The 69,844-nt window shown below is 48.7% G+C and overlaps 6 protein-coding genes across 9 annotated transcripts in view; 3 read left to right on the top strand and 3 right to left on the bottom strand.

The window, feature by feature from the left end:
- The window catches only part of prkcha (protein kinase C, eta, a), a 21,383-nt gene extending 18,721 nt beyond the window's left edge, over positions 1–2,662 (bottom strand). Inside the window, exons 1-2 of one of the 2 annotated variants that reach the window (XM_048975444.1) lie at positions 2,239–2,662; positions 1,754–2,142 (exon numbers count right to left, since the gene is read on the bottom strand). In XM_048975444.1, coding sequence (XP_048831401.1) covers positions 1,754–2,104 — 351 coding nt within the window. In that variant the 5' untranslated portion in view covers positions 2,105–2,142; positions 2,239–2,662. The remainder of the gene's footprint in view (positions 1–1,753; positions 2,143–2,238) is intronic. The other variant, XM_048975445.1, reaches the window with a different exon arrangement.
- Positions 2,663–12,212: 9,550 nt separating this feature from the next.
- Positions 12,213–24,959, bottom strand: slc38a6 (solute carrier family 38 member 6). Its single transcript, XM_048975455.1, has 17 exons — positions 24,911–24,959; positions 24,711–24,807; positions 22,001–22,131; positions 21,839–21,912; positions 20,788–20,840; positions 20,611–20,650; positions 18,753–18,831; positions 16,685–16,770; positions 16,359–16,417; positions 16,201–16,266; positions 15,910–15,966; positions 15,745–15,824; positions 15,562–15,662; positions 14,715–14,839; positions 13,726–13,870; positions 13,557–13,651; positions 12,213–13,084 (listed from the first exon to the last, which is right to left on the bottom strand). Exons 1-17 carry the CDS (start codon positions 24,922–24,924, stop codon positions 13,001–13,003), a joined length of 1,386 nt encoding a protein of 461 aa, XP_048831412.1. The 5' UTR covers positions 24,925–24,959; the 3' UTR covers positions 12,213–13,000.
- Positions 24,960–25,012: 53 nt separating this feature from the next.
- On the top strand, positions 25,013–29,214 carry trmt5 (tRNA methyltransferase 5). Of its 2 annotated transcripts, none has more exons than XM_048975453.1 (5): positions 25,013–25,070; positions 26,339–26,952; positions 27,143–27,272; positions 27,586–28,229; positions 28,917–29,214. In XM_048975453.1, exons 1-5 carry the CDS (start codon positions 25,063–25,065, stop codon positions 28,970–28,972), a joined length of 1,452 nt encoding a protein of 483 aa, XP_048831410.1. In that variant the 5' UTR covers positions 25,013–25,062; the 3' UTR covers positions 28,973–29,214. The 2 variants fall into 2 exon arrangements, with proteins under 2 accessions (XP_048831410.1, XP_048831411.1); XM_048975454.1 differs by lacking the exon at positions 25,013–25,070 and adding an exon at positions 25,090–25,327.
- A 106-nt stretch (positions 29,215–29,320) lies between these two features.
- mnat1 (MNAT1 component of CDK activating kinase) lies at positions 29,321–54,922 on the bottom strand. 2 transcript variants are annotated; one of them, XM_048975459.1, is made up of 8 exons: positions 54,799–54,922; positions 49,758–49,910; positions 49,030–49,103; positions 48,588–48,691; positions 48,240–48,380; positions 47,272–47,400; positions 38,278–38,399; positions 29,321–29,562 (listed from the first exon to the last, which is right to left on the bottom strand). In XM_048975459.1, exons 2-8 carry the CDS (start codon positions 49,889–49,891, stop codon positions 29,442–29,444), a joined length of 825 nt encoding a protein of 274 aa, XP_048831416.1. In that variant the 5' UTR covers positions 49,892–49,910; positions 54,799–54,922; the 3' UTR covers positions 29,321–29,441. The 2 variants fall into 2 exon arrangements, with proteins under 2 accessions (XP_048831416.1, XP_048831415.1); XM_048975458.1 differs by lacking the exon at positions 54,799–54,922 and adding an exon at positions 53,143–53,357.
- On the top strand, positions 54,620–61,870 carry six4a (SIX homeobox 4a). Its single transcript, XM_048975446.1, has 3 exons — positions 54,620–55,542; positions 58,274–58,911; positions 60,024–61,870. Exons 1-3 carry the CDS (start codon positions 54,815–54,817, stop codon positions 60,581–60,583), a joined length of 1,926 nt encoding a protein of 641 aa, XP_048831403.1. The 5' UTR covers positions 54,620–54,814; the 3' UTR covers positions 60,584–61,870.
- A 7,453-nt stretch (positions 61,871–69,323) lies between these two features.
- Positions 69,324–69,844, top strand: part of six1a (SIX homeobox 1a) — a 2,763-nt gene continuing 2,242 nt past the window's right edge. Inside the window, exon 1 of the mRNA XM_048975460.1 lies at positions 69,324–69,844. This exon is cut by the window's right edge and continues 281 nt beyond it. Within this exon, the coding sequence (XP_048831417.1) occupies positions 69,566–69,844 (279 nt within the window). The 5' untranslated portion in view covers positions 69,324–69,565.

Here is a 69,844-nt window from a genome sequence, read left to right as displayed (position 1 = left end):
ACCACACTAACATTAAGTAACGTAGTGCCTAATAAAGGCTGAAGTCAGGTAAGGAGCATTCGCTTTAAGGTCATCGATCCGGTTATCTGGAGAGCGCAGTTAGTCCAGGAACGACACTGGCCTGCTGAAACCGGCCAATCAGAGAGGGGACTGAGCCGAGCCCTATTTTTCAGGACCTGCTACCTAGAGATGGGTTATACAGAGCTGACAGACAAACAAACATCACACCTACGAAGCTGAATAAAACGCACAACAGTGGCCCGTTCTCACTTAGACGCTCACTGGAGCGGTTCATCTTTTTAAATATTTAACTGGTAGCTTTTTGTGGGGCGGGGGAGGGGGGAAGTGAAAGTCAGTGTCAGTACTGAACGTGTTCGCCAAAACAGTCCTGCAGAGTGTGAAGATTGATCTGCCTGAAAACGCAGCTGTGACCCAGCTAGGGTGGGGGTTGTTCTGCTTCCTCACCCCCCAGCCCCGGCAGACAGCAGCACTCAGACCAAGTTAAAACGCCCACCTACAGGCAAACCATCATTCTAACAGAGTCCAGGAGTCCTGCACCTATAGAGTGTGTAAAAGGAACTGTACGTCACCCCCACACAGACCAGCAGCCGCCACACCCAGGGAAGAGGACGACCTCAAGCTCAGACAGCACGTCCAATCATACAGCCAGCCCAAATATGGAGTGACCCCTGTTTTTTTTTTTTTTTAACACTAAAGTATCATCTGCAGACCATAGCAAAGGGTGCAAGCAAGACTGGGTATGGATACCAGTCTGTCTGCCCAAAAGTCGCCGTTTCAGAATGGGCCTGCAACCCTCACACCACTTTTACCTGTTAGCGGGCCCATTACGCAACTCAGATTAGCATGCCAGGCCTCCCACTCAGGCATGCAATTACAGCTGCTGCAGCCCCCTTGCAGGCAGGGCGGGGGCTGGCCGTCCACATCACAGTCTCATGCAAGGCAGCCTGCAAAGCAGCAATATCTACACTGCAAAGGGGTTATTGGGGGAGGGGTAACCATCACCAAGTGCAATTAAAGGTCATTGGCCTAAATCGCATGCTCCAAGCCCTGGCGAGGCCTGCATTACGGTCCAGTAGGGTGCCACCGAAAGCTAGATAAGTAGTGATCTGGACACCCCCAGCACGCGGCTTCTTTCAAACAATCTGACGGCTTCAGCGAGAACCGGTTGTGTATCTAACACGTAATTGCCGCGTTCCGCTGTGCTCTAGCCTATTGTCGTCGTACAGCTGCCGATTTCCGTTACCTTTCACCTAACAATCATCTTCAAGTAAAAAGCTCAGAGAATGATTTTGCCACTCCATGGACCTTTCAGGAATGTGTATTAGGTGCAAACAATTGACACCTGCGGGGCTACAGGACTCAAAAGGCAATGCAGCTCATTCCCCACCGAGCTGTTTAGGTCAGACAGGTTTTAGACAAGAAGGACAGAAAATCTCAAACTGAAACTCACTGCAAAAACATCCATGAACAGGGTTCGCATCCCTCAGGGGACACCCGCCCTCATGCAAGAAATCTTACAGTAATTTTATATTATTCCATTATAAACCTAAAATAAGCTACATTAAACGCCTTAGGGTAGTTTGCATACCCTACAGGCTATTTACAAGGTAATAAAACTGGTACATACACATAAATGAGTGCGCAGACCTTTCTAGAACTGAAAACCTCCGGCCAGCTGACCAAAGTTGACAACCCTGCATTACAAAAAGACACGTCCAGTCTCGATACTCACCCATCCTTCGAAAGTGTCCTCCATGTTCGAAGTTTTGATCAAGTCCTCGAACTGGATGGTGCAGTTGGCCACAAAATCGTCGTAGCCGATCGGCGCATCGTGGAAGACGGCCAGTTCCAGCTTCCTGCCGTCGCTCACGTTCAGGCTGAACTCCTCGTTGTAAGTCGGCGTGTTGGTCTTCTGCTTAGTGTGCGTCTGTCCGATTTTAAACTCGTCCACCTTGACAACGATGTAGGGATCCAGAGAGGATGACGTCTTGTTGAATATAACAGAATGGCGTAGAGAAAAGGTGGTCGGCTTCAGGTCCACCGCCTCCCCGATCCTCAACTTCAGGTACCCGTTGAACTTCATCTTGGTTTCCCAATGAACTCAAGTCGACACAGCGTGATCTAAAACATTAACGCGTGCGATTGTGCATAACGACAAACGACAATCCCAGGATTACGAGCAAACAAGCAAAAAAAATAAATAAACACGACTCTCACATCGCCCTTTACTGATTGTAATGCATCCGCAGCGCTGCTGCCTGCCCGGCGGTGAGACCCCGCTGCGGGATGCCTGACCTGCCCCACACGGCGATTTAGCCCAGATCAAGTCCTCGCCGAGACCCAGCTGCTGGGGAGATGAACTTCGACGAAGGAATGGCTGCTCAGCTCCGCGAAGGGGAAGTAAATCTGCATGAGTTCAGCGTAGGCAGACAGTGGTCTTCACACTCAGCTTCGGTTTGACACGTCCGTCGGTGCATTAAGCTCGCAAAGCTGCCCCGCTTCCTGAAACACCAGCTTTCTGCTTGTTTCTAATGGTGCAAAAATGATCTGGAGGCAGGCTCTGAAACTGTAGTTCTCCTAGCCCTACCTGCGCTGCGTGTAAACCGCCTGTGAAGGTGTTGAGGGACTGCAGGTTCCAAGCTGCACCTCGGCGCGCGGGTTTGACAGCTTCGGTGCAGGTGCGATCGGACCGGTTCATCACGTAACTCTTATCGCTTTTATCTGCTAAGGAATTTCTACAGTGATAGTGATAAGACTGAAAAACTCACAATGTTTGAAATAAAACATGCACAGCGCTAAACAAGATATCACCCTCATCGTATTGAAACTTCTTGCCTTGCGCTTGATTGGTCTTTAAAACGTGTTTTATAGGAGTATTACACACGAAATTCACTAGATATGTACTTGAATCTATACACTAGATGTGTACTTGAAGCTAAGGAGAGTTCCTGCACGTGCATTTGGAGATTTAAATAACGAATGTGAAATATTGTCACCATGTCCAACATTTAAAAACTCAAGTAATCAAAATGAATTCGTGTTACAAGGTGATATTTGCTATATTTGACTTTTCTTTCATACCTGTATACATTTACCTCACCTGTGTGACAGCACCACCAGAAAAGCGATAAAGGGCGCCATCTGGTGTTGAGAGTTCACGACGGCATGGCCATGTAAGTTCACGTCCGTGTTATACGGCGGCAGGTCATTCATACTATGTATGTGCGACTGCAAAAAGCTCATACAGGGTTTGTGTCTCTGAACGCGAAGTGATTTTCACCTCCTGACTTCTCTGCATCTCCGAGGTCACATACCGTGGTCAGGGCTGAAATTGTGTGCCTGCCGCCCCCCTTCTGCCAGCTTCTCTCACCCTAGCTGGTTAAACCAGCCCTGATTTGGGTAGAAATGAAACTGAAATGAAAATGAAGTGTCTGGGTTGGGGTGAGAGGAGGAGGGGGGGGAGGTCGTGGCACAACTCTGTCACCAGTTATGGGTCCCTCCAGACTGGGCTGAGGCTGCCTGTGTGTTCAAGGACAGAAAAGACACAGATGGAAGCTCAGGCTGCTGCCAGCTATGGGGGGCGGGCGGGGGGGGGGGTGACTCAGCACTGACACTTTTTACCTTTCTGACCTCTGGTAACAGCTCAGGACTCTCTACATACACACAACAAGATTCAGGTAGAGCTTCTACCCAAATGCCATAAGACTGTCTAACAGACACTAATCTGCAGTATTAATACTAAGCTGTGATCTGCAGTTAGTTTCCTGATTTTTGTCCTGATCTGTCCCATGTTTATCACTTGGCTCCATTGCTTTTTATTATTATTTAGTGTTAATTCTGTAATCCTACTGTAACATCTCTGCATTCGACCCACTGCACCTCATTATATTGCTACCTTGTTCTGCCGCGTATCACTTTACTACATGGTGAGTGTTATAGGCTCCAAGACGTTTTATGTTGTTTGATATCTTGTAGCAGTGAGTGTTATGCATTTAGTTTTTTTATTGTATTGCAACATCACACTGCTTTAATTGTCTGTGGAGACGGTATTCAAGCAAGAATTTCAATGCATTTTATGGTAACTTGGCCATTACGCCTACAGGAACTTTTATGACATCACATTCTAAATCCATAGACATTGACATGGAGTTGGTCCCCCCCTTTGCAGCTATAACAGCCACCACTCTTCTGGGAAGGCTTCCCACAAAACCAGCTCAATATGGTGCCTTCGGATTTAGAATGGAGTGTCGTAAAAGCTCCTGTGGGTGTGATGACCAAGTGTCCCAAAACATTTCTCCATATAGTGCATGACAATGGAACTTTGAATTCAGAATCTTTTTACAGGAGGAGGGGCTGACTGCAGTTACATTTCTGGTTGGAATTGTCCTCCACTCATGGGGCCATCTTGAGGTTGACCTCGTTCAACCTTCTAATTAGTTTCAAAGGTGCCCTTCTGTATTAAACCTGAATGTTTGCTGAATACTGTAATGTCCTGTTATTTTCAGCGTCAGTGCTAGTCACCCCATTAGGTCAGCGTTTCTCAGCCCAGCCATCGGGGAACCCCAGATGGGCTACGCGTTTGCTTCCGCCCAGCTTCCTCACAGACAGTGCACGTTTTTGCTCCCTCTCATGTAGGGAGCTGGGAAGGAGCAAAAACATGGACCATCTGGGGGTTCCTGAAGACTGGGTTTACAAACACCGCATTAGGTAACAAGGGGCCACATAGGGCACCAACTTGGCACCATGTGTGGTCTTGGCGAGGCTTAGGCCTCGCATGGGCATTGAGCGACACTGCAAAGCGGATCTCAATATTGGTGGATGTCAGATCTGGTGGGTAGCGTGGTTGACGGCTTTGCGTGAACCCAGCCCTGATTCCATCGATGCAAACCCCTCTATGAAAGCATTTCATACATCCTGATCATGGCGAAAACTTACTTAACACACGAGCAGAGTGACCCTGATTCATTTCCACTGCTGAACCATGAGGATCTGCAACAACCTAGGAGACCGGGGGGGGCAGTATCCAAAATACACATGGTGCTGAAGATGTGGACATGATTTATACTAAGTGCCTCCATCGCCTTTGAAAGGCAACCTGGACTGGAGTGTTCTCAGGACACAGGTCTCAGGGGCCTCGTAAACTCAGTGGAGCCTAATAGAGGCCCAGAAGCCCCTCCCTCTCTCCCCGCAACGCCCAGACGCCAGCCCTGGCAGAGTACTCAATCTCCACCATGCCAGGATCAAAGAGTCACCGTGATGGGAGTGAGCTCTGACCTCTAACACCCCCTAGAGCTCTAGCATTGCAGCTGCTTCTGATAAAGAGATCTGATCTTGAGAGGAGAGCCTGCTCCAGGTCCGCAGACTGAGTCAGCCTCGCAGGAAGGTCATATTTTAGTCTAGGCCTTTAACTACGACACCCTGACATGTGTCGGCTCTGTAACTCTGACCATTAGGGGACGTTCAGTTCATGCATAGGATCTCTGGTCTGTACTGAACTCCAGGCTTAACCTCTGTCTAGACAAGTGTTTTGTGATTCCAGTAGCAGTGATTAATAATCAAAATGTACTGTACTGTGTGTAAAGTCCGTGCGAACCGATACAGGATTAGCGGCTGGAACACGGAGGTAGATGGACGCTTGCAGTTCACAATTTGGTCAATAGAGGGCAGAAAAACACCGCACCTATCTATCTATCTATCCTGCTGCTGTAAGATTAATTTAACAAATGGCAGAAGCGAATAGCATTACAGGGAAATTACTCTCAGGTAATTTGCTCGCCTGCCGTCATTCTGACACTCTTTCTCATCGTCAGTTTTACAGTTCATTCTTTGCTCAATTTAAAATGTTTCATTGGCACAAACAAAAAATGAAGCTAAAGGCTGCTCACTTTTCGTATCTGTCTAATACACACACAGCTGATATGCTGGCGGAGCTGGGGCTGAAACCAAAACTGGTTGCAACCTCAGGACAGGAAATGCTGCTGCACCTATACCCCTGACCTAAAAGCTGCAGCCAGGCGATCCAGTGAAGCTGAAAACCGTAAACTGCTCAGCAAAGACACACAGGACAGTAATATGAATGAACCTCTGTATTTGGTACATGCCTGTAATACACCCCTCCTTCTAATCCCTGCAGATGTCAAGCTGGGGTTAGGGACTGCAGAGGCCCCCTGCCAATCATGCCCCCCATTTGCCTCCCCCACCCTGCCCTTCCCCAATTTTGGTGGGGTTGTTTTCTTTGGGATCACAGACACTGTTTAGCAGAACCCGTAGCTGGTATTTTACGATGGTAGTCTCGTTACCCAGTACTACTGCTGCCTTTAGTCTCGTTACCCAGTTCTACTGCTGCTTTTACCATTCTGAGGAATTTCTACACCCTTTCACACACTCACACAGTCGGGGGAGGGGGGTGTTGGAGCTTAGTGAAGCTAAGATGGAGATAAAGATCTAGGAGGGGAAAACAAAAAATATGATAAGCTCTCACACTGTGTCTGTGTGTCGGGGTGGGGGGATGTAGTGATCTTGTTATGGTTGTGTGGTATAGTAGGGACTGGGGGGTCGGGTTGCAAGGGCTGGGGATTGAGGGCTACATAACGACCACTGAAGAACAAAAGAACGTAGACCTTTCAGATGGAAGTGACAGAGATTTGCAAAGAAGGAGAACTGCTGTAAACGTACCTGTGGGCCCAGGAGGGAGACTCTGGGTGAGGATCCAAGCAGGAGTTTTCTTCATACCCACCCTGCAAAGTTGCCTGGGCCCTTTTGTAGCTGCACCCTGGGTGTCCGGGAATCATTGCCATCTGCCGTCTCTCAGGTCCTGCTTCCTACTGCGGCCAGATCGGGCAGCTGCATCCTGGCCCAGACCTCTCTTCTGGAACTTGTCCAGGTCCCACAGCTCGTGAACCTCCATTGTGGGCCCGGACTCTGTAAGGGGGGGGGGGGGGGGCAGCCGGTTGTAGGAACTGGCGGTTTCGGCGAGCCTTCACACCCCATGAACTTTCTGTCGCACGCAGGATGCTGGGCGAGAGCAGTGCATACAGTGCCATGTGGTGGAAATGAGCAGGAAATCGTGAGCAGTGCATACAGTGCCATGTGGTGGAAATGAGCAGGAAATCGTGAGCAGTGCATACAGTGCCATGTGGTGGAAATGAGCAGGAAATCGTGAGCAGTGCATACAGTGCCATGTGGTGGAAATGAGCAGGAAATCGTGCGCAGTGCATACAGTGCCATGTGGTGGAAATGAGCAGGAAATCGTGAGCAGTGCATACAGTGCCATGTGACTATCATGTCTGTTTCTTGGAAAGGAGATAGGTGACAGGAACATGCATGCACACATTTCCCTCTTTCATGTCGTGTCTTTCCTGGTTCTTCCCACCTCTTTTTTCCTTTTAGACTAACGTGAGGAGAAAAAAAAACCACGGTATATAATTTACCGTCATAAAAGTTGATTTGGTGCGAAGTATCCTATTTCACAAGACTACATGTCACACCGGCACTTTGACACAGTGGAAATACGATGCCTTAATTGATGTGGGGGGGTGGGGGTGGGGAGGGGGACAGCGAGAGAGCCCTCTTTGTGTGGGTCAACCTCTCTCAGACCACATTAAAAAACACCCCCCATACATAACAAGAGTTTAATGAAGTGGGTAGGGGAGAGTGCTCTAACATAACAGCACTTGAAGGGGGTATTAAATATTCTGCAACACCCCCCACTCCTCCAGACCACTCTGCCTGTCTTGAGTTTCACGTTCAGGTGAAAGGCCACATCAGCGCCCCGCTCTATGAAGCGCTCGACTGACAGTCCAGCTTACGTGCAGCCAGGGTATCGCCGCCACACCGCTGCATGGGCCCCTGCTCTCTCATCCCCTGCTTGGGTGCCGCTCACCGCGGAGGGCCGGGCCTTAAGCCAGAACCTCCATCAACATGTCCTCTGTTACAAGGAGGACTTTGACACACTTACATCAGAGGGGCAGTGAGAGGGAGCGAGATGGGAGGGGAGGGGGGGGCGCTGAACCCCCACGGAGCAGGCCGGACTCTGCCTTCCCATCTGACGGCAGTGAAGGGGCCAGTAATGCGGTCCAGATGTGGACTGGTCCCCAGAGCCAGGGAGGCGTCAGGACTGCATTAAGGGCTCAGCGATAGTGAGCCTGACCAACACCCCCTCCCCCCAGACAAAAATGCGGGGTCTGAAGTAACACCCTGCGACCACCTCCAGGCCAGGACAGACGCTCAAGCTGCAAAATGTCCAGTTTCACCACTCTGGCTGTAGATACAGACACGCTCCTCTGTGCTGTGTCTCTGTCATAGCGGCCCTTAGAGATGCAGTATTGATTTTGCAGCCTAGACTCCACACTGCCCCCTTGAGGGCAGGCACTTCCTCAGCAGTTCTATGCACCTCCAATCACAGCTACTGCTTCCAAAAATCCAAGCGAAACAATTCTAAATCAAATTGGTTGAAGCTCCATGCCATTTAAAGTGGCAGAAACTCTAACCTAGTTTATTTTGCCATATATAGTACAATAAAATTTTTGAGTGTTTCCTGCAGAATGTAGTGCCAAATAAATGCGACACTATGATACCAGCCATCATAAATGGAAGGAAATGACATCACTGTAGGTGAAGAAAGGAAGCTGATGTACCAGCCAGATATGCAAGCATGCTGGCTTTGAGGAGTGTGCTGGGGTGGGGGGGGTTCTAGTAGGGAGGGGCCAGACTGAGGCTGGGGGCCTGAACAGAGATATCTCAGCAGATGGGGGCTGATGGTGATTTCATGGTTTGATCACCCGTGTCAGACCAGTACAGTTGATCACACCATAAAATTGATTATGGGATAGGAGAGAAAGGCCTGTTTTTTTGCAGGGGGGGGGGGCCTGGGAGAACGTGTTGCTGCCCATTTACACATGTGCCAGGGGTAATCTTACAAAAAAAGCCCTGGAAAAGAAAGTGGATCGCCTAACTGCCCCCGTCCTGGCGATGCTGATGGCTGTGGGGGGGTTCCCACGCCGTTGGCTGGTCTGAGGTGCAAGGACAGGGCGCTGGGAGTGTCTCTGAGCAGTTCTCTTAAAACCCAACACTGGAGAAGGTCCCACTTTGCTGAGATGATGTCGTGCCAACAGCAGCTCTGAAAGTGTGAGCTGGCAAAGTGGTAATGAGTTCTGCTCACCTGCTGTGATGCTTTCCTTTGTTACTTTATTGATCCCCATTGGTTGATGGCCTGTTCACCTACCCTACCTTGCTTTCCATGAGACACACAGACACATGCGGGTGAAAGCAAGCTTGGGGGTCACAACGCAGGGTCAGCTGACGTGTGGAGCCCTTGGAACTGTTGGGGGTTAAGAACCTTGCTCAGGGGCCCAACGGTGTCATCAATCTGCTGGCCCAGGGATTTGAACCCACCACCTCCCGATCACAGGGACAATGTCCTACCCTGCTGAGCCACATGTCACCCCAGTTACAGTAACAAAAACAGAAACTCAGCTCATTCAGCACTTCCTGCAGCCTTACAGACTTTCGATGTCACCTCAGAGGAGCCACCCCCTCAAACAGTCAGCATTTCAGACCAGAGGGACCCCGTAAACCCGGGTCCACTTGCTGAGTTGCATTTTCAGGTCAGGCGGGGAAACCCTCCTGCAATGCATCATGGGGGGTGAAAGATTGGGCTCAACTGAAGATGGAGTCAGCATGCAAAAATGAAGGGGGGGCCTGGGAATAGGGACCGAAGCCCCAACCCAACGCCTGTAAACCAAGCAAATACCCCATCAACACCTCCTAAAGTCGGGCTGGGCTGGGGGGTGGGCGGCTTTATGGAGCCGGCTGCTGGGGGAGTTTTGCTGGCTTACCGTCCTGGCGATGGGAGGACCTTAAATACCAGCCCAAAGTCTGAGGCCAGCTCTGGGTTTGGCCCCTTCTTCACACCACAAGCCGGCAATTGGTGTTAAAACCCGGCATCACTGCCTTTCCCCATCAGGAAATCCATCTCCTCTGGATAATGGAAAATGGTTTACAAACACAAGCTAATAAGTTTGGGGAAAAATGTATAAATCGGGGACTTATTTCTGGAACATTTCCTAACTAGACGAGCCACCAAAAATATCTGGATGTTCTGCTTTAAGCCCTACATTGACAATTAATTTAAGTCTAGAAGATTCATTTAGTGCTATGAGATGTATATATCCACACTGCAGATACCACACCGCACCACAGTAACTTGTTCTCTGCTGGGATCCTCATTCCAGACATTTAAGCGTTCATTCTTGTTTCAGTGTAAAACCTAACAGGTGTATTTACAACTTACACTTACAGAGTCATTATGAGAGGTGCAAGTGCCGGAAGGTTCCCAGATGTGGATGCCTGCAGTACATCATAGGCACCAGCAGGTGGTGCTGTTGAATGTTCTTGGAAGCAAATGACAGGTCACCTCCCTCCATGGACCCCCCTCCTGCTACCACAGTCCCCACGCACTTCCTGCAGCTGAGCCAGCTGTTATCAGTTACACGAGGCGGCACGAGTTTTGGTACAAACTGTCACCTTTAGTCCAATGACAGAGAGAGCATGGCACACCGTAGCACTGCCCCAAACACCTCATGCTTTACAGAACCTTGCACTAGACCCTCATTATCCAGACAGTGCTTCAGCAGCACCCATTCCCACTGTGCACTTTTAAATTTCCACCTTATGCCGTTTTCTCCCATAATTTGCCTTAAAGCGCTAAATGGGGGAATGGCGATGGGGAAGTTACTCGCAAAATAATCCATTACAGACGGAGGTGGAAAGTTGAGTACTCCGACTCTTTATACTCAGCTGGTCAGCTGAAACAAAACCTTGGTCCGGATTTGCATTTTCTGGGCCTGAACTTTCCCCCTCTGTCTGTAATGGATTACGTTTGCGAGTAACTTCCCTTACACTTAAGGAGTACAATCAATCCTAATAACTGTGCAAATCTGATTCCAATGCGAGAGCAGAGGGACCCACACACGGCCGCAAGTGAAGCAGCTACTCTGAAGCAGGCTAATCTGTCGGATCCCTGCTCATATGGGGGCAGCGTTTCCTGATCCGCGCTCCACTCCACGTCTGAGGAAGAGGGTGCAGCTAGACCTTCAGAGCTCTGATGATGGCTGGGTGACATCATACAACAAAACCTCAAATACAAAATCGGGTGGCAGACAAGGGGAGGGGATGTATCCAGCAGGACCTGGGGCAGAGGGAGACGGGTAACGAACACAGGGGTAGGAGTTAGCTGAGCAAGGCGGGGCGAAGACATGAGAGACGGCAGCAGGCGGAGTTCCAGCCGGATATTTTCAGTTATGAGCAGAACGTGGCCCAAAACAGAAAGGATTAAATTATAACTGAGGCCAAAATGGCCGCCATGCTTAACCAAGGCCTGGAAAGTCCGTCAGCCCAAGCACAGCCATGTGGCTGGTATTGTTCTAGGGGCGGCCTCAGGCCTGTGGTGGCCATGCTGACAGACTGAGAGTCACATCTGCTACCAACTGGGGGTGCTTGGGAGGACCACAAAATTACTGCTGGGGGGGGGCGGGGGGCAAACATGACCTCTGCAGTAGGAAGCTCTCCAAGCCAAACAGCTTGTCAATCCCATTCACTTTGAGCTGACTTTACTTTTAATGAGACCCATTGTAATAAAGACACCAATTCAATGCTTTTTAGAGAGTAAATCTGGTTCCTATGAGTGCAGCGCCCCGGGTCCTGATGGGAACCCCTGACGGGGGGAGGGGGGCCACGTTCAGGCACTAATTCTCCATATTGGAACCAGCAGAACGACCCTGCAGGCCCCTCACCCATACAATATCTAAACAACCCAGCAACTGGACACGGAGGAGACATTTGGCTTTAATCTCCCCCCTCGGAGGGGCTCCCTCGCCTGGGTGTGCCAGTCACGGCACAGACAGACAGACGAACACCGGCAGAGCGCGCCACACACGCGGCCAGCACAGACGGCATGGAGCAGAAACCCACACACCTACTGTGACATGAAACTCCATCTTATATACATCCGCTGTGACACTGCTATCGACTTTGTGTCATCCATACGCTAATACTGTATGTCTCTGTTAGAGGGCAGGGCCTGGATGACGGAGCACTGCAGATGGGGGGTGGGGCGGCGGCGGGGGGGGGTTGTAGATGCTTCTCTGGTTGGTGAAACACTGCAAAGAAGAAGAGACAATCCACACACAACATGCTTCCATCACTGCGGTCCCTTTAATTAAAATCCCGTACTGATCTCCAATCAGTGATCCACTGCCGGCGCAGCACAAACCCAGCAAACCCAGCCTGCGTACATATTACATGTGCAAGATACTCAGGTCATCGCAGGAAAAACTAAACCAGCCAGATGGGCAGAGCAGCGCCGCAAACCCAGAGCGGGTAAAGCTGAACTTCATTTCGTCAGAACTCCTTCCAGGTATGCGATGTCCTCCATGTCAAGTCATCAAGTCGCGTAACACGAGCCGGCAGATTCTGTCTAACAGACACATTCGCAGGTAGAAATGCACAGATGGCTGCATTTGGCAGTTCGGTCCCGGAGCGGGCTTGTGGGAGTTTGCGCGGAGGGTACTGAAGGTCGTAACGTGAGCCCGCGCGAGGCCCGAAAAGCGACGCGGGGCTGAAACTCTACCTGCGCTCAGCTGACTCACCTGGGAAACGTTTGATCTAATAACACATCATTGACTTCCTGCAGCACTCACCACCCAATTGTCTGGGTAAACCTTTGCTTTTAAAATATGACGCCCTTAAGAAAGACAAAAAAAAACAATCATCACAGTGACTACAAAAGACACAAGACGCCAGCTTTGGCTTGATCAAAACCCAAACAGCACCTTATGAATGTCAAAGCTGCCCGAACAGTCAAACCAGTCCTGAAATTCCTTTTTTGCTTCGGTGTGGTTTCCTGAGTGTCTTGGGTTGTTTCCTCCATGCCAGCTCCCCCCCCCCCCCATGGTGCCGGCATAGTAGCAGTTCAGCCCACTTAGGGGTTTAGGGCCCAGGTGACCACAATGATGGAGAAGCTGAGCACACCCACCAGCATTCCAACGATGACCAGAAGGAGAGCCTGGGAAGAATGAGGCGAGCCGGCATTACGAAGAAGCCAGCACACATCTGGACTTTTGTTCAGTATTAACTTTCCACACTTGTTTTACTGGGATGTAGTTAATATGCATTAAAACGAGTCACTGATAATTCCCCAGCAGAAATAGACAAATAGATTAAAACTCCTAAAAGCAATATTAGCAGGAAGATTTCTTACACAAAAATGTTCCGAGGGCAGAATGTAAAATGATTGGGTCAGAGAGATAACCAATCAGATTGCAGAGGAGGTAGGTCCAAGATATCTGACTGGTTGTTCCCTTCTTTCTCTGGTTGCTTGGACCCACCTCCTTTACAATCTGATTGGTTATCTCTCTGAACAAATCATTTTTCCTTCTGCCCTCAGGACATTTTTGTGCAAATAAAACTCCCACGAGTGCTAAAATCTCCCAGTAATTTACAGCTGTTCCGGCTGACACACAATGATGAGTACATACACCTATGGACTGTAGGGACTTGAGCGGCTCGGTGCTGATCCGGAGGTAGAAGAGGCCAGGGTACACAAACAGCAGACACGTGGATGTGGTGGAGCCTGAGGAACAGGGGAAGGCCACCGTCACACGACGACCGGAGCAAAGCAGAAACGGCGTCTCCGCAGCCACTTACCCACCACCCCGAACACGTTCCTGATGTCTGGAACAAAGACGGCCAACAGCAGAACCAGCGCGAGCAGCAGGATGGTCAGCAAGACGTGGCTGAGCCACGAGAAGGCCTGCTCGCCCAGGATCAGCATCCTCAGTGCCTTTCGGGTCTGAAGGGCGAGATGGGTTAGAATGGAACTGGGCAGTATCTGTACACAACATGCCTGACCCTTTCTATGGTGGGGGGGGGGTCTAAATGATGGCTGTTTGCAAGTGGGGGACTGGGATTAAAACAAAATCTGCCCTGGACCCGTTTCCAGCCCAAATAACCATCGGCCCACTGGGAAAATGTCCAGTACGCCAGATGGCCAGACCAGCTCTGCCTGAAAGGCATGCTCAGCATTCTGAGGGGCCTGCAAGCTGGAGGTATATGGAGGTATATGGATGTACGTGGAGGTATATGGATGTACGTGGAGGTATATGGATGTACGCGGAGGTATATGGATGTACGCGGAGGTATATGGATGTACGCGGAGGTATATGGAGGTATATGGCAAACAGCACAGCACACACAGAGTAACCAGGGGAGACCACACAGTGGGCACAGGCTCAGGCTGGGGGGGGGGCGTCAAGCCCAAAATGAGCCTTAATCCCTGCAAGGTCTCTGTTGAGACTGGAGCCAGAACCGCTGAGTAAGCAGAACCAGGTCCAGCTGGGGAGCCGGAAGTGGATCTGCCAGGATAAAAACCGGATCATGTGTCTGGACGTGATGGGTGATGGCGAATGTGGTGATGGAGGGCCCAGGGAAGAGTGGGGACTGGCTGACATTCAGTGACAGGGTGACGGACAGTCGATTTCTCCAATCAGCTTTGAATCCCAGCAAAGAGGCGAGACGCTCAGTCCCCCTGCGATCGCTCTCAGCAGGCTTGCTATCACACCATGCTGATCGGCATGTGAATATCGCAGTGTATGCAGAGGCCTGCCGGCAGCACGTCGGTCTCAGGTTCGACTCACGGGGAAGTGGATGAGAGGCACGGTCAGCAGCACGGCCAGCAGGACTCCCAGGCGCACGGACATGATCAGTGCGTCGCGCGGCAGGAAGGTGCTGTAACCCAACAGAAGCTCAGACTCCACGTGCTCTGAGGGACGAAACGGTACCGAGAGGCCCGGTGAGGGAAAGGCAGCCAAGGATCTTGTGTCCAGCAACGGCAGGACCTGGGCACTGCCACACAGTGGAATGTTACTCCACTGTTACACTGAGCTGTAACTCGTTTGTTACACTTTCATCCTTTTAAATACACACGCTAATGATTACTGTACTGTTATTTCAACACGCTGCAGCGTCACTGCTGGCTATTCGATACAACGAGGAAAACCAACAGAGGAACAAGGGGAAGGACTACAAAAGCATGCTACTCTATGGGTGCATGTAGAACATTGTGCTGACAATGCAAAGATTGTGGGGTAAAATCCAGGAAACACAGAATTGTCACCCTTCTCTCTATTCTAAGTAGTTTTGGATGAAAGCATCTCTCTCTCTCACCCTCTCTCTCTCTCTCTCTCACCCTCTCTCTCTCTCTCTCTCTCTCTCTCTCTCTGTCTGTCTCCCTCTCTCTCTCTCTCTCTCTCTCACATTGGAGATTAAATAAGAAACGAGGGCAATAGCTGAGAAAAGATCTGCAATCTCTAAAAATTGGAAGCGTTTCCTCAATTCTTTTTAGCAACTGGTGCGTTTGCAAGATCTGTATTACAAAATGCTTTTCTTTGTTTTTGTTATTTGTTATTAGTTTAGGGTGAAATCTTAATAAAATAGTGTTAATACTTTTTAGGTGTCCGGGGTTACGCCCGAAGCCGCTCCTACCGTAAAATGTGAGGTAGCCAAACAGGGCAGAGATTAGGTAGACGAGCAGGCTCAGGGAGATCCCCACGTTGGCTACGTTCTGCATCCTCTTCTTGGTGGGCCTGCAATTCGAGGCGACAGTGATGGCAATGAGCGGGGAGGACCAACCGGGCCCCATCCCCCCCGTACAGGGGAGGCACGCACCTGCGCAGCTCAGAGTAGATGGGCAGGACTGCGGTGTGGCAAAGGAAGGAGAACGCCAGGGTTGGCACTGCATAGGCGCTCTGGAGGGCAGAAGCCAAACGATGATCATCAGCATCTGAGTGTCCACATGGCCCACTGCTGTCAAAGGAGCCCATGGATACCGACCTTACTGGAGATGACGACGAGTTTGGGAACACAGTCGGAGGCAGAGGAATTAGAGAACTGGAAGACACAAGCCGCACACAGATTGTTAAAGGGTCGCTTTTACAGTAACCCTGCAGTGCAGTACGGCTAATTAATTTATCTTTAGCGTGGGCTGCAGTCTGGAAGGGAACCAGAACTGACAGTGAGAGTTGTGTGTGTGTTAAGTACAGGGACTCACACATGACCAGCGCTGGCCTATAAGAAAACAAGTGACTGCTACCAGTGACCAATCAGGACCTTGGTAGGCATTACCTGTGAAGAGCTTAGAGTCTCATTCCAAGGCAAGGGACAGGGGATGCTCCATTTTTTTATTACAACCTGGAGGGGGTGGGGGTGGAAGGAGGGGTTCAGTCATCAGACGCACATGCCAACAAACCGAAGGCGAGACATCATAGGGCTGCCGTACCCACCACAATGGCGAAGAAGACCATGAGGAAGAAGGCCAGGCCGCTGGTGTAGCCCAGGAATCCTGCCGTGAGAGGAGAGCAGACCCACAATGTTGGCACACAGGGGCAGAACAGAGCGCCCCAAACACGTGGGTGTATAAGGGGATGAGCCTAACCAATCTCAGATCTCAATGGTTTGGAAGCTGCCTCACTAGAGCTGCTTGGGTACAGAACACAGATGTGGGTAAATGTGGCCAAAATGCAAGCTATGGATGACTGGAGTCCTGAAATCATGTGACGGGTGGGTGAGGTGGGGGGGGGGGGGGGGCAAGCACAGCTTGGACACTCACCGATTTTCGGCAGCAAGGCTAGAGGAAGCACCACAAACAGGGTGACCAGGAGCAGCAACACCCTCCCATCCAGGTACCAGGCATGACTGTGCATAGGAGAGATGGGGGGGGGAGAGTCAAACGCCTTAATGCCGTTAGTGTGGAGACACACAGGGGGGCGCCGAGGGACGCAGGATGCCGGGAAATGCCTCAAGTCTCTCGCGTCTTTCAGATCAGTCTCTGCTCTCCCAATCCAGTGGCGTTACATAACCCCCCCCACAAACCGCAGCCTCTCCGCCAAGCCCAGGGACGCCAGCACACGCAACACATGCCAGAAAATACTTCTCCCCTCTGCAGAAAGCCGCTGAGATTTACCCGAGCTGACGCACGGCGAAGGCATGCGGGACCCAGCTGGGAGGCCGGCCCGGCCCACGCACCCCGGCGCGGAGACAGCACCTGCTCCGGGGACATCAGCGCACAAAGTCACCCACGCCGCAAGATGCCACCGCGGGGCCCCGGATACCATTCCAGCTGACAGCACCAATCCCAGCTCCAACCTGACATCATCCATCAACCGAGCGAATGGACACGCGGCCAATGAACATCCATCCTGCTCCAAGCAAGAAAAAAAATGGACAATAACCAGCCATGAGTTTATGCTTCCCAATGTCACAGGCTCCAGTGAAGTAAACAGAAATGTAGAATCAATACAGAGCCTGTCTGGCAGCGAGACCCATGCTTAGGCAGAGCTAATCTCAGGGGAAACACAGCCACCCGCCTCGTTAGACGCAGCCAGACAGAGCCCCCTAACGGCACCCGTCGGCACCTAGGTAGGGAGGCCCCGCCCCGTTGGCACCATGCAGCGCGGAGAATGAAGTAGATACTCTGACAGTGCGTGAAATCCTGGATATTTCACAGCGTGCACATGTGGGCACGGGCTCCGGTCCGCAAACAGCGGCTATGCAGAGTGGGGCATACTGGCTATGCGTTCCGTTCAGGGGGATTAACATAAATCAATTCAAGACGTTTGGCACGCATTCTCGCCGGCCTCGCTCCTGCCCGGTCAGCTGTTTCTCAAACTTGCTCCGGATTTCGAACTTTCGGCCTGGCCTGTTCGCCGTCATGGCGATGGCTGACAGTTTTACTAATGAATCCCGACTGGTCGGCCATCTCTGCTGCCAGTGAACACATGCAGGACGAAGTCTAACGGATCCACAACTTTCCTTGTGAGCGGCCGATCCTGGGTCCGATTTGCAGTGGTATCCTCTTTGTCATAGTGGCGTTACTCTCTGCCACTACAATACCATTCAAAGCCCCCCCACCCACAACAGAAGCACTTCCACGCCACAGAAAAAAAACCACAGACGTAAACTGGCCCGCCGCCGCCAATAAACAGCCACGCCCCTGTATCTCTTAAACAGCCAGTTAGCGGGGGGGGGGGGGGGGCAGGGGAGGTCTGGCAACCCAAAGATGCAGAGCAGCTCATTAGCCACCTTCTGCGGCTCCCCCAGTCGTTAGCGGCAATTAGGGTGGCACAACTGATACGAGGCTCTATCAGCCTGACTGGGAGGACATGTGTAAGAGATTTGGGGCTAACGCGGAGCAGCTGTGCGGAGTGGGATAAACCCCCCCCCTCCCGTCACGCCTGGCCCAGCCACCGCGTCTCTCACTAACCCAGTGCAACGGGGAGCGAATTAAAGCGTCCTCCAGTTCCTGGAATCTCTCTTGGCCACAGGCTTCTTGGGAGGAAATCCACCCTCCCAGAAAAAAAAGACAATAATGAATGAGAACTTTACACTCACAACGGCGGATCGATGTTTTTCTCTCCGGCAGAGATTTCCGCCGCCGTCCATAGGATGAGGACCGTGCGGCCGCCGCTTCAGCCATGAATAGCTACCCTGTGCGATATTCCCGCCATGAACTTCACGCGGTTTGCGGCGAATCTGTGACAGCCCGCGGGGTCACCTGGCTTTTGCGAAAGAACCTGAGGTCCGATTAGATGGCATCTGGATGCAGGGCTATAGGAGATGAGCCCGTTGACCCTCGATCTTAATGCACAGAGTGGGTCAGAGGGACTGGTGTGACTCACTCAGTGGTCCCCGGGGTCAGGAAGCCGGTGACGGCAGCAGGAACTTCAGATTTAATGATGAACAGGTAGGAGGACATGGCTGTGTTAGAGAGAGAGAGGGGGGGGTATCAGTCAGAAATGCACATTATGGGAGAAAATGAGAGACCGATCACACACACACACACACACACACACACACACACACACACACACACACACACACACACACACACACACACACACACACACTCTATATATTCATATCTTTATTGGTACTTCTCTTTTATTGCTATGGACAATATGATGGTTGTGAAAATGAACACCAACCACAGCACTAAAACCTAAGACAGCAGTGTACAGGAGGCCATCACTCTCTGCTTATTACCCAGGCCTTCGAACCCGGAGCCGGGCCTGAATCTGCACGATCTCCACGCACAGGAGACCGAGGGTGGAAATAATAATGAAAACCAGTCCCTAATGCTTAGCCTCCCCCTCCCTCCCCCACTATGGAAACTGGAATATGTGTGACTGTTTTTCCACTCTCCCAACTTGATCAGATGGGGGCTTTGGGGCTCTTAGACTTCTGGGCCAAGCAGGTCATTAGAGAAAACAATGGCAGAGAGGCAGGCAGACAGAAAGACAGGCAGACAGAAAGACAGGCAGACAGAAAGACAGGCAGACAGAAAGACAGGCAGACAGAAAGACAGGCAGACAGAAAGACAGGCAGACCAGCACACCGTCATCCTGGTGCAGCGCAGCGCGTCCGTGACACTGCAAGCAGGGTGCTGCCTTGGCTTCATTACACTGCTGCAGTGCTAATGGCTCACTGCGGGGAGCGGGAGGTGGCAAACATAGATGGCGGGGGGAGCGGCGCCCATCCACTGCGTCACACCTAACTGAGCGACATCTGGATGTGTTGTGCGCAAACGGACACACAGTGACAGCCAAGCTTTAATACTTACATATTAATCAGTCAACACATACTAGGCATGTAAAAAAAAATAAAAAAGACAGTCAGGACAGAGGAAAAAGCAGGCAGGATGAGATTCTCTTCAGAGACTCACTCCGACAGCTATTAAAACCAGTCAAACCACTTTAATGGAGGGCCGACCAGGGACTGGGCCGTTGTCAGGGCCAACTGAAGCTCCTAGCTATCGGCAGAGCTGATGAGCCTTTAATCGACATGCCTTAACTGCCCCTAGCAAAGCGGCCCAAGTTAGGGCAGAGCCTCACTGGGGGGGGAGGGGGGGGCAGTAAAGAATGCCCCTACCTCTATACTAATGGTGGGTGCTACATGACCATTCCAGTGGCCTGGGGCTTGATAGTTAAGCTGGATGGGAGGGTGGGCTGTTTTCTTGGGTGGGGAAACTTAGGTAAATGAGTCATTCAGAAAAAGCCCGCAGGGACATGGAGGTGGACTTGGGGGCGGGGCTTTCAAAAGAGGCGTGGCCAAGCAGAGCATTTATAATACTAATCACTAAATCACTGCACTAAAATAATCATTATCCTAAGTGAGCCAATTTTGTTAGCTTAGTACAGATTCTTTCAATGGTCTGTCAGGAACAGTTGGGGAAGGGGGGGGGGGCAGGGGCTAATTCTGTATCCCCACACCCACCAGAAGGCTGTCAGATTTCAACTGGGCTGCACTGATCACTGAATGAACCGAAAGGCTGTCAATCATGTAGAAAGAACTTCTTGCACTAAATGAGGAAGACCTCAAAGGGGTGGTACCTACCAGAACTGGCAAAGGTTTCTGCTATTATCAATATAAAACAATTCTTTAAAAAAAATCAAATACTGGAAACAAGAAGAATATTCTATGAAACAGAATATTTCCCTAAATGGACAGCATACAGTATATAAACCGATTTATCCTTACCTCCAACATTCTGGATCAGAATCGTGGCTGCAACCAGAACCTAAAAAGACAAACACATATTTTCACTCCAAAGCGTAGAGATGTGGTTCTCTATAAGAATGTCAGCATCACCATTCTCTCACTTTGTTCTGGAGGTGTAATGGTTTAAATGTCCAGGCTTAGAAAACCTATACTTACTCTGCCTGGCTTCTGGAAGGCACAGAACCCGAGATCTTCATAGGAGGAGAGACCTGAGAAAGACAGAGACGTACCGTGGGCCAATGAGACAACTGCATCGTTCTCGGACCAATCAGGCAACGGCTTTGCTCTTGGACCAATCAGACACGGGTAAATATCCATGACTAAATAATTACACATTGACATTAATTCCCTTTTCCCCTTTAGCTGCACATTCCACCAAACCACTCAGCACCCCTGGGCCCGGTTCTGGCACCTACAGGCAGGTCCTGGGGTAAGCTGCAGTCAGGATATTAAAAGGCGGGCATGACCCTGGTGGGGGGGGGGGAGAACACACACGGAGCCTGGCATATCACTGCAGGCTGCTCAGTCTGCTTTGCATTACTGGAGAGGGCTGAGAGAAAATACCAGGAAGAGCTCCGAGACCCGGCTGGGGCAGCAGCTACAAAAAGGGGCTTTGTGTCCACGAGCTTTGTGAGGGTGCTGCCTCCCTCCACCTACCCCACCTGCACATCCACAAGGTGGAGCAGTAACCACGGCACCACTCGGCTCCCACCTGAATGTTCTCACCAGGAGAAGAGCTCATGCTGGACTAGCACATTTCATTTCCTTCAGCTTTGCGTGTTTCAAATATGCTAACTGCTGAAAGAAAGTTTTAGTATCCCAAGAATGTATTAATGGCCAAATGGAGTTTCATGAACCATTTGCTGTATTTTCTCATCCCACTAGATGGCGCTCTCTGTTCATAAAAGGACTCAAAGCATGTCCGAAAAAAAAAACCAAGAGCAGCATCTAGTGGGGTCAAAAAATACAGCAAATGGTTCATGAAGCAGCATCTTCACCACTAGAATGTACTTTTTTTTTTAATCTTCCTTACCAGATGTCTGTCCAAAATAGGCACATCCATTACAATTAAATAACAGGCTTTATGGTGAGAGGAGAACGGTGCATCTAACAAGTAATGGTGGGGGTGACTTTTAGCGGGGGGAGAAAACGAGAGGCGGGGCCACAAAGGTGTTTCCCAAGGAGATGATCGTTCAGTGGGACTTACGTGTCTGGTCACACATCTTAAGGAGCAGGTGAATGGAGTAGGAAGCCAGACTGGAGACAAACACCAGCAAGATACTGAGGGGAAAGTGTAAATGGGAATGTTGAGGACACCAGACGAGCAGGTAGACAATAGGGAGCAGAGCAAAGAGGGACCAGTACTCACCAGAAGCCCAGGATCCCCGTGTGAGCCATAGCATAGGCCAGACCCAGGATGCCACTGCCCATGATGGCATTCATCAGGTTGAAGACAGAGGAACCGAAAGATGCCCCCGGGGAGGCCTGAGTCCTGGGGCCCTGCGGAGAACAAAATAGGGAGCAAGCATACTGTAAATGTCAGGTCTCACACTTAGCGTGTGACGCTTATCCTGGGGCTCGGTGGGTTAAGCCTCTGTGCCGGTGATCAGAAGGTTCCGGTTTGAGCCCCAGCCTCAGCACGTCTGCGGGTCCTTGAGCAAGGCCCTTAACCCCCAGCTCACTGGGTGCTGCCATGGGCGGCTGCCCTTCACAGCCAGCTTACTCTCACCTACAGTGAGCAAGTTGGGGGAGGCGTAAAGAGAACTTCCCCATCTGGATCAATAAAGTATCAATTATTATTATTACATATTTCAGTGGTACATGCTCACAAATACCTTTGTCTTAAATGCGTCTCATAAATTCACAAATTTCACATTTAATACTAAGTGAAGAACATGGATCGACAACAACTAATTAAGTAAATAATATACCCTTCCCTCCTTTTCCTAGAGGATTAAAAGTGTAATAACTGCTGCATTTCGTTTGCAGGCTTGTTAAACAGAGGACAGGCACTTTGCTGACGGAGTACAATCTGAAAATAGAGCTGGATGTGAAAACAGGCAGGGGATTTGAGCCCAGCCTTCAGGACAGCTGCCTGGGCTGGGGGGAGCAGAGGGGGTGGGCTCCACAGGCCCGCTCTAATAAGAGATATCCGGGCCGGGCCTAGCACATGCCCTACCGCAGCAGCCGGCTGAGGGCTACTCCAGGCAAGGGATCACCAGGCTTTGGGCACTTATTAGCTGGCCATCTGATCCGGCTCTGCTTAACCATCCAGTCTCCCCTCAGCCGTGGAGCTAGATAAGCACTTCAAGCAAAAAGTTAACCCTCCATTGCTTGGGGGTGGGGGTGGGGGGGATAGGTATATTATTCTACATGATCTAATTTTACTGGAGCAGAAAATGTGTGCCAGGTGGCGTGGTACTGCACACACATTATTAGCCTAGAGAATTTCTTTACAGAAGAGCACCTGAGTGGCGGGTCAAGTCTCCAAGCCCGTGATCAGAAGGTTGTTGGTTTCAGTCTCAGCAGGACAGTCACATGTATGTGGGCTCTTGAGCGAGGTCCTTAACTCCCAGCTGCATGTTAGCTGAGCAAGGCGGGGTAAGCGAAGAGACTAATTCCTATTCACCTCTACTTGCGCAAGTGGCAAATAAAGGATTTATCTTTAAAAAGAATGGACACCGCATCTCCCTTTAACACTCTTTGATTTAAATTTTTCATAAAGAGCTCTGGGACAGGCACATTTGTCAAGTCGAGAAAGGGACTGCACAGGTCAGCAGAATAAATTTCATAAGAGGAGAGTACAGTTTGCACATTGACCACGTGCAATCATGTTGTGGAGATTAGGTCAACTGGGGCAGAAGACCAGCGTTCAAGAAGGATGATGTGGACATTTTCTGTTCCTGAATCAGTGGAACCAGCTCCATGAGCACATACATTACAGCCAGCTTTGCATTTAATCTGAGGACATATCACCTCAGCACTGCTCTGCAGAGAACCGAATTCCAATTCTCTGGTAACTCGCCACCAGAGGTAGATAGTTCAGGTCCAGAAAACACAAATCCAGACCAAGGTTTTGTTTCAACCAACCAGTTGAGCATAAAGAGTCACAGTCACAGAGTACTCAGTTGGTTGGTTGAAAAAAAACTTTGGTCTGGATTTGTAACTTTCTGGACCTGAACTATCAAACGCTGCTCGCTTCCATAATTCATTAACCACAATGCAGATAAGCAAAAAGCTAAACCACAATTTTCAGGCTTCAAGCCCACAGCTCATACTTCACATTATGGTTCTTTTCCCAAAGAAGTACGATTATCATAACAAACAGCCTTTAACTGCACCAAGAGCTCTCACCCCATATTCCCTTTCCTAAATTTTGCTTCTTCTCTCATATGCCATGAATCTTCTGCTGAGGCCTGGGGGAGTGAAGAGTGTTGTTTCGAGGGGCACGGGAGGTCAAAGGACAGCAGACTAATGCATCACAGTCCATTAGGAGTGCATGGTTTAGCAACACAGTTTTGGAATCACACGGAGGGAACAGACAGACTGAAAACTGATACCCAAACACAGAGGTGGCGCTGAAATGTAACAGCCCGTTCTGGCCCCGCATCTAGCTCATCTGCTTACTGCACCTGTGATGACACTACCGGCAATGGTGATGTCTTTCTGCACTTGCATCACACACCATGAAGAATTTTACTTTAAAACGCAAAAACAATCATTTCAAATTCGTGCTGCCATTTAAATTCGGTACTGAAAAATCAATACTGTGCGCGGGTTTTCTATTCAGATGTTTTAAAAACTAAAATACAATAAGTGAGAAAAACAGGATACTGAAAAACCTAGAAGGCAGAGAGACACATGACCATGCCGGAAGGAGTATATAGGACTTCGTCCCAACTACCGGGACTACATTTGGAAGTTTTCGTGCTAGTTTGTGCCGCTTTCTATATAAATGCTCCTTAATTATGAGAATATATAATTATGAGAATTATACTTAATATCGACCATGTCTTGTCTGTTACCACAGCCGTCAGTGATATTGTTTTCGGTTTAAATTAGAACAGGGGTAAACTTACATCCCTCAATAACGGCGTATTCTCGCTGTCATCTTCCTGAATAACATCGGCCGATTGGACCGTGTTGTTGCAGTGCTCAATGCGATGCATTCCTCTTCTTTAGCAAAAACAAAAGTAGGAATTAGCTGCCAAAATATCATATTTCAACGAATTGTTTCTCCTGCGATATTTACATTACTACTCAGCTGACTACTACTCACCGGTCACATGACATTGCATACGTTGTTCACTTCAGATTTCATTGTCGACTTTAAATTTCGTCAAAAAAAATTCTAGCCAATGGACACCGCCGGTCCGGAATAGCAAAATCAGGTCTAGAGATGACGTATAATCTGTGCGCATATTCTCGGTGATGTGGAGGTGAGAGCACGATTTTCTTAGCGTAGTGCAAATTACAGTATCGTTTTGGGGAACCAGTGTTATTTCATTATAGTATAGACATTTTTCTTGGCTGCGGTAAGGTTTACGGGGGAGGGCTGGTAAAATATGTAATTTTGGATTTCCTACCCTGTATTCAGCTTTGCCAACTCGTGCATCTGGCGTAACACGCTTACAGACTCTCGCGCTCACGCAAGAAATCTTACGGCAAATAATTATTATTCCATTATAAACCTAAAGTAAGCTACATCAAAAGCGTCGGAGTAGTTTGCGAAAATCACTGGGTAATAAAACTGTTACTTGTCTCGAATTGAAAATCTCACTCCAGCCGACTGACCGAAGTTGGCAACCCTGCTGTAGCCACGCTAATTTCCATAGTCAAACATGTTTTACTGTAAAATTACAAACACTAAATATTTCAAGAGCAATGCTATCTATGAACGGAGTGAAGAATCATTTCATGATCTCACGGAGAGCATTGTGAGGGGCCCCGTAAAGCGTACCGCTGCCTTTTTGTTCATACTCACTCACCTTTCAGTTAGAGATTGTTTGCAATGTGATTATTTACATTTCTCAAATCTTTACCGGTTAAATGGAAAGGACGTTGTTGTTTTCTGTCCCAATTTTATGTGTATGTATATTAGTTCAAATTAATTATACTATGGTGCTGTGCTTAAGGTATTCATTTTGGTAGTTAGTAGTCACCCATCTGTGGGAATTCCATCCATCCATCCATTTTCCAAACCGCTTATCCTATTGGGTCACGGGGGGTCCGGAGCCTATCCCGGAATCAATGGGCACGAGGCAGGGAACAACCCAGGATGGGGGCCAGCCCATCGCAGGGCACACTCACACACCATTCACTCACACATGCACACCTACGGGCAATTCAGCAACTCCAATTAGCCTCAGCATGTTTTTGGACTGTGGGGGGAAACCGGAGTACCCGGAGGAAACCCCACGACGACACGGGGAGAACATGCAAACTCCGCACACATGTGACCCAGGCGGAGACTCGAACCCGGGTCCCAGAGGTGTGAGGCGACAGTGCTAACCACTGCACCACCATGCCGCCCCTCTGTGGGAATTCTTTCAGTGAATATGCCAATAATTGGTAATGACTTAGTTCAGCCAAGCGGCGGCTCGTGTTTTATTGTTGTATTATATTTCTGATTATCTGAATTCAGACAGTTCAGTATCTTTCATAATGCTGCACAGTACTGACAGGATCCTTCTGCATGTTTCCTTAGGTTTATTTACCGGTGCCTTAAAAACGCGAGCGCTCCCAGCCTTGTCACTCTCCGGTCACTGCCTTGCTCACCGTTTTGTGGTGTCCCAAGGTCAGCACCAGCGAACTTTGCACCCACACACCTCCTCATGGTTGAGCAGAAGAGCATCGAAATCCTCGACCTCTATGGACCTTGCCCGGAGGTACGTGGAATGACCTGCTTGGACAGGGAAGCCTTCGGCCACACAGTGAGGGTCCCCACCCTGCGTATCCAAAAGGAGGTTCTCCATAAGGCGGTGAAGAGCCTGAAGAGGGTGGCCTTGAAAAGACCCGGCTTGAAGAGGGTTCTAGAAGTTGCCGGCAACGAGAGCCACAAGCTGCTGCTTCTGGACCCGGCCAGCGTCTCCTCCACCACTTCCTTCAGTGAGGCAGAGAAGCGGACACTAGGGGAGCTCGGGGTCCCCCTGGAGATTGGGCACCATGAGCTGCGAATCACGTACGAGAACCTGAAGGCCGACGAGGTGCTGCGTGCCGTGCTGCCCGAGGGCCAAGATGTCACATCGGGGTTCAGCCGCGTGGGACACATCGCTCATCTGAATCTGAGGGAGCACCAGCTGCCCTACAGGAAGCTCATCGGTGAGGGTCGTCAGATGCACGTACTCTTAGGAACGAGAGGTGTTTTTCCACAGATGTTCACATGGACCGATCACATCATGAGGCCATTTCTTCATGTGTCGGACATCTCTGTTATACAACAGGAAGAGTTGGTGTATTTCATTAGGAGTACTGCTTCTCACACGCTGGCATTGTGTATGCTGTGTCCCAGGCCAGGTCCTTATAGACAAGAATTCGGGGGTGACCTGTGTGGTCAACAAGACCAACACCATCGATTCCACCTTTCGCAACTTCCAGATGGAGGTTCTGGCAGGAGATGGCAACATGGTGACTAAGGTGAGGTGAACGGTAATATATGGTCAACATTTATACACAGTGGGAAAGTATCTGAAGCTCTGTAAGACCCATGAGTTTCTGCTTTATATTATAGTCACTAGGTATGACTTGTGCTCCTGTTTTTTCCATTTGTATCTTTTGTTTAATAGGCTGTCGGTAATACCGGGGGTTGTCACCATCACAATTGTCCAATAGGAATGCTCTTAGTGGACAATAATAACTTGTAGCTTAAGTTAAGCTGAGAATTACTGATTTGTGGAATGCCCCTCTGGTCTCAAAACTCATTGAGGGCTTGTCTCTCTCTCTCTGGCAGGTGAGGGAGAATGGTCTGTCATATGAGTTTGACTTCTCACAAGTGTACTGGAACCCACGACTCAGCACTGAGCACGAGCGGGTGGTGGACCTGCTCAGGCCAGGCGACGTGGTGCTGGATGTCTTCGCGGGTGTGGGCCCCTTCGCCATCCCAGCGGCCAGGCGCGGCTGCAGTGTTCTGGCCAACGACCTCAACCCAGAATCCCACCGCTGGCTGCTGCACAACTGCCGGCTCAACAAGGTGGACGGCAAAGTGCGCGCCTTCAACATGGACGGCCGGGCCTTCATCCGGGGCCCCCTGCGGGAGGCGCTGCCCGCCCTGCTGAGGGACCCTGCGACGGTGCATGTGGTCATGAACCTTCCGGCCCTGGCGCTGGAATTCCTGGACGCCTTCCGTGGCCTATTGGATTCAGACTCGGAGCCGGAGCCGGTAGCCAGGACTCTACCACAGGTGCACTGCTACGGTTTCTCCAAGCAGGATGATCCCCGCCAGGACGTGGTGGACAGGGCGTCTGCCAGCCTGGGTGTCCAGCTGGACGGGCGCTGCTCTGTGCACATGGTGCGCAATGTGGCTCCCAACAAGGAGATGATGTGCATCAGCTTCCACCTTCCCAGAGAGGTGCTCTTCTCCAACCACAGTGTAGACAAGGGTGAGCCTCTATAGTCTTATAGATCAGTGTTTCCCAGTCTGGTCCTTGGAGACTCGCAGTTGGCCCATGTTTTTGCTCCCTGCCTGTCAGATGGTATGCATTTTTGATCCCTCTCAGCACTCTACCAAAAACTCGGTCTGTCTGTGGATCCCCAAGGACCGGATTGGAAAACACTGCTATAGATTGGACTGATCCACACAATATGGGAGCAGACTGTTCCTTAGCCCAGTCCCCAGGCACCCCCAGACAGTCCACACTTTTGTTCCCTCCCAGCTCCCAACACACCTGTACCAGGTATGCACTGTTCTTTACTGCTTGGTGCAGATGTGCAGAGAGCTGGGAGGGAGCAAAAATGTGGACAGTCTGGGGGGTCCCTGAGGAGCACTTCACCGGGGTGGGGGGGCTACCAGTGCCCAATTACCTGTTCCAAAAAGCCTCCCGAAACTGGTTCTCCAAAAATCCAATGGAAAAACCATCTAGAAGTTTACCAGAAATGCCAAAACATACTTTGGCATTTTCAGACGTTTGTCTCCCTGAGCATTTTCTTGGGATGGCTTTGGATAAGGTGAGTCAGCTCTAATGTGAGATTTCTTTGCTGCTCCGCTACAAAGTAGCTACACTGACTCCGCTGACCGCAGAGCTGCCTACAGTAGGGCTGGAAATTAAAGTTGTGTTTTGTTTCCTCAGAAAGCCCAGAGGAGCCATCTCCAAAGAGGCAGAAGCGGGGGGAGCCCACGAACTGACAGCACGCAAGGGCCGCGGTCGGCTTTTCAGTTATTTTTAAGAGACCTATAAGTTTTGCTATATATTTCTTTTCACGATGAACAATGACTGTGTGCCACAGCGGTGTTTTACGTAAATCTTAATGACTCTGCTGATGAGTGTTATGGAGGTGGAACCTTATCTGTCCGCAGACACATTGCTGTATACGTGCATGCAGTGTACAGGAGCTGCAGTTGCTGGTCCAATAAAACCTGTCACTACATGCAGTGTGCATCTGTCCCTGTGTGAAGCGCAGTTAGAACGGCGACATCACTGAGGGCTGTAGGATGGCATCTTGTGCATAGTGGTGTGAGACTCAGAACACTGCACAGGGATACAAGGTTGTATTTTACAGTCTTACGTTAACAAAAATATATATATACCACATGGAAAAGGGAGACAGTGTACGTGTTGTGCTGTTCGGCCCCTCATGGGGCCACGTCGGGGCCCTCAGTGCGACACCAAGAAGAGGGCGCTGAAGGCATCCTGTACAGCCCGGTGGCACGCCAGGCCCGAACTGTATCCCCCCGCGACGTCCTGGGATGAGGTGGCCCGCACGTGATTCAGGTACCTGCAGGGTAAGAACAAGGCACGTGATGGGGCTGGCCAATCACGCGCTTGCAGGGGGCTGGCCAATCACGCGCTTGCAGGGGGCTGGCCAATCACGCGCTCGCATGAGAGCAGCTGGTGATGAGCGTGGGACTTAGAAAGGCAGCAGTCAGTGAAGGTGGAGGAGGAATGCTGTATGGGAATGAGCATCGAAGGGTTAACGGGGAACTCAGGCAGCATGCCTAGGAACACCTCCCCATACAGGCATTACCATGCCACCAACTGTGGTCAATTACTATCATTAGGCTTCTAGAATGTTCTTATTAGCTCCATGCACAGCTATACTTCAGCAGCTGGAGCTCACAGGCACACGCTGGGCCACTAAAACGTGACCCGGAGATGGTGGGTAATATTTCAGCCCGAAGCACCTCTGCCTCCCCTTGAGATGGTCCTCCAAGGACCGGCTACAGCCAAGCTGTGGAAGGCGCCAAGAAAGTTAATAACACCAATAAAACAATCCAGGTCAGGGGAGGCCTGTTTCGCATTGGCTGGTGCTGGTGGCTGGATGCGTGACAGAGGGAAACAACACAAAGGCAGCCGAAAGGGGGCGCTGTTCCGTGGCTGTGGTCAGCAACCCGCTCAAGGCCCACCAAGGCCAATCCTTGGTCCTACACCAGCTACCAGATATCAGCCACTCTCTGGTAAAGACTCCTGTGTCAGGGACCCTGGTTAGGATGGATCAGATCCTCAGGGTGGTCCAGTGAGCCAGTAAAAGCCGGTCAGCAGTCCTACACCAGGGCCCCTTGGAAGATATCTGGCCACGGAATTGATCAGACTGTATTAATCTCGCAGATTCCGTATTGCGTTTGGACGGAAATGCATGTCGACGCAGCAACAGGTCAGACAGCACCAGCATCCAAAACACACACATGCTTTTTAAAGACGGGGTCTTACTCTTGCATCAAAAACTCAGACGTCCACAGGATCCAAAGCCTACCTACACACTCTCGGTCAAACACACCCTGGCCATATCGCAACCAGCGAGGAGCATGGGAAGCTTCTGAAGGCCCGGCTCGGTCCAAATCCATCCAATGACGATGGGCCAGCGCCGAGTGGGTGCCCTTGGAAGCCCGCCTGTGCCCCCTCCCCCGGCCTGCTGCCTGAGGAGGTCCTTTTAAGTGCTTACAGATGTCCCACCAGGCCCGCCCCCACATCAGCCTCCGTACTGCATTAAACCTGTCACTCTACCTCGGCCACCCCACCTGCCCCCCCCCCCCCCCCCAAATCCTCCGGGTTCACTCTGAGCCCGAGCTGCTGTGTGGTCTCACGGCGAGTCCCGTGTCCTATCCGAGGGCCAGAACCTGTGTCCCAGCTCAGCCCCTGACACCCGCTCACCCTCACACGTGGGTGTGAGCACTACACCTTCCCGCCGAGGATGCGGACCCTGGGGATGACGCAGTGGTAGAAGATCTACCCCCGGATGAGGAACAAAGAGTTCTGCCGCGGGCTGGCATCAGCCCCTCGAGGCACCAGATACCGCCACCCCCTCAGACGGAGCCAAAACAGGGGCCCCCGCGTGCCGCAAGCAGCTGGGGCACTGGAACGACTTCAAAGCCAAGCAGTGAGATGTCACCTCCAGTCAGTAACTCTAAACCAGCAGCTCCTGAAAGCCCAAGAGAGCGCGTGAGGGAGTGTGACCAAGGGAATGTGTGCGCGTGTGAGAGAGAGATGGTGCGAGGGAGTGAGTTGAGCATTTGATGACCGCTAGCTCTGATGAGGTGTGTATGTGATACGGGGGGGTCAGTGAGAGTCTAACATCGGGGGTCTAGCCGTCTTCATGACGGCGTATACCTGGTGGCCTGCGATAGGCTTGGCCTTTTACTGCTTTCAATCAGCTTTCCACCAATTACACCAGTATGAAGGGGTACTGGTGTTTAAATTACACATCTCAACAAAGCATCGTGCAGCAGGCAGGCCCGCAACAATCGGCCCATGAAACGGACACGCGACAGACCATCGTCTTCGCGGTGAAATCGGATGCGGCGGGCGATCTGCTAACGCGATTATCTCCGTCTCTCCTGCTCTTCTGAGCCGTAAAGACAGGAAGAGAGTGTGGGTGTTGCTTTTTTGGCCTGCGCTCTGTCGTCTCGCAGCCACCGGCATCCATCACTTGCACCGAGGGCCTGTTTGGATGGAAACCTGACTGAAGCGGCGCACCATCATCACCCCCACCTCCCCGCCTCCAGCAGACATTTTCGGGTCTTCATGCCGACACACAAGATTTACTTGTTCGCCAAGTACCATCCCCAAAGTGCATCAAGATCCTCCAGCACAAAGCGTCCTCAGACAGAGAGGCACATCGGGAAGCAGAGAGCTTCAGCGGCTCACAGATGGCCCTGGACATTTCTACTAGGTCTCCTTCACCCCCCCCCGTCACTCCGAGGACTGCGTGCCACCTCACAGGCATGAAATCCAAGCTGCCTCAAACAGCAACATCTTTCAGCTGCCAGTCAGCTGCAGAGACATTAAGTGCAACCTGAGCTGAGCCATCTCACCGTCTCCTGTTATTGGGTAAATATGGGGCTATTTCTGCAGACCCCCCCTTTTCCCCTGATGGTGGGGTGGGGTCATCCAAGACAAATCAACATAGACGTTCCACACGGACTCTGCTGTGTACGCCCCCTGGGATAGCCGTCTTGGATAACAGGCACTTTACACTCTTGGTCAACAGTACCGCACAAGAGAAGCTGCTACTGACTCAGCTCTGAGAGAGATTCCTCCATGCACGAGGAGGCAGTAACTATGGAGGGAAGGGGGGGAAAAAAAATCCGCGACTAAGCTTATAGGTGGGAATGCGGCCAATCAGAATCGAGATCTTACGGACCTCAGAGGGTCTGCGATCTGCTGGCAGGCAGAGGGAGACGTTCCTCTTCCGAAAGTCTAGGCCAGGTTTGGCATATTTTATATATTATATACAAGATTCACAAGCATCTCGGTTTCATAGTATGTCCAACCGACAAGCTACTGCAAAGTCCTCGGGTGAATCGCGACACCAAGGGCACAAAGACCATAAGGTGACGTAAACCAAATACACGACAACACAAGTACAATCAAGTACGCATTTTAAGATTCACCCCTAGACTCACAATATACACCCCCGCAACACTGCAGCGGGCTACATTCCCAGCCCTACTTTCCTTCGTTACTCAGCCCTGACCTCTGACCTCAGGCCTGCTCCCCCCCCCAGCACCTGTTCCCTTCCACGCAGGAGTGCTCCGAGACGGCACCGTTCCCACAGAGCGGGACGTTCGACTGGAGCCCCGACAGACCAGCAAGGACATCGCTCTGCATGTGCACAGTGCTCAGCTGCCGATCTGGAAACAGCAGCAGTTGGAACACAAGCTTGGCTCAAGCCTTAGACATGTCACCATGGCGACAGGCCTCCCCGTTGCAGGAGCCCAGACCAGTGTGGAGCTGGTTAAGAGGAAGAACTTCCGCTGGGGTAATTAGACGACGGGTGCTATCCTGGGCAAAGCCACACTCCAGCCTGGCTCACAGTCCGGAAGCTTCCGTGAGCCTGGCAACGTGGGGCAGGGGTGGACACCTGTCGGGTGATTTGTCATTACAGAGGGGTCAGCCATCAGCTGCCAGCCCCTAATCACCCCCTCACCCCCTGACAACACTGCCTGCATTCCAGAGCTAGCTCCAGTTACCGTCCCACCCAGGGGCGGCCCGCAAATGTGTGTCTAAGAGGATGAAAACGTTACTAGAGTAGGGCTGCCGAGAGCGTGTGAATACATCACTGTGCGTGTCTCTAAGTGCGTGACCGGACATGTGGGCGTCAGCGTTAAACTCGCCGGCGCCTCCCCACGGGCTCAGCGCGAGGGCATAGCCGGGCCATCCCATTTAGAACCAAACAGGAGGTCAACCGAGAATCCTGGTGCCCTGCCTGTAGAGCTCAGCTCCTGAGACTAATCTTAACAGTTATGCCAGCAAGCCGAGTCGACACTGTGAGGAAGGCCGTTGGCAGTATGCCACTCCATTACTGTCCTGTAGGGGGGGCTGATGTCTACCTGAAGGACAGTCAGGTCAGCGGTAGACCCACGGCGAGCCGCTCATCCCCGCCCTTAGCCAGGCATGCTTGTTTTAATTAGTCTCTCCCCTGAGCACAGGGAGGAAACTGGGTTGGAAAGTTCACCCTCATTGTTATTACTTCACCGTTATGAACTCATAGCGGAATGGAAGAGACAGAAACAGGCTGCGGTGTTTGCCAGCGCTGAGAGGGGCTCATAGCCCGGGGGTGCGGGGGGTTAATTAGGGGCCATGGGGGGCCAGTGGCAGGTCATACATCACGCTGGAACAGAAAGGAAGCCGCAGTAATTACTGCGCTCAGCGCTGCAGGGCCACCTCGAGCGGCCGGGGCTATCCTCCTCACCGGGCGCGGGGATGGTGCCTCCGCAGGGCGGCAGCTTGGCACAGATCATTTGGGGCAAAATATTCAGAGGCAATCAGGTTATGACCACGAAGTGAAAGTGAAAAGGGTGCAGGTGCCCAGTGGCTGGGTGGGCGGTGCCCGCACTCAGCCTGGCACCACGTGGGCGCGAGCGGCCGCTACGGTGAAGCATGCGCTTTGCAATTCAAATGTGGCCAGCCCACTCGCAGTTCCTGCAGTCTCTTTTGGCTATGCAAATGCAGCATCGGTGAGCCCCCGCCCCCCCCCCTTGCCGAGAGAAGCTGAACTTGGGTAAACATACAGGGGGGACAGTCCATAGAATGCCAGCCGTAAAGACGGGCAGAGCGACCCTGGGGGGTAATCAGCGCTCGAAGCAGGGGCATGAGAAAGCACCTCTGTGCTCGGCGGCAGACCACCGCCTCCACACGAGTCCTGCCCAGTCTTATGCCCCCGTACCATCTGTCCACGACTTGCCTGCGCTAAATCTCTGCCCCCACCTCCAACGCCCCCCCAAGCCCCGACGGCTTCGCTCTGGACCTGGCCATGTGGAGAAGCCATTTAACGCAGCAGATGAAGGATCCCTCCCCCGCCAAAATGCAAGCCGGTGGCTGCCGTCACGTGTGTGGCGGCCATGAACGCCACACCGAGGACCGACATCACAGAGTCCCACCCGAAGCTGATTTACAGCTTCCTGGCCAGCTGGGGAGGGGGCGTCAAGGGAGCAGGTAGAAAAATGCTTAAGTGAATTAAAGTGGGGGTGGCGGGGGGTATGTGCATACGCATAATCATAATCCCAGACCTGACTATAGATCCAGAGGCAGGAATAGAACGGCATGGAACAGAACCGTCCAGATGCATTCGGGGTATTTCGCCAGGTCCAGTCAGCCCCACATTTGACCGGGGTCCTCAGGAGACCAAAGCGGCGCCCCCCGCCTCCCTAGTCACGCATGCGCTCCCACACGGTTCAGGCACAGCTGTAAGACTTGGGCCTGGACGCGTGAGAACGGCGCGGAAGGTCGTGCATTTGCCCCCGGCTGGACCCGACCACGTCAGCTAGCATGAACTGCTGCCACAGACGCGCAGCCTCGGCTCTCACCCAACATCCACGACCACCAGGAAGGACAAGAGACACCCCAGGCCTTCAAAAGCCATAACTGACCCATCAGCATATAGGTACTGAATCCTGAAGTGGTACCCTGAGGTCAGAAGACTCTTTAAAATTGGGCTGCCTGAGAGGATGGGGTCACCATGACAACCAGTGCCAGCCCTCACATCTCCCATAAGGTGGGGGATTCCTATCCATCATGACTATGCCCCAAAAAACAGGAACCCCTCCCAACCTGGCGCTCCTTTGTGGCCTGTGCGGGCCTTGGGGTGTGTGTGTGTGTGTGTGGGGGGGGTTCGCAGACTAAACAGAGGGTCCAGCTGCTTGGCTTCACCCTGCGGATGAGAGACGTCGGCCTGACAACTGCGCTCAACTGAAGGCTCACTTTTTCCACCAATTAAACTCAGGGTGCGTGGGGGGGGGTCAAAGTATTATTCAGATTGACGTTTAGAGCTGAGAAATTTCTGTCAGGGAGATGAAATATCATGAGAGCGGAGAGCCAATAGAAACAAGTGGTGTCCTGACTCCAGCGCCAGCATGCAGGGCTCCGCTCCCGCCGCCGCGACTCTCTGCCAGGTTCTGCTCCGCCTTTTTTTTCCTATTCCCAGCTCAAGTCCAAGAGTCCCCCCCCTCCGACCCCCAAATCCTGGAGCTGAAGGGAATTCAGCCTTTCATCGCCTACAGGCTAAAGGCTGAGCATGCCGGAGACAGCAAGCCAAATGCAAAGAAACACACGCACACATATGCGGGCGGACACACACACGCATGCGCACACATGCATGCGCACACACTTATGCATTCCACACGCAATTAGGATGATAATGAGACACACACACACGCGCACACACACACACACACACACACACACACACACACACACATGCACAGGGAGAACGCAAACAAGGGAAAGTCCCATCAAACACCCCCCACTGCAACACAGAGACATAAACAACTGCTCTCCATAGTCCTAGATGGATACTGCAGTTGTGCAATAGCAGATCAACTTTTAGTCTCTTTGTCTCTCCCTCTCACACAGACACACACACACAGACCTGTACTCATATCTTTGTGGGGACCGTCCATTCATTTCTATGCGTAAAACCCTAATTCCAACAATGACAACCTTAACCTCACCAAGCCCTAACTTGAACCGTAAGTAACCATTTTTAGTTTTTTGATTGCGATCACAGATTTTCAGAAGATGGTCAAAATAACATGATTTTATCACATTGTGGGGACATTATAATGTAATATATACATGACCACACACACACACACACACACACACACACACACACGACCACTTGGGTAACAAGCGACCAGCTTACACGGGTGTGAATGACGACCCACAGACACCTGAATGCTGACTGACCATGCAAACTGCAGCAGCAATGCCGAGTGTGTGTGATTGATGATTCGGCCTAAGCTGGTCCGGGCAGTACCCCCCCCCCCCCCGTAACATCCCCAGAGTTTGTTCCCCCTGGTAGCTCACTGGCCTATGGAAGGAAAGCCAGGCAGCACCCTCTGAAGGTCGTGGGGGATGTGGCGACTCTGCCTTTGAGTGAGGAGCCTTTCATGCGCGGCCGCAGCCGGAGCCACCCACAATGCACAGGGGCGCGGCGAGTGCGGCATTGTGGCTCGGCCCGGGGGAGAGCATCTGCTGAGCAAACACGTCGTGTTGGGTCACGGAGAGAACAACAAAGAGGCAAGCCGGGCGGCTTCTGCCGGCCATCCCAGGCATGCGACACTGGGCCACGATGCGGCTCCTCACTCCAGCATGGGGGGGGGGACGAACAGCCATACGTCCCATGGGAGTGGGGGGGTTCGTCACTAGGGGTCTCCTCACACAAAGGAGAGTTTGTTCAAGTTTCCAGTAAAACTTCACCATCAGGTCCCTTGTGGGGATTGCGTGGCGGGGGGGGGGGGGCTGAGTGACACGCCCCCCCTGCCCCTCTGAAAGCAGACCACATTCCCCCTGCCCCCACCCTGCCCCACGCAATATTGAAGCAGCTGTCTCCAATATCCGAGGCTCAGCAGATATTTATTCAGGTAGGGAAAGGAGGGGTGTGTCCCCTTGTTCCTGGAAGCTGCACAGCAGTCTTGTGGTTTTTTTGGTGGGGGGGGAGCAGGGGGGGTGGATAGGGGTTGGTAGAAAAGGACATGGTGAGAAAGAACTGCTTCTCTCACTAAAAAACAGCTTCAATGGCTGGACTTCCTGTGTTAGGCTGAGGTCCCTGAAGGCCCTGGGGGGCAAACCAAGACACGTGGTTGTGGGGGGGGGGGGTGCTCTAGGCCAGGTCCAAGACAAATCACTGGTGGCATGGCTCTTCGGAGGGGGGGGGGGGCGGTCCTCAGGTTCTGACCAAGACAAACAGCCGAAAGGAGGAGAAATACTAAAAGCCGTTCCAGCTCAGTGAGTGGGGGCCCCGTTCTGAACCTCCTACAGCTCACCGCATCAGACCCCCACCCCCCCGCAGGAGAGCAGGGTGTGTCTGTGTGAGCGGAGGTTATTTTAAAGTGTCCACAATGCAGAAAAATAGGCAGCCAGCCTGTCCTATTCTGCCTCGCCGAGCAGTGTACCATGGGAGTCGCGATTCATTCATCCAGGTTGACGTAGCAGACAAGAGTTATCAGTCTTACACCCGCTTGGCCCCCCTGCCCCACCGGGGATCACAGGGCCCCACCCGGGGTATTAAGCACCTCCCAGCAATGAGGACCCTCCTTTAAGCAATGCCAATCAGCACATTGATCAGCCAGAGCCTAGAATGCCGTCCTAACGGAATGTACGACGTAACGGACCGGAACAAACGCTGCGAACCGGAGAGGTCACATGACCACGCTCCCGGTGGGTTGTGTGAATTTCCAACCTCGAGACTCAACAGTTAAAAAAAACACCTCTCCTTTCGTCATAAAGAGAGGAACCGTCCAGCAAAGTCACTAGCAATGATATATTGCAGGTCTCTCTGTAGGACAGCACAGCAGGAAGAGGGAATGAATACTCTACAGCTACCTAGTAAAAACCTTGAGCGTTTCCACACGGGATGGCTGCACCGGGACAGAGCCCAAACTGCAGCAGCAAGCAGGAGCCAGAGCATAGCCCGCCACAGGTGGGGGGGGGGGGGGGGTGAAATGGGGGGGGACCAGCTCAGGTCCCTCCAGGATGGAGGGAGGATGCTTACCCCAGGCGGCCCAGCTGCTCAAACTCTGGCACCTGGGGACCATAGGTCTCGATGTGCAGGGCATGGTATCGGTACAGCGCCTCCTGCAGGTGAGCCACAGGCTGTAGTGAGATGGTCTGGCCCTGGAAGGAGAGAGCAGAATTCCCATCAGATACACTGTAGTATGGGGGGAAGTGAACCAGCCAGGGAAAGCCAGTGTGGAAGTCAATAAAGGCATCTTCCCCCCAGATGTCTAACCAAAATGTTCAAACCAAGAACGTGATGGATGATGTCGGTGGACTGTTTACTCATGTATAATCTCTGCTGGCTGAGCGCCCAAGCATTTTTAAGGGTCATGGTACACTGGCAACATGGCTGGTAACACTTCCCATAATTCCTGCAGTGCAGTCAGTACATAATCCCTAAAAGAAGCCAGCTAACCAGTCATACTCCTTGCTGTCAGGAACAGGCCCCAGATCGCCAGCGCCCTCACTGGAGAAGCCATTGGAAATGGATGGATGGGTTATGCAGGTTCACAAGCCCGCTGAAAATTATGGGAATATGTGCGTTGGTGTGTGAATGTACACACACACACACACACACACACACACACACATCTTTGTGGGGACCGCTCATTCATTTCTATGGGAGAACCGCTAATGCTAACTGTGACAACCTTAACCACTAGCCATAAGTTACTAAACAAAATATAAGAGTCTTTGAATTTTTAGTTTTTTTGATTACAGTTTTTAGAAAACTGAGTTTTAAATCAGGTATTCGTTTGGTCACCATAAGGTGAGGTGTCGTCTCTGGACCAGACACACACACACACACACACACACACACACACACACACACACACACACTCAGGAAGGGGGGAAAAAGAAAAAGAAAAAAAAAGCAGGAAACTAAGAATTTTGCTAACTTCACTGTAATGGGGAAAATACTTCCTCTGAAAGATTAATGCACAGAGGTAATGAATTAAATTTGAAAAAGAGTAGGGGTCTCATGAGAAACAACCCCCCCTATTGTGTGTGTGTGTGTGTGTGTGTGTGTGTGTGTGTGTGTGTGTGTGTGTGTGTGTGTGTGTGTGTGGGAGGTAGGGAGGCCAGAAGCATTGATGACAGCTCTCCTATCCACCATCCCCCATCAAGCTGCACTGCCTGGGAAGTGTACCCACTACCTGCATGACATCACTTCCCCAGACAACTGGTTTTGATGTGGGCCCACTGGAACTTATTACCCATGCAACCCCTACCCCCACCACCACCACCACCACCCCCACCTCCACCCCCATCCGCGCCAGTCAGTTGACAAATAGAGACTTCAGATTTGAATACCTCTGTTTTTCTGAAATGCCGGCGTCGGTTTGGATGAGCCCCGAGCCCAGATGCCTGCTTCCAGTGGAAACCCGATACACTTATAAAATGTGGCCACAAGGTTCTTCAAGTGCAACTGCAGTTGGATTTGGGTCTGTGCCACCCCCGGTTCTAGGGGAATTCCAGCCGGGCCTGACCCCTTCCTGCCGCCGCTGCGTTCGTCTAGGACGCGAACGAAATCCGGACGGCAACGAAATAAACTCTTCAATTCAAAGCATACTCAAAGTGAAAACAAACACGGGTAACATCACAGCGCGGAGACTGGTAGACAGGGGTATAAACAAGACTAGCAAGAGCAGAGCGAGCCACGAGGACGGGACCGAAACCTTCAAACGAGCCACACGGACCTCTCCTCGGTCCCCTGCTGTTTCTAATTTAATTACAGAAGAAACCAGAAAAACAAAACACTGATCAAGGAAAAAGGCCAGCATGAGGCAGAAGAAAACAATGTGTGGGACAGGGTTGTAAATGTCTTCAACACACACACACACCCACTGACCCACCCAGGGCCCTCCAAACACAACCCAAGTTAATCCAGCAGCCATACTAAAACCAACGCGACTCCGTTAAAAATTCTCCCTCCATCTCAGCAGTTCTTCAACATCACTACAGCCACCAAGACAGATGGGGGGAGGCAGGAGAAGAGGCCCGAAAATCTCCCTTAACCAGAAGGACGAGGTGTGCTGGCACCCGTGTGCCAAGGGCACCTTGCAGACCGGAGACAATGGACACACAGCCCACACACCCGCCAAAGAGACACACGGCCACCCATCTAGGACCCAGAGTCCACTTCTCGGCCTCCTTCTCCCTATAAAGAGTTGATTTGCAGCATTTATTTTCATTTCAGCCTATATATCTATCCATTATTTACTTACATCGAAACCCACTTAAGCTGCTTACAATTTTAGCCATTACATACAACTGAGTGTTTACTTACTATGATGACCAAGCAAATACAAGTTAAGTATCATGTTCAAGAAAGAAACCGCAAAGCCTCCCGTCTGGCCTTGGCAGCACTGCACAGCTCTGCACGTCACTCGGAGCCAGAGCGGCCCTAAGTCTGCGCTCCCTGTCGCATCTTGGGGACACCGGCAGGCAGACAGGATGGAGAATTAACCTCGAGGGTCTGTAAACAGAGGGAGATCTACTCATCACTCACTAAAGGCTGTTTGCGTCCAGCCCCCTCGACTCCCGCAGGTAAAGCCCAGCCTGCCAATAGACAGACAGTGACGGTGGCCAGCCACTTGTATAGCCCACAACCTTCAGACCTTCAATCAGAAACTCACCACGCACTATTAAAAGCCCCAGCTGACGCATCAGCGCTCCCCAGATCCCCAGCCCAGCGCTCTGTCAACACACTTGTTGGCCGGTCATCTGAACATACCTTGCACGCGGGGTACCAAACCCCAGGGATCCTGAAGATGGGGTATATAACAGCCCAGGGGCTGAAGGGCACACATCTGCTCGAGCCATTAAAGGGGACCACAGGCTGGAATAAAGAGCGACTCCAGAAAAACTCAGCAGAAAAAAATAATTCCATAAAACTACAGGGGAAGGTAACCAGAGGAAATCCCTTATTTTCCCCCAGTGGCTCTCTGAAGACTCTGCCTTCGCAGATTCCGTCTCAGGGTACGGAGGTGACTGCTTTGTCCGCCACAGCCGTTTTCAACACTCGACGGGGCGATAACAAGGGACGCCATTGTGTGCGGCAAAAAGTCACCCATTCATTAAGTGTGAGAAGGTAATCTTCCACGAGGATGGAGCACGAGAACGACCAGCACCTTCACCGTGCCATAAAACCGTCATTCACCCCCTAAACTCTGCAGCATTCGGTTCGTCGGCATGACTGCACTCTTGCAGTATGGCAGCCATCCTCTCAGGACACCTCTTATAAAAACAGCCCATGTACTTACAACTGTTTAATCTAGTGGGCCTAAGTATGACTGCTGCATTGCTATCCTTAGCAAGGCCTCAGCTAGCAGCAGTAACAGTGGCCATAAAGGATCAGGAGTCACCTGTGAGGGGGACAGCACCCCTTGGGCGGACGGAGCTTGCACAGGGGGATAAAGAGCTTTGTGCCCTGGGTACACTGAGCTAAAGTAGCAAGTGTGAAAGCCAGCCTGTCCCCAGCCACCCCTCTCTCACCTATAAATATAGCTGCCCAGCAGCTGCTACCAGCACAAAACCCATAAAGCTGACAAGCGCTTTTTCCGCTGCCTGAGCACAGAGCAGTTATGAAGTGACTTTGCATCCGCACATGCTGGTGCCAATCAGGGGAGAAGCCCCTGGCCCCAAATGCTGCCCCCCTCCCAAACACACACACACATACACACACACAACCGCTCCAGGCCTGTGAGGAAAATCGCCGCAAGGGCAAGTCAGGAAGGCAGCCCCTAACGAAGAGACGGACTCATACGAGCATCAGGGTACACCCAGCTAATAACACCGCTCGTTTGCTCGCTCTTCCCCTCTCAAGTTCAGGGATGTGCATGTTCTCTCCTGACCAACACCTCCCTCACCACACCATTTCAAACTCCCCCAGCCACTGGAGGCACTACACTTCAGCCCCAGCAGGAAAGTTATCATACAAAAAGAACCCTAACCCTAACCCTAACCCACCCCACCTTCCACTTCTGCCGTGTCATTCTGAGTGACCTAGTCCAAACAGACCTGCTCAACCTGTTCCTCGGTGGCAGCTGTGGGGACAATCACTCATAAACCCCCCACCCACACTTCAGTTCTCTCTCTCCAACAATAGAGATTAACTGTTGCTCATGGAGTTTTATTTATACAAAAAATGTTCAGAGGGCAGAAAGAAAAATGATTGGTTCAGAGAGATAACCAATCAGATTGTAGAGAAGGCAAGTCCAAGCAACCAGAGGAGGCGGAACCAACCAATCAGATGTCTTGGTCTCACCTCTTCTAACTGCTTGCTTCCACCTCCTCTACAATCTGGTTGGTTATCTCTCTGAACCAATCACTTTTCTTTCTGCCATTAAAACATTTTTGTGTAAGTAAAACTCCCGCAGACTTAACTGTTATGCCATTTTAATGACCTTTCGGTCACCACTATGTAGCAGGATTTAAAGTCACATACTAAATATTTCAATAAATTAATCTAGCTATTGTATTTTTATATTGGTTTAAATTGATATACATGTTACAATAATTCAAAAAGTGCTATGGTAAATTTATAAATAAATGTAAAAAAAAAATTGTTCAGGCCAATTTTTCTAGTGAATCTGCAAAAGCAGGTAGGTACAATGAAGGTAACAAAATACTTTATTCACACTTTGCCTTTGAACTGTAATTGCTTGGAAGGTTCCATTTTTGAGTATAGGGGTGACTGTATACATTTTTACATTAGGCCTATTTGCTTGTTTGTTAAGGTTTCCAGAGAGTAATGGCAGTCATTTCTCTATCTGTTGAATCTCTTGTGCATGTTTAATCTTACAATTAGCTGTCATCGTTTCACATTTGCTTCTGGGGGCTCTTTTTCCGATTGTGGAAAAAGTCAATATTTACCCACGGAAACAGTCATGTCTGCCTGACAGCAAATTAAAGGAGGGAACGTGGAACAACAGATTCCACAGAAAAATGTCCAAGAAGGTTCATTATGTAGCTTAATAACGATATGATGTCATTATGTAGCTTAATAATGATATGATGTCATTATGTAGCTTAATAACGATATGATGTCATTATGTAGCTTAATAACAATATGACGATGGTGAGGAGGTAAAAGATTAGACACTTGTGAGAATTAAATCGACAAGCTGACAGAACCAGTCTGGTCAGGGTAAAATAACGACGTGATCAGGGGCAGCTACACCTAACCAGCACTACGTGGGCTACGCCGACCAGCTGCCATTATACATACAGCTCTAGAAATATCTCTGCAAGCGACCAACCGAAATACTAATATTATATTTTAAACTGGTGAGCTTCTCGAGCGTCCATAGACTGAATGTATAACTCATTTATCTTATTCGCGTGATATACGTTGATGGTAAATCCCTTGTGTTTTATTGGTCAAGTAAACATTCTCCTCAGCTTACTAGTTACACACTCAGTGAAATCTTTTAAAAACATACTTGGAGCTAAGACAGAAAATGTGTTTTGGAGTTATGGGGATAATAAAGTGCAATGTCAGCACACATTACTGATTGAGTTGTGCTGCTGGTTTGCTTCTCCTCGTTACAGCTCTTGCTGAAAGGGTCAACAGCAGTTCAGCTTCAGCGATTCTAACAGGTACAGCCTTAATTTCCATGGGCAGCTTCTTTCCCACTGTGCCACCTGCTGCCCTGCATTTACTTTTTGCTGTTGCCCATCACTCTCTCTCTCTCTCTCGCTCTCTCTCTCCTTCTCCCCCCAACCCCTGTGTCTCACTCTCATACATGCACAAAAATGCCTGCACGCACAAAAGAAAAAGCTGTCTTGCGGACTAATCTTCCCATTACTCTAAATCTTTATGGGAATGCAAGTTTACATCACCCGCAAGCAGAGAAACATATGTAGGGCTGAACTGCAGGATTAGTTCTCTCAACAGAATGGAGAATGACACCTAATGCAAACAGGACAACACTAATTCCTGTCTTTTGTGTCACTATGCAAGGTATTCAGAAATCGTTTTTCCATGAACACTGTAGGAGTCAAGTCAAGTTCTAGCATAAACTCTGCTCTATTTCAGTCCTTCCTGTGCAAAGGTGGGCAGGATTTCTAGCCCGAACATCAGGAGCAACTGCTTTCATCTGACACGTGACACACATAGACGCATCAAGTCAATCTGAAGGACTTGCCCAAACACTTTCCATTGCAGAAACCAAAAACACAGGGAAAATCCTCACTTAAGCACGTTTACAGCCCACATCCTATTTGACTGTCAAATCCCTTCCCAGTTCAAGTGCCAGCTCATGGTTTTGCTTCTTCTCAACCCCAATGCAGTGGCGTCAGACAGGAGTGAGGGTTTGGTCCCCGTGGGTCACTGAGCCGGTGACAGAAGCCAGATTCGGAGGAAGTCCAACTCACTGGAGCACAAAGGTGAGGACTGGCTTCTCCGTGCATGTGCGGGTTGGGGGGAAGGGGCACACAGACCACATTGTGACAGCAAACAAGGGTTGTCAGGTTGTCACATAGTAGACTGTGCGCAGGCAAAGGAGGGTGTGCCCTACGTGCTCTAGAAAGCTACAATGGGTCGGAAACTGAGCTCTACCATCCCCGTGTCCACGTCCTAACCCTCCCTCCCCCCCATCTACACGGTGCCAGCAGAACCTCCTCCACTGCTGAAGCTCCTCAAACAGATGCGCTGCTTTGGGCAGGCCCCTCAGGCAAGAACAGACCTGTCCCCCCAACCACCCCCACGCTACAGGCACCTGGAACAGGCCTTCGCTGGATCAATTCCCAACTGCATGCTGTTCCCTACTATGATGGTAACCACACACCCCTCCCTGGCTGACAAGGCACCCCACAATGGGACCACACAGCAAGCTGGGTTAGTGACAAACGTCATACAAAGACTTAAGTAAACAAAAAACTACTTGCAGGGTTTACATGGACGGAAAATGAGATGTTACCAACTTCAATATTTGTGATTTTGCAGATGTAGTACTGATGGGAAAACTGACATATCAGGCTGTATCTCATTAAGATCCGTGGCTTTTGCTCCCAAGTTCTCTCATCCACTGAAATAAGAGCCTGGTCATTTTCACAAGCCCAGAACTTGCGCTTCCAGCTTCCAATGTGCCAGAGGGATGCGGCAGACGGCTTGATGTGTCGAATGGCTCACGTTCATGAGGGCAGCGATGGGCGCCCCCCTCTGACACGGGACCGCGAGGAGGCTTGCTTTAGTGATCCATGAGCGCCACTGCATCTACGCGCCCCATGATCTCCCCTTGCAAATGGCACGCAGACACAACTTTGCAATTCAAAGAGAAGAACAAAAAACAGGAGACATATCTACTGTCCTTCTACAAGAGTATTACAAGTTACAAAAGAAAATCACATAAATTCAGTAGTTATGAAAAGTGGAAAAAGAGAGATAAGCTTTCCATATAAATCCACCACAAGTTGAACTCCAACCAACTCAAACAGCGGTTGAGTCCTAACTGCATTTGGCAAGAGCTGGGGGTAAATGAAGCCTCGCTTTCCCCAAGGTTTCCACAGTCAGAGGCGCCCTGAAGCCGGTACCCTTTCCAAGAAGCTCTGCAACACTGAAAAACCCAGGACCCTACTGATCCACTATTTAGGCTGACAAATGTCAAGACAAGACAAATACGCGCACACACACAGCCTGGAGCCAACGATAACAACACTGACAATTCCTCTCCATCAGCAAGTTTCTCAATATGGCACTTACTGCAGACTGGCTTATGACAGCGAACCCACAGAAACCAAACTGATTCCCGGCGGAAAGGAGCCCTGTGGTTTTCAGGCCCAGGAATTGTACCGCCTGTCCCGTTCGTTGACCTTGCCTGGGGGTGGATTTATATGAACTGGTTAAACCTCGTTTCATTGGACCATTTCTTGTCTAATCAGGTCAAACCATGAGGATTGCCCCAAGAAGGGCAAATGCATCCTTATAATTTCTCTTTGCTAACTAGCAGTTTACAACACCGGATTTAAAAAGCTGCAATATCCTTTTTCAAAGAACATAACCATTCCTGTTGTGTTGTTTATTCAGCTTCACAACACAGAGTTGGGGTCGGGAACAGAGGGCAGGTATTTCTCTACTTAATTCATCCCCCATTTAATCCTGGCCTAGCAGAGGTGTTTCCTCCGAGTGAGTAGCTGACAAGTGCTGAAAGGGGGTTTTCGTGTTGCAGATGGACCCTGGCGCTCATCCATGACTATCAGCGAGGAACGCGCAAGTGCGCACAGGACGCCATTAGCAGACAGCGCTTGGGTTCGTTATATGCGGCACTGGCAGAGATCAAACAAACTGTACCCTCAGACTCGTGAAAACATGTGCTGGCACGGCACAAAGAAATGAAATCTAAGCCCAGGAAGATCTGGAGAGAACCCTGAAGCTTATGAGAAAGCAGACAAATTCTGTTTCTAGCCATTGGTCATCCTGAAAGAACCAATGAGGCTCACCTTCACGTTCATTCCATTCCATGTGTCCGGCAAACTTGCTTATTAGTTCAAATAATCTTTGTATACCTGTTTCATTATTATGGTAGGTTTTCCTTCTTTTGTCCATAGGTCTAATACTGAATTCAGTATATAGATACATCAGTTGCTTTCTCTTCATATCCAGCAGCATTGGTATGCAGGTCCTAGAATGAGTTTGGACCACATATATTCATCACTTCTCAACACACTGCCAGTTGTCCTAAGTTTGCACTCCAAACAGGCAGATGAGGGTCGAGCGACGATTTTCTCATGCTCCGTCGGCCTGTGAAACATTTACTCAACTTTTTGTTCTTGAGGGAAGGGATGGAGAAAGGAATATCGGATCCGAGGAAAATTAAATACAATACGAGGGACGGGAAGCTGCCACCGGATAAGCCCCGCAGGGGGAGCTAAACACGATCGCCGACAAGACCCCCAAGTTCACACGGTTAAGCTACAATGGTTTAGGCACATGGAGCTTGTGTCAAAAGTCTACACTTAGTGAGTGAGACCTGGCCACACTTACCACAGGGATCCCCGTGGAGAAGACGGTAGGCTTGACGATCTGCCGCTGCATCTCAATCTGGGTCTCCAGCTGAGCAGCCCGGTCCTTGTGCTGGGCTAAGAGCAGCGTAGCGGGCAGGTGTGAGCTCTCCTGTCAGACAAGGAGAACAGGGAATATCAGAACAAGCCACATGAAAACACCCGACGATACCGTTACCACCACAGCTGTCTGACACATATCTGCATGAGAACGAATTTTGTTCCATCAACTACATGTCCCACCTGGCTTTCCAGAATAGACATACACTGGCTGCACAGGTTCTGCCATAGCTGGAGTGATGAATACTTGCTCTGACTGCGATGCTAAACCACTGCCACAAACAGCAATGGTGCTTTGCTGTGGTTCACAGGCTGGGGGGCACATTATTTTGGGGAGTGGAGTGAGCACACACACTTGTAAATTTTTGTGGGAACCCGTTTTTTTTTAAATCCTTTCTAAACCCCTTTCCAACAAAACTCAAAATGAGATTCAACTGATAAGTTCACTTTCAATTCATTTAAAAACAATTTAAATAAAAAAACACCACACAGCGCACTCTTCTGCGATCCAAGAGCCAGCGGAGCGCACTGACAGCCATGCAGTAAACCCAGAGGAAACTCCACATCAAACACAGCTATGGTCACGTGGTTAGGGATCAGCAGGGGACAGAACGTAGCAGCTAAAAAACTAACCAGCAGCGGGCCGGAGACACGATGCTGAGCTCGGTCACTGTGACAATATGCTGCTGCCTCAACCACATGAATATGAATTATTGATTTGCTGATGATCTCATCTAAATCTGAACCCATTATTAATTCTTTTCTGGCTCGTGCTTAAGTGTATTTCCTAGGCCTTTTGTGTGTGTGTGTGTGTGTGTGTGTGTGTTTCTGTAAGCCTGAGTGTATATGATAACATGCTTACGTGTTCGCGTGCACGGGGGTGCGACTCACTAACTCATCCAGGAGTGCCTGCTTGTTCTTCTTCTTGGCTAGTAGTTGCCTCTGCTCCTCCTGCAGCGTCTCCAGCCTCCGCTGCTCGCTCCCTTGCTGCTCCAGCAACAGCAGCTCCTCCAGCTCCTCTTGTTCTCGGGTCTGCAGAATAAGTTCGGGTGAGAGTTGAACCATCCTTTCTCCACACGTGACTGAATCGTGTGTGCAGTGCTGTAATTAAGAATCCATCCACGAAATCCTTAGTCAGAAGACCTTATAAATAATGTGAATATGGAACGGCAGACTATGTAGGATGAAAAAAAAAATGATATAAATATTACGATTACTGGCTGCAGTGTCGAAGCTTACCAGTCTCACTTTGTTTCTCTGGATGACATCTCTGTTCTCTCTCTGATACTGCTCCATTATTCGCTTGGTGTTCTCCACATCTACGTTGTTCGTTAGACTACAGACTGTACAAGGGTCATCAAGTGATCAGCCATACCACACACCATTAGCAGCAATGCCAACATCATTACAAATTAGGGTTGCAAATGGGAGGTTAATTTCTGGAAACTTTCCATAAACTTTCCATTCCATGGAAAGTTAAGATGGGGAATTTTGGAAATATTCTAAGTTGGAAACTTTCCATGGGAATTACCAAGAATATATGGGAATGAACGGAAAATTCCCAAAATTCTGCAACCCCATTACGAATGCACAAATGCTTTTGGTCCAGTGGTGAAAGTAACTATAGACAGCATAGTGTTAGGTAATCTTGGGAAGCAGGAAACATGAAGCAGAAGCTCACCAATATCCTCCACTTGCTCCAGGTAATCATTATATTCGTTCAGGCTGGAGAAGTCCGTGTCCCTCTTATTGTAGCTGCACAGGACAAAGCTGGTATTAGGCCTGAACATTAAAACAAGGCCAAATGCCATCGTAATCATCCAACATCCAGCAAAGATTCTAATACAGTAAAGGCAGAAAGTGCAGTGCTTTGTTTAATTAGGGTGATGAAGAATTAAGGAAACCACAAAAATCTAACCACACCAGTTGGATCTGCTAAAAGAGGTAGAGAACAAACAAATACGGGCAGAATGCAAGCTGCTGGTCTGTAATAGTTATTCTACTGTGAAAAATGTGAGCCCTTCCAATTGTCCTTAGGTTCACCTTTTCCTTAGTGACACAATCTTTATCAAAGAATGGGTAGAACTATTCCCCTGCCTATATTTTGCCCTTTCATGTATGGCAAAGGTAAATAAGGCACGGCTTTGAGCTGCCCATCCCTGGCAATGTGCCACCTACAATAACAGGAAGCAGATGAGAAAGGCCAGGGTGGGGAGGGAGGGGAATCTGGCAGGTAAAGAACCTCCGCTGCTGTTTACAGTCTGCAGGGCTCTGCCACACCTGGGGGGCCACTGAGGGAGGAGTTTGTTTACAAAACACACAACCCTCATTACCAAAACAAAGGCAGCTTAACAGGTGAGAGGAATACAGTCCCACCCAGCCCTGAACCCCCTTTTCCCCAAAACTTACATCTTCAGTACTTTTTTTCGGATTTCCACCTCCTTGTCCACGGCTGGGTCCTCGAAGAGTTGCACACGGAAGTTACTTTTCCTAAGGGGTGTCTCGCACTGCACGCAGTTCCCCGAGCCACGCACAAAGAGCATATCCACACAGCTTTCACACCTGTTTAACAGGAAAACGCACTTTTAAAAATGCATACCAATGTGCATCGGGGACATACGCAAACTACCTCGTACGTATCGAAACACTTACTGAAACGCAAACAATTATGAGGCTATCATCTTACTGACAATGTAGTTGTCAGTAATGTCTCATTCTTACTTTTCAGCTATATTATTAAAGCCCTCATCAATCATATGGACACCGGAGATGCTTTTAGAGGTGCCATGCTTCCAGAACCAACCTCCGAAACAGACCTAAAGAGGAGGAACAGCGAGACTCACCTTATAGCATTTAAGGAATACTCAAGGTAAGCCCTTTCAGTAATACAGGCTAGCAGAAATGAATGATGCCACAATTGTCACTCCTCAAAAGCGCAAATATAAAGTGTGGTGATTTAACATGTAGCTGGGCAGTTTTTAGAAGAAGAATCAGTACTTAAGGTGAAGCATTTTCTGGTGAAAGCAATGTCAACTCATAAATGAAGTTATTACCAAACGCCAGGTTAAACTGAAATAACACATGTCAAGAACTTTCAATACTGTTTCAGGGAGTTGGATGATCCACCACATGTATTGGAGGAAACAAACAATCACTATGAATTTAAGGGGTTTGAAGGAGATCACCATGGAGACAATCAGACAACGCTGTCTGTCTCCTACAGCTGTCATTAGTGGGGAGGAGGTTCTGACTGATGGACAGTGGTAACAATGCTTACCACTAATTACTGACACCCACCAATACGAAGCCACTAAAAACGCAGAGAGCCAAAGCGCTCAAACAACCATCCCCAGGGCAACGCAACACACCTTTGCATTAAACATCAATCACTCTAAATCCTACGGTGAACTTTAATGACAGTACAAACAGCATTTATCTCCCTCACATGAAGAGCAATAGGAAATGAAGAGAATGGACAATTCACTAACCTAGTTAATCCTATACCACTTAATTCCAAAAGTTTAGCATCAACTCATATGCCCTCATATGTCCGACCTACAGGCGTGAGAAGCTACTCTGTAAAACGTTATAAAAAAATTTGACAGTAAGTAACCACATCAGTTTTATATGGCTGAATAAGACTACAATAAAGACACCAAAGCTGAGATGAACTGAGACAACAGGAGGGATGACCTTCATTCCTCCTCAGCAAATCACAAACTGGAATGGACCAGTACACAGGCACCTGTTCACACACACAAGGGGGTACTGAGACAGGCCCACCCTCGTTCCCCTCTGGCAAGTGAAGCATAGGCAGGGGCTGGCTGATGGAAGCAAGGCTCCTTTGTGCTGAAGCAGTGGGGCAGATGTTCCACTCTAGCCCCAGGCTTCAGGAGGGTCCATCGGGCCCAACATATGGAACCCCCTGAAATGTCCCCTAAGGACCCACAAAGAGCCAATTGAAGTGGACAGCATGGAGCATATGCCTAGCATTACCTTACATGGTGTGGTGTGTTCCGCCTCTCTCTGTTTCTCCAGAGGCAGTACGCATGTCACAAGAGGAGAGCAAATGAACAAACGGGTGCCTGTGAGGGAAACATTAGTCACGGGGTAGATGCACAGCAGTGCTTAATCAGCTCTCTTACTATACAGTCTACCTCGGGAGCATTGGGTGTGTGTGTGGGTGTGTGTATGTGTAAAGCACCTCCTCCACTGTACAGTGCCTCGCACCTTCAAAAGCCCCAAAGTACCTGGAGGATATTACATTAGTCAGTACACACTGTATCCCTCACACTGCCTATCAGTATCCTGAAGCAAAAAGGCCCCCTCGGGCTGTTCCCACAGGTGAGCAGCTTATCTATAGGCGGGGCCTGGTCTCCATCCTCAGTTGGCCAGCTATAATCTTCTCATCTGCAGCTGTCAGCAAGGTGATAAAGAAACTGTGGCTAAGCTCAGCACACCAGAGACCCTGCAGGCTGGACACCACCCTCCATACCCACACAAGAAAACACACACATGCACACGAATATGTGCACATATACGCAAACCCGTGCACACACACAGAAACTCGCAACAGAAACCAGCGTAAAGACAGGAGAGAATGCACACTAGTTCTTGCTTGAGAACAGAGTGCATGATTCCTCTTGTTGCACTGACCATGTATATGACAAAAGAATTTCCCTCGGGATAAATAAAGTTTTTTCCTATCTTATCTTATGAACAGGAGCCTGAACACAGAAAGGGCAACAAAGTGAGATTCTTACAAATAACTCTCAAAACCCTGTCTTACAATCAGTACCAGTTAAGTGTATTTGCTGCCATTATGGGCCAAAATACCAAAAGGACATATGGGCATGTCATTGTGCGGAGGTAATAGACAAAGAGGGGCGGTTACAGCAAGGGCACAGTCCGTTTAATTTTAGATGTCAGCCATCCCATACCGCACCCTAAACTGGAAGAGCTTCAGACGATTCGTCAGTTGTCAGCTAAGCAGATGCAGATTCAGACAGAATGATGTTAATGGCATGGCAGACAGGTAGATCACAAAGAGAGGATACAGTCAGAGTAATAGTGGAAAGGCACATATCAACAAGGACATCCAGAGGGCACGAGAATGAATATAAGGGCTAGCTGAATATTTCCAGGAGAAAGACATTAACCGCTTGGGTTAATATGAAAACTATATAAACCTATAACGGCCCAAAACATGGGGACTTAATTACCAGAGTGGACAGTGGCTCCGTTTTTTTTTTTTTTTTTTTGGGGGGGGGGTGGGGGGGTTACGTTTACGTTCTTAGCAGCCAAGTCACGCATTATACAAAAACTAATTCTGGATCGACATGTCGTCTCCCACCATGAACATAGCACCCAGCGTTAAATGCAACCAGCAGAGCTTTCTGTAAATTTACATGTGGTTCAAGTATGAAGAGAAATGCACATAAAGATAACCAGCTTTGTGCTACAACATTTTCACTACACTGAACGTGGCAGGTGACTGATGTTTCAACACTACTTTGGATATACTCCTTATATACATATTAAGATAATGTTTTAGTGGGTTTAAGGACTGGTGACAATTTTATCACACGCACGTAGTAAGCTAACGATACTTGCAAGCACTACATTATTAGTACCTACCACATATACGACTGAATTGGAGACGAGGTATTTGTTTACAATAAGTGATGAAAACGTGAGAAAGCATATTAAGCAAAACATTATAAACTACTGAAATTGCTGCTACACAAAACTTAGCCGTATTGGAACGTTACGTTAAAAGCTTACACACACTTACAGCGTGTGACCGCAGACATTCACCATCAGTTTCAGTGATGGGTTCCTGTATTTAGTTGTCTTGCATCGTGGACACCCCTGATCATCCATATTTGCAGTAACCGTATATTTTATCCCTTCGTACACCTAATATTTTCGCTATACGTCTATTAACAAATCGCCAATGAGACTCGAATAACGGTTTCTCTGCATAAAAATTCCGTGCAACAAACACGGAAGGATGAATCGTTCCTAGTTTTTCGTTCCTATGACTTCGCACAGTGCATTTATCATACGCAGCGTTTCTCAACGTTTGATCGTAAACAATAAATTCAGTAACTGGCACGAGTAACAAAAAAATGTGTGGTGCATTTTCATTTAAGCGACCCAGTTTTGTTTATCATAAATATGTCACTATATAAAGACGTTTTTTCCTGTCGTTACGTAAATAGTATACATAGTCAATATAGGCTGCCGTATGACAAAGATAGGACAGAATCCTAGACACGTATACATTCATACATATGCTTTCTTGTAGTTTTTGTCACGGCTTTATAGACTCTTTCATCCGAAGGGTGTGCATAACCGGTATCCTTTTTAAAGAAATGTGTCGCTTTATGTTATATAGCTGAATACACGTCTAAGCGATATCTGGTTAAGTTGAAGACTAAAGATGATGGTAGACAGAAGAACTTTTTGAGCTCTGTTTCCGGGCAGCTGCTAACCAGGTGAGACAAAGGGCAACTCATCTGGATCAGGATGATCGCGAAATGTTTCTCACTTCCTATTAAAGTTTTTCAAATAGATATTTGTTGCCCAGTATCAATGGGAAAGTGCCTGGGCAGTTAATATCGCTCAAAAAGTTGCCCAGCGTATCGGCACCTTTAGAATTCATTCTACTGACCTGACTCTTACACGTTTTATCCAACAATACAGTTTTTGCAACACTTGTTCTGGAGCAACAATACAAGTGTTCTTGCAACACTTGTTTTGGGAAATAATTGCAATATGCAGCCTCTTCGGAAACAGTACTTAACTTTAAAGCAGGTGTCAAGTGCGATATAAATAATATCATGACTATGCATAAATATCATATATGCTGCTATAGTTAAAATGAAGCATAATAATGCAGAAACGAATAATTGTCATGGTCATTATGTTTTATCTCGCGTATTATTTTGTGGTTTCATTTGAAAATACGAATGAGATTCTCCAAATAGTTCGTTCGATTTGTTTGTTATATTTGTGGTATTGGTCAATGATTTTTTTCCTGTTTTTGGTATGTGAAAGGTGGAGGATTACTGCTTACGCAGAGCAGCAATAACAGCGCGCAACGCTGCGGACAAAGGAGCCGTCGGCTCTGTAGCCGCGGTCAGTTCACCTTGCGCAGGTAAGCCATTGTGCGCAGTATTTGACCGACAGTCTGAGTGAAAACATTTGCCTGAGATCTCGCTCGCTCCTCCCCCGCAGAGCCTTGTGTGGCCAATAAGACTGCACTCCTGCAAGCAGACCCTATTGCCCCCTTCCTGCTACAGTTTGCCGAGTAAAATTCACATTACAACCAGGGGAGAAGAAAGACTTGTCCGTTCACAGCTGTCGCCAGATATCTGATCGCGCTTGTATGGCAAGCAGAAACCTGATCGGCTGAAGACTGCCGAAACCAGGAGGAGTGACTTACCAGGAAGCATTAAAAAATGTCTTCTTCCTCAAGCGAGGTCATAATTACAAATGAAATAAAGAAGGAGAATGTTACGGCAGATAAACGGGGAAGCATTAAGCTCCTAGCCTTGGATACTGCGGAGTTGTCTATGGAGCATGCGACTTCAGCTGCAGATGCAGTCCATAGTGAACTTCTCGTGAGCGCTCCCTCCTCACTAGCCTTTTCACCGGAGCAAGTGGCGTGCGTCTGCGAAGCGCTGCAGCAGGGGGGCAACGTGGATCGCCTATCCAGGTTTTTATGGTCCTTACCACAGAGTGACTTACTACGTGGCAACGAGAGCATTTTAAAAGCACAAGCTCTGGTGGCTTTCCATCAAGCTCGGTATCAGGAACTGTATAGTATTCTAGAGAACCACAGCTTCAGCCCGTCCAATCACTCTTCGCTGCAGGACCTTTGGTACAAGGCACGGTACAGTGAGGCGGAGAAGGCTCGAGGGAGACCCCTCGGTGCAGTGGACAAATATCGCCTTCGTAGGAAATACCCGCTGCCTCGAACTATCTGGGACGGGGAAGAGACGGTGTACTGTTTTAAAGAACGGTCCAGGAACGCGCTGAAAGAATTATACAAGCAGAATAGGTACCCCTCTCCTGCCGAGAAGCGCAATCTGGCCAAAATCACAGGGCTTTCCCTGACTCAGGTTAGCAACTGGTTTAAAAATCGCAGACAGAGGGATAGGAATCCTTCTGAAGCGCAGTCAAAAAGGTGAGTTTTCACGGTATATCACTTTGTGTTTAGCGTTTAGTTTTGCAATGATGCGCAAAAGTTTGATGTTTTTAAATGCCAAAATTAATAATTCCGGGTATTGGTTTAACAGTAAATTGTTATACAGTCTGCGGGACTTCGTTTGCGGTACTGCGTGTGTTTCACCTGGAGCTGCTACTTGCCCGGTCGGTTCGGCTTGATACCTGCTGTCCATAGTGTGTGCTGCTTTATGAATTGACATCGTTAATCATTTACAGAGTTAAACCCAAAGGAATAGTGTGCCGGGTGCCCGGCGCTAATGTTTTGAAATATGAAGCTGTCCCCATTCAGGTCAAGTTTCATTTGTAATTTGAACACACGTACAAAAGCTGCACCGGAGTTATAACACAAAATATTAACTGCAAGAATAACTATACTGAACTTTTATAGGTAGTCTAAACTGATGGCGAGATTTCGTTTAAATATTTAGTTTTATTTTCGTCATTTTAGACCTATTTGAATCTGTCACCAATATAATACCCATTTGTCCCCATTTCAACTGACCTGAAGTATATGGGCTATTATTTATTTTTACAACTTTAAGGGTAGGCTGTTCAATCGACATTAACATTTCCACGACCTATTGTTTTACCGTGTGTGTGTGTATGTGTGTTTACTTTGGGAGTGTGTTTAGAATCCATTGAATACCCTGCTTTGGCTCACCACATAAATCACTTAGGCTGTTTACTTTTCCTCTTAACTGGGAGGGATCGGAAAACCACCCTTCAGTAGTTCATTAAAAGATTTGCGGGCGCCCTTTGCAAAGCGACATTCTCTCTGCCTCTCCCGAGCTTTTCCCCCCCCCCCATTCTCTGAAAATAACACTCGCACGCACCTGGTGGAGGTGACCTCTTCGGTAGACAGTCCCCCTCCCCCATAGACTGATGTCATTAAACTGCTCAAAGGCATTCTGATTCTGAAGGACGTTTTTGTAATAAACTGAACGTCCCGTGTGAGAAAACAGAGAGGGGAGTCAAAGCAGCTTAGAATTGTTCTTCTGTTTGACTATCCGCCGTCGGTGGCTAAAACTGGCAGCGCTTCTCTGGAGCAAAAGAGCAAGACGATCGTACCCCACCTGTATATCTGCGAAGGGAATTACCCGGGCAGATAAAGCGGGAGCTGCCGAGTCTGGCACCTATTTTTTGTTTAACGCCTTTGCGTTGGTTTCTGTGACGGATCTTCAGCTGTTTAACTCATCGACAAAATTTATGGTGTGAAAAAGATCCGTCTGCTTAATTGTATTTTAATATTATAGCCTACCTTAATAAGCAATAATTTTAACTATATATAATTGCAAATGTGAATAATTCCACTGTATAATTTTATTTGGTCGTATTTTGTTATGTGGATTTACAGAAAATTGTTGGAATTGGCGGTGTTCCCCCGACGGAAGACAGGGCCATTTGTGCAGAAGCAGTGGGGGCATTTGTCACTGGGTAGTTTATTGTGCCAAATGGTGGCGCGGATGGTCGCAGGCTTCCTGGTCTGGAAGGGATTAACTTTGACAGATATGAGGGTTGTAATCCAGCCCGCTCACCATGGGGTAAACGTCTCTGACGTGCGGGTTTCACCACCCCTAAAAGTTGAAGAGCCTTTTGACTCAGCACGTTACTGCTCACCAAATGCATCCTTTTGCCGGGATCTCCTACCGGGATGGTAGCATTTCTCTTAGTTTAAATTGGGTTTAACGACGATTTATGGCATGATTGGCTGGGGGTGGCCTGATGTTTTCTCAAGTTTTTTTTTTTTTTTTTTTTTTTTAACAATTTCCCGTCTAGTCATTTCTAGCGAAGTCGACTTTTATATATAAATTGGCCTGGAGTATGTTGGCAGCTGGTGACCCTGCTGTGAAGTATTTCACTACTGATAACTATGGTGGCTGAAGTGTTTTAAATTATCCTGCCACTTCTGGGCTCGTATGACTGTGTTTGAGTTCTGTTATTTCTAAGCTTGGCTCGAATGGGATGTTGGGTGTTTCTCCAGCTGCTTCGAAATCTTTAAACAATTCACACATTTTACGAACCACAGGTACAGCACGGAATTGGTAACTGAATACTGAGTACTTGCATAGACTTTAAACACAAATATAGAATGCATGATTAATTAAAGAAAATACAAAAGCTGTTAAAAAACAAGTAAGTAATGTGCTGCCCATCTGTGGAGCAATGCAGCGTCACTGCACAGGATACTCGTCGTAGTGGTTACCTGCCATTTTGAATACTTTTATTTACGAGTGCTTTGTGCACATTTGGACTGCTTCCTTTTTCTCCTTAATCCCACTACACTTTGTTTGGAAACACTTCACATTAACTACACTTTCATGATGCCTTTATAATGCTTTTGTAGAACATTCAGTGCACCTTCATAACGTATTCATAAGGCATTCACAAAACATTCATAAGGAGCTTGGAAATATACTGTAACACCCTAAATACTTCAGCAGCTTTAATAAACATTAATAACAAACATTATAGTATTATAATGTTTGTTGTTATCATATAATATTTGGTATTAATATATTTTAAAGCTGTTAATGTGTGCCAGGATGCTTGCGTATTCTTTTATGCTGCTTATGAATGTTCTATGAATGCATTATATAGGCGCACTGATTGTTCTATGAATGCATTATGAAGGTGCAGTTAAAGTAAAGCCTCACCCTTCATTTATCTATGTGCCTCTTCTCTCTTTCTAGTGAATCTGATGGTAATCACAGCACAGAAGATGAGTCCAGCAAGGGCCAGGACGACCTGTCCCCTCGCCCGCTCTCTAGCTCTCCCGAAGGGGCGTTGGCTCTCGGCACCATCCCTATGGGTGCCGCCCTGGATGGCGGCCTAGTCATCCAGCAGGTCGGGAACGTTAAAATGCCCCCCAGCACCAGCGGAGCCATGGTCTTCAACGGCAACCTGGTGACCAGCAACCCTGCCACCGTCTTCCACAACGGTAGTTCCTACATCCAGGCCCCTGGCAGCGTCCTATTCAATGGCCTCAACCTGGGTGCCCAGACCCTGGCCTTCAACCCTCTACGGACTTCCATGGACGGGGAGGCGTCGCTGCAATCCGTCCAGGAAAAGGCGCTGAGCGGGATGGTTCCGGGCTTCACCCAGGCCTACTCTGCTTTCCCTGGATGTGTCAGTGGCTCAGAAATTAAGCTGGAACCGGTGCAGCCGCTGGCCCAGCAGAACGGCCTGTCCTCCGTGCTGAGCCTGCCCTCCCCAGCCGGGCACCTTCCACCCAGCGCTTACAGCCAGCTTCACATGCCTGATGCCGATGGCTGCAGTGTGGGCCTCCCGGTCCTGCAGCTGCCCCCGGTCTCCACAGCACTTCCGCATGGTAGGTTCTCCTTCACAACCCCCACCCCAGCCTTCTAGCAGACGGACAGTATTTTAGATAGAGCCCAGCTCTCTCTCATGATCTTATCTCATCATCAGGACGTGTTGAGATAAAGTCATCTGTGCCCATTAGTCAATTACGATTAACTAGGTCAGATATAGACCCCCCAGCAAGTAACCAGGGTGGCACTAATTAGTATATTTTCTAGTACACGCGTTGTCTTCTGTTTTCCCACACCTCCTCAGAGCCTGCTGACAGAGGCCCTAGCTGCAGGTGAGGTTGGCCAGCAGAGGGGTACAATAGTTTGTGTCGCACTGCAGTTACGCTCAGTGCCAAAGGGGGCAGGGTGCCAAGAGGCCAGGGGCCTCTGTTGTTCTCCTGCCCCCCAGATGAACCGAGGCCAGCAGATCTCTGCGTTTTATAGCTGAGTCTGTAATGGCAGGTTTGCCTGCCCTCTTCCAGCCTCAGCTCAGTGCTCATTTATTCATCATTCTTTTAATATCTGATTTACGAGTCACATAAAACCTGAAACTCCCCACTGCCGGGTGTTTGATTTAAGAGAACCACATGGGGCAGTCCGACACAGAACAGACATTACGTTTTCCTTTTCTTTCTTAAAATTTAAATAAATACATGTCCCAGAGAGGAGGGGGGGCATTGAGGTTTGGTCACGGGTTCCTAAATGAGACTTTGGAACAATGTTAATTTCCTTTGAACGGCACTGTTTTGTGTTGTGACCGGCGTGACCCCAGGGTGGGGTGCCGGGTGGGTGTATCTGAGACAGGGGGGGTGAGACGCAGGGCAGAGAGAGAGCTGGTCAGCGTCCCGTCCGCCGGGAGTCCATTGGCCGACGCAGGTCCCCAGGAGTCTGATCTGCTGCTCGGCAGTATGGGAGATTCAGTCAGGGTTGGGGGGGGGGGTGGGGTGATGGAATGGCATGGGGACTGTGCAGATTAAACAAAGCAGTTCATTCATAAAGGGCCTCTGCTACCTGTCTGATTTGAGCGCTCTTGCCTCCCGTTGGACGTGAGTGTGTATTGGGGGTGGGGGGGGCTACACGAAGAGGTATTGCTGATGGCGAGCTGTACCGTTTACCCCCCTCCCCCCCGCAGGTGCCGGGTCACCAGGCAGTACTGACTCCTTTCCACTCCAACAACAGCAGCAGGACAAGGTGGTCTTGGCTCCGCTCCAGAGCACCACGGTGCTTCACAGCATGGCCAGTGTAGTTAAGCAGGAGCCCCTGGAGGGAGGGGCCTTTTCCTATCCAGCTGAGCTGCACCTGGACCATGGCAGCCCCCTTGGCTACCCTTCTGCCCCCTTGAACTGCACCCAGGCCCCGCCCACCAGCCAGGCACCCCCTGTCAGTTCCTCCAACTCTGATTCTGGGGGGTATATTGTGCTGTCTGTCAGTTCCACCCCGGCAGCCCAGACTGCCCCGACACACCATCACCTGCTCCCCTCAGACTATGGAAGCCACAGCCCGTTACCCCCTGCCACGCATCCACTCACCCCCAGCCTGAGCGGCAACTTCCTGTCAATTGCCGAGGACAAAGTGGGTGTGGCCGGCGTGGGCGACATCGTACGGGTCATGTGCAGTGAGATGGAGGCGGAGGGAAAGGAACTGGTCAAGCTGCAAAACGTGCAAATGGATGAGGACATAGGTGACCTTTGACCTGTCCACCTCAGTAGATACTTGTGTGCGACTGTGTTATTTCAGTATGTTTTATTTCCCATTTCGCGTGTTAAATTATTTGCCAGTGCCTTCACTCAGTGACACAATCACAGCTCAGAAGAATGCATTCAGCCTATGTTTGCTTCAAGGAATTTGCTCCAACCAAAACCTATAGATTCTTCCAAAGAGAGAGAAGTACACCCTCTGCTTTATATAAGGTACTTACATGAATGTGAACAAAAATTCTGGTTTGCCGTCAACCACTCCCTAATGATGCTTGCCTCATCCTGCTGGATTAGGTCTAGAAAAAGCAGGTGCTGGGCATGTGACCAGCCCTCCCTCTGAAGCTACTGTCATCAAGATCTTTCAGAAGCTTGTGTAGCGTCGGGGTGTTTGCCACGGCAAACGGAATACAGGAGTCGTATGTCGTCTGGTGTTCTAAGGTGATCCAGTGGTTTATCAGCCTTAGCTATCAAGCCGCCTTTCCAGAATGTCACCAAATCTTACCGTGAAGAATATTGCTGCTGCAATCATGCATAAACAAATGTGCCTTCCCCCCCCTCCCCCCCTGCAGCAGAATCTCTCAAATGTGTCGCCAACTTGCACTATACCAACTGCACATGTGCAGTAGAATGTACTGAGTGGCCCTTGACCTTTGACCCTGCGACCTGTATACACATGTGATAACCGCTTGCAACGTAGTCGGAGCTCTCCGAGCCGTGGTTTAACATGCAGCTGTACCAGAGTGAGGTACAGTGTCTTAATTGGTTTTTAATTGCTATCACTCCTTTAATTGTATAAAATCTGAAACAAGCACATATGTAAATGTTTGTTTTTTTTTATTTTTAATTATTCTGAGAAGAGTCTGACTGTGAAGTGCTTTGGGGAGAGGAAAGGCATGCTTGATTCGCAGACCTTGTCCTGCCCATCTGGCCTGATGTGTTCTACCTGGGGGGGGGGGGGAATTTCCTGCTGCTCCGTTGCATGGTGAGACATCAGTGTGTCCTGACTTGTGCCTGACATGTGCCTTCTGTTCCTCTGTTGGTAAATAAGGTGTACGTTCTCCACTGAATAGGTAACGGTTCCCTCACCATGATGAACTTTCTCCATTTAACCACACCAAAGAAGAGCAATATGCCTGCAAACTCTACTGGCAGTTTTTAAGCTGGAGTTGGCAGTTTGTATCCTGAAATTATGTGAACTTATTTTTCTAGATTCCACACTCCCATTAAAACTTTATATTTATACGTAAAGAAAAAAAATGCTTATGCCTTTGTTTTTCTTAGGTATGTGTAAATGATAATTTATTTAAGTGTTTGGGAAGAAGTTACATTTTACTACGGTTATTTTATTTGTGAAAAACCATTTCTTTGCAGCGCGTTCCCTGGCTTCAAATGAAATTACTTTAGTTATATTCAGTGTTGAAACTTGCGTCTGGTTTCTGGACTGAGTCAATCATGTATGAATGTAAAAATGTGTCCTGGTGAGTCCAGTGCTCCACCTCCCTGTTTCAGGGGCTTTCGACTGAAACTTCTGGTTGCTTGGTTCTAACAAGTACGCATTCATCCAGTGCAGGCCCTGCTCTAGACTTTGCAGTGATCGTTTGCATGTGCCTTTGCAGTGATCGTTTGCACATGCCTGGTAACCTGGATTTCATTAAGACCCTTATTCACATCTCAGCCTGTAACTCAAATAAACAGCTATGAGATTTCCAGAGGTTCTGTACAGGAGGTCCATAGGGGCTCTTGTGGCCCGCAGTGTGCTGGTTTCCCTGGGTTACTATGTGGAACATGAGGAGGGCGTCACTGCTGAAGACTGCATGGGACAGTGGTGCCCCCCCACCCTGCAGATACACAGGTACTTGTAACGCTCTTGCCTGATGCCAGGTGGGTCTCCCTTGGTTTGGTCCCATTCCCTCTCACGGCAAAGCCGGCCCAGTTCCTATCGGGATCCCAGCCGTGGGAAGAGTTCTTGATGGTGGGGGCCCGTGACCCTGCACGTCACTGCCCGCTGAATGCTGTTAACTTGACTACTGTTACCTGGGTGCGGGTGACCCTGTCACCGCAGTCATTAGAGAAGCTGATTGCCAGGTATCAAGTGGAGCCGGCCTGCATTATTAAATAGGTAGAAAACAGCATTGTTAGATTCTCAACAAAGACGATTCACGCAGCAGATCTAAGATGTGAGGCCCTGGGGCAAGGAGGGAGTCGACGGGGGTGATCTTATGATAGCCTAAACGGACCCCCCACCTGCAACATCACATCACATGTGTACATGCAGGGCCTAAAAATAGTAAAACTATTCATGCATACTCCTTATAGGTCTACGAGCCCGCTTACTCCCGCCTTGTTGTATCTGACGGCAAATTAGTGTATGTGTAAATTAGTGTATGTGTAAAATCACTTTCAGACATATGGTAACTTAGTCTGGTTCATATATTTCCAAGGAATATTTGTTTCCATTGACATATTTCAAAGTTATCATCTTTCTTACATTCAGTACGATGCCTGAGCAGGAACCTGAAGGTAGGATATTTCCCTCGAAAACAACCAGATGTGTACTTTCTGTCCTCTTTAGAAAGTGCTTCACAATAAAACACGCACAGTCGTGCAGTTAAAAAGGACCCCCCCCCCCCCCCACCCAGAACATAGCTTATTAAAGAAGGTCACCTCTGACCTTCTGCAAATTTCAAAGCTGACATTTAATGTTGGGCAGCAGACGGCGAGCTGCGCGTAACTTGACCTGGGGAGAGGGGCGCTCCGGCGCTTCGCGTCACACTAATGAGGGTCGGGGTTCACCAGATTCCCCGCCCGATCGAAGACCCACCGCTGCTCCAGCACGGATCCTCCCGAAGGAGAATGCTGCCAGTAAAACGCAGCCTGCCCCTTTCGTTTAAAATCTATCAACCTGCTACCCTTCACAATATGCCTGTCAGGAAATCGATTAGAGAAAAATGCGCCCTGCAGCTCTTGAAGAGTAATGGAAACCGGATTAGCGGATGCTGCTGCTGATTGTCTATCCGACGCAAGTCCGGGTTTCACCTAGTTTCCTTTTCCCACACTCGTACCATCGGTCTGTGCCGCGATCGGCGACCGCTTCTGCGGAGGAATATCTGCTGACGGCTTCAATGGCGTGACATAAATGGGATCTCGAAAAGGGGCGACGGAGAGAAAGAAAAATAGTAATTTTATGAGTTTTTATTGCTTAAACATATTTCTTGGCAACAGCAGGGTGGACCGTTCCATGCCGACCGCTGCAGAAAATTTACAAGCTTCCTCTACTGACTGGTCGAACGGGTCCGTGTGTAAATCCCGAAAATAGCTGGATATGTTGTTTTTCAAGCAGACTCTGTTTTGTGACTGACCGGAGTGGGTGTAATAATAACAGCAGTTTGACATCCTCCAACCTCAAAATAAATATAACATAATGTAATTTATGTATAGCTTAATTTAAAAATATTTCAATTAAAAAAATAATAATAACGGAAAAGAAAGTTCAGCCCCACAGCAATGATCAGAGCACATACCTGGAGTAGGTAGGGAGGGACGCTGTCACTGGCGGCATATCGCAGCAATATGCCTCTGGAGCATGGACAGGGTCAATGGGATTACTTCAACTTTTCCACCCGGCTTTATTAAACATTTTTCACTCGGGCTCTCCGTAATTGAGCTGTTTTCAGAACTGAAAAGCGCATGGCGCCTGTCAGATGAAAAGGTAATGGTAATCATTTGCGCTTCGTTTGTTCAATGCGTAACACGTGTCCTTCTGCGTATTTTAACTGTATATGAAAAAGACGGCGGGGGGTGGAGGAGTGAGACCGCAGCGACCAGACCCCCGGCCTACTGTACTGCAATGTAATGGGAGAGGCGGGAGAACCAAAACTAACAGCTGGAGGGCCGCCTGGCCGCCGCAGCGCACCGGCTGAGCGCTATTCAGCGGAACAGGGCCGCACTTTGTAACCTGAGCGCCTGAGATAAGATTCTCCGATGACTTTTGAGGAGTTTTACTTTGTCTGAGAGCCGTCTGAGCTTGACAGCTTCTTTCGTCATACCAAAAACCACCTGTCCGGTTTCCACTACTCACATTTTTTTCCCCTCAATTTTATGCTGAACAGGAAAAAAAACGTACATTTCTTGAGTTCAGTTTTATATGTCTTGGCTGTTCAGTCTACATTCATTGAGCTACTAAGTAATTAAAACATCAACCTTATGCAAAGGCTTTAATAACCAATAGTAACCGTCCGTACTTTTAAAAGGAAATATAAATAATTTGAAATATTATTTTAATAAAATGAACTCATCGGTACTTAAGCCTATGAAAACAAACGCGTAGCGCTTTGTAGTCAATTAACTGACGTCCTCTCCCTCCCAAGCCGCATTTGGTGGTAAAGGTGTGGGTTTCACGTCGCTCGGTACCGGGTATATACCGATTTCAGTGTTTGTCTGCGATGTGTATGAGAGGAGGGCACATTTAATAATCTGATAACATGTAAATATTATATCGTAAAATATTAAAATACAATAATGTCCTTTATATTAGGACATCCTTTCTTGCAATCTATACAAAACGACTTGGTTGCTTGGTAAAATGTTGACAAAGAAGCACATTTTATCATCAACAAATAAATGTAGGCTACAGTGTTTCATTCTAGTTAGTATAACATAATTTAATTTCGAATTACTTGGGCTTCCGGCACTCTGCCATTACTATACTGAGACGCACGCGTATGAGTGGTTTTTGCGAGCAAAGAAAACAACTGTCATAAACATTAATGATTTGTAAGGGGGGATAATTGCTTCGCTCTTAAACAAGCGCCCTTTCTCTAACCATGTCAGGAAATTACGTTAAGTTGATAATCTGATTCCATTTAACTCGTTTAAATCAATCGTTTGTTTTGTTTGGGGATACTCCTTGCGTTCAAAGCACTGTACTTTAAGTGATTACTAATGGATTCTTATACCGGACTGGTGCAAACTAAGTGCGTACAGAAATAGTAGTAAATTATATCTCTACTGAAAGTGTGCGGTGTTCTGTATATCACTGAGTTAGAGGTAATAAAGTACATCCAGATTAAATATTTAATTTGTGTATTTTTACTGTACACATTTACACATGTATTCAGGTTCCTAAATCACTTTAAAAGCACAGCAGTTATAAGCGAAACAAACTTTAGTTGTCGGACAGGCTACATGGGTGGGTTTTTTGAGAAATTTGCAAAAGGTGAGTAACACACCTATCTATATTTTAAGTCTTATAAATCTGAAAATACATTACATATGTAACGTCAAGTTCACTGCATGGGCAACAGTCACACAAAACTGATGCTTGCTATGTCTCTGCCTCGCCTGTTTGAGGGAAAAAATTGAAATACCGGATCCCAGAGGGTTAGAAGGGATGCAACGGCCTTTAGAAGCACAGTACTGGAAATGAACACGTTTTAACATATCCTATAACAATGCGTACATTGTTCGCGCTACCAGCTGAAATAGCAGTTTTAATATTATTAGTCCATCTGCAAGGACTGTGTTTATTTAGGGTTAGTATGTATCAAATTGATCGTTTACTAATTTAAAATTATGATGTCGAATTCTATAGAAATGCTGACATCTACGTGGGGTCCTTTCTTGGTATGTATTTGTGGTTCTGCTTTCCCTCCCTTTTTGACGGCAGCCATTCGCCAGGGTAGTGTTCAGTAGCAGGGACCTCGCCGGTCCTCGCCCAGAGGCAGAAGGGGAGTCCACATCTTGAAACAATCATGACCCGAGGACGGGCACGTCCCCTTGGCTTCTCGGGTTAAAGGAGGAGGCGCGGTGCAATATGGTAGAGACATTACAGTAACCCGAGAGCCGTTAATCATATACCCCAGTTGCTATTGCATTAGAATTGATTAAGAGACCAGACCAGCCTGCGCGGTAATGGTCAGGAGCCGAGAACATCGTTTTCTTCGACAAGTTACAGCGGGACTGTCTTTTGGCTTTACGCTTTTTCATTGAAAAATGCTCCTCAAGTGATTTTCATTGATATTGGCCTAACAGCGTTCCATAACAACGTAGATCATTTTGTTACCTTTCTATAAGCAGGACTATATATTTATTTTGACCACCTCTTGTCTTTAATGTATACAGTGTACATTAAGGCCTGCATGTTCTCAGATATTTCTACCTCGCCAGAATTAAGAAAAAAAGTCCTGATTCGATAAATTCCTACTCGCGCTCGCACGTAAATATTTTTATAATTAGTTAATTGTGACGTCAATGTAAAGCACGCTGCATAAATCTGTTTAACTGCCTGGATTCGAAATTCGAGTAGCAAACTGTAAATGATAGTTATTATCGTTAAAAGTTAAATTTGTGTAATTAATGACAGCCTTGTTTGGTGTGATGATTAAATTCAACGAAGCAGTCAGAGTCTGTTAAAACTAATTGGAGAGACAGGCCTGTAAGCAAGCTGAAATAACAGTTAATACTGAAAATACGGCGTGCTGTAAGTAAATAACAATTATGACATGTTTTTATTCGGGTTTGGTTTATCCATGGAATAATTACAAAAACAAATCGCTTAGTATTCCTATGAGTGTTTTAGCGCTTCCAAAGACTATTGTATTTTCTTTATCCGCTATAATTAAAATAAAAACAACTGATTAATTTTTGTAAACAAAAATATATTATAGACCTCAGTCATTTTCTCGCACCCGAACTCTTTCATTAAAAGTAAAATGTAGCCTATATCTAGTTCAGTAAAACACACATCTGGATCGCTGTTATGAAGGGCGTGAATTTATCGTACTATCAACGACAGACTAAATAGATTCGCTCTCGGGATCCTCCTCAATTCCCCGTCCCCCCGAGACACCGACAGTTTGTTTTTACAGGTGTCTGGAACTACCGCGGACGCTAATTAAGGCTTCGCTTTATTCCTAACTAATGACCAAGTAAGCAAGCAAAGCATGCATCTAACCAAACGCAAATTTCTGCTTTATTTCAAAATAAACACAAACAAAAAAGTACGTCTCCAAAACCGCCATCGGTTTTAAGAGGCTTTGGAAATAAAACGATTAAGAACCACCGCAGTCCGGCTGAGTAGCTGTCTGCATTGCGTCGCCACGGTGTCACGTTGCAGATCTCGGCGAAGATAGAGAAATGTGATCTATTCTTTAAAACAGCGACTGCGTGGACTGCAAAGAGCTCACAGAACACCGAATTCATTTACTAATGGACCGGTTTTATGTTTCACTGTATTGAGAAAGAAAATAGAAGGAAGAAAACAGTTTTTTTTCGTTTTATACATAGTGGAACAGACTGCCCGCATATTACACACGCAGGGAAATAAATAATTCCGAATAAATTTTATTTGAATATACTAATAGTAATTAGAAGAAGCACGTCATAGTTTTGCTTTAATCTTTTAAGCATGAAGGAAGCGCAGTAAAATGTGCTCGACATAGACTGTAAGATCTTGTTGGGTATAACCTCTTCCAAGACTTTCGTGTTTTTCCATAATTATACTTTATTCTCTTTAAAAAAAGAAGCTGAAGTGTGATAAAGTATATTGTGCTCGTAAAAGTAACATGTTCACTGTTAAAACCTGAGATCAGACGCTCTTACTACAAATAAATACTCTTTTACTAACGTCAGGACTTAACCGCAAGAAGTGTTTTCATTAATTAATTAACTCATAAACACATTGAGTAATTATCTAGCTGTCCGAAGATTTGATGCTCTAGCCCCAAGTTTTGATCGAAAGGCTCATTTCCGTTATAGTGTTGAATCTTTGGACTCGGGAGAATACAAATCAAAATTCCTCCAGCACGTGACACCCAATTACCCTTCATCCTTATTTCACGCGGGTAAGTAACCTGGCAGCAGCTTCTAGATTAAAACAGTTTGATCGGAACTACGATGACGATTCTTATCTCTCGATTCACCTTAAACATTAATAACTTCGCGTTTGCGTTCTTGGAGCGTCACCATTAAGTCCACAATGACCCCGACTTGTTTGATTATGCGGTTTGACGTGTGTTTGTTCGAAATCCAGAGGTTTAGCATTCGAATTAACAAATCCAAGGTGTGTCTTAACAAAGACGCCGTTACGTCGGCGTGTCGTGCTATCAGCTCTGAATCTGGCAGCTAATCCCTGATGATGGAAGAACTGATTGTTCCAAATCGGGGGCCTTAACTGTGTCCCGGGGGGAAACATCACAGAAAAATTACGAAAATTGTTACATTTTCGGAAAAAAGATAGAAGCTGTTTAATGAGTAAAACCAATCTACAACCCTTCAGACATCCAGTGACATTTATACACACTGTACCCCCCTTCGATTGTATAGGGCAACATTTATACAGTATGTGACAAGGTAGGACCCTTTTGCAAGGAATTTTACTATGTGGTAAAATATGCAGTATAACTATTGACAATAAAGGATAGTAATATTCAGTAATATATCAATATTCAGTAATATATTAACTTGCAATAAATTACATTATTCGATTATCGATGCATTAATAATTTACGGGAATAAGTGGGGTAATTAAATATAAGTTCACCAAAATTAGTGGGCATGGGTGGAGATTGCAATGGAAATAGCTTTTAAAGTCTAATAATTGATTAGTGTGGATGTACCCCTGCTCCCTCAGGTAACGCTGTAGAAGGGGCTCCGGTTTCAGCCCTGACGTCCTCCAGGGAGGAAACGGAGTTGCAAACTTTGTTCTGCTCTACTGCCAGGGTATAGGACGGACTGGCAGCCAATCAGCGTGGCGCGCAGCGCTCTTTAAGCCTGACATAACTTGAACAGGAACAAATTGTCCCGACAATCAACATCCAAAACTCCGTTGCGCTTTTGAGGTGGATATCGTCGATCCGGATTGTATGAAGTACAATAATAAAAACACCGATTCAAAACCTAACCGTTCGATCAGCTCTTAAATATAAATAACGGGGATATCGCGTATAGTATTCGGAATAAAAGCCAGCCTCCGGACAGTATGTCAATGTTGCCTTCCTTCGGGTTTACCCAGGAGCAAGTGGCGTGCGTGTGTGAAGTGCTGCAACAAGGTGGGAACCTAGAGAGACTGGGCCGTTTCCTCTGGTCTCTACCCGCCTGCGACCACCTCCACAAGAATGAGAGCGTCCTCAAAGCCAAAGCTGTGGTGGCCTTCCATCGGGGGAACTTCAGGGAGCTCTACAAGATCCTGGAGAGCCACCAGTTCTCCCCGCACAACCACCCCAAGCTGCAGCAGCTGTGGCTGAAAGCGCACTACGTG

The sequence above is a fragment of the Brienomyrus brachyistius genome, chromosome 14, assembly GCF_023856365.1.
Source record: "Brienomyrus brachyistius isolate T26 chromosome 14, BBRACH_0.4, whole genome shotgun sequence".
Lineage (NCBI taxonomy): Eukaryota > Metazoa > Chordata > Actinopteri > Osteoglossiformes > Mormyridae > Brienomyrus > Brienomyrus brachyistius.
This window is presented reverse-complemented; position numbering and strand designations above follow the sequence as displayed.

What these genes read in the sequence shown, in the direction of transcription:
- six4a (XM_048975446.1), top strand. Translation starts at nt 54,815, where the DNA reads ATGTCTTCTTCCTCAAGCGAGGTCATAATTACAAATGAAATAAAGAAG. An exon ending in TCTGAAGCGCAGTCAAAAAG is followed by an intron (nt 55,543 to 58,273) that starts GTGAGTTTTCAC and finishes CTCTCTTTCTAG; the next exon opens with TGAATCTGATGGTAATCACA. An exon ending in CTCCACAGCACTTCCGCATG is followed by an intron (nt 58,912 to 60,023) that starts GTAGGTTCTCCT and finishes TCCCCCCCGCAG; the next exon opens with GTGCCGGGTCACCAGGCAGT.
- slc38a6 (XM_048975455.1), bottom strand. An exon ending in TCGTCGTCATCTCCAGTAAG is followed by an intron (nt 15,825 to 15,909) that starts GTCGGTATCCAT and finishes TCTGCCCTCCAG; the next exon opens with AGCGCCTATGCAGTGCCAAC. An exon ending in TGGCTACCTCACATTTTACG is followed by an intron (nt 14,840 to 15,561) that starts GTAGGAGCGGCT and finishes TTCGTCCCTCAG; the next exon opens with AGCACGTGGAGTCTGAGCTT.
- mnat1 (XM_048975458.1), bottom strand. Translation starts at nt 53,231, where the DNA reads ATGGATGATCAGGGGTGTCCACGATGCAAGACAACTAAATACAGGAAC. An exon ending in AATGTCTGCGGTCACACGCT is followed by an intron (nt 49,911 to 53,142) that starts GTAAGTGTGTGT and finishes CCTGTTAAACAG; the next exon opens with GTGTGAAAGCTGTGTGGATA. An exon ending in TCTCCACGGGGATCCCTGTG is followed by an intron (nt 38,400 to 47,271) that starts GTAAGTGTGGCC and finishes CTCTCCTTCCAG; the next exon opens with GGCCAGACCATCTCACTACA.
- trmt5 (XM_048975453.1), top strand. An exon ending in AACATGGTGACTAAGGTGAG is followed by an intron (nt 27,273 to 27,585) that starts GTGAACGGTAAT and finishes CTGGCAGGTGAG; the next exon opens with GGAGAATGGTCTGTCATATG. An exon ending in CAACCACAGTGTAGACAAGG is followed by an intron (nt 28,230 to 28,916) that starts GTGAGCCTCTAT and finishes TTGTTTCCTCAG; the next exon opens with AAAGCCCAGAGGAGCCATCT.